The sequence below is a fragment of the Ipomoea nil genome, unplaced genomic scaffold, assembly GCF_001879475.1.
Source record: "Ipomoea nil cultivar Tokyo-kokei standard unplaced genomic scaffold, Asagao_1.1 scaffold2833, whole genome shotgun sequence".
NCBI lineage: Eukaryota > Viridiplantae > Streptophyta > Magnoliopsida > Solanales > Convolvulaceae > Ipomoea > Ipomoea nil.
The window spans coordinates 2073681-2145769 of record NW_017619261.1 but is presented as its reverse complement, the minus strand read 5'-3'; the positions used below and the strand labels follow the sequence as shown (position 1 = coordinate 2145769).

The window sequence follows — 72089 nt, the reverse complement described above, 5'->3', positions numbered from 1 at the left end:
CTGTCGGACTCGCCGAGAAACCAAAGAAGAGGAGAAAAAAAAAAAGAAGAAGAAGTTTGGGTCATCTCAGAATCATGCCTAGAAGGTCTAACTTTGCGAGAAGGGTTGAATGGCTGGATGCTTATTACCTAGTCTTCGAAGGTAAAGCTTTTGATCCCGACTCTTTTTCGAGTTCCTTGTTGGAGTTGTTGAATTACCAAGGGTTGTTGGATGGGTATCTTGCCATTAGGACCGAAACTTACCCGAGTTTGGTAAAGGAGGTCTACCGTCATATGAGTGTGACCAAAGATGGCGGGAGGTTGGAAGTTACCTCTAAGGTGGGAGGTTTGAAAATTGTCTTGACCGAAAAGCGGTTGGCTCAGCTTTTGAGTTTGACAACTATGGGAGTCTCGCAGTACAGTGGTGACTCTTGGATTGAGACAAGCAACATGAGTTATCGGAATTATCTGAGTTATCTTTTGGGGAGAACTAGTGGGTTTACCCAGGCCATGAGGCCGGAGAGAAAGTGGCTATCTGTCGAGCAAAAGATTTTGGTCATGCTCGTTTCTGACTGCTTGTTGCCTAACAACAATAAGAGTCGTTTGTTGGGTAAGCTAGAGTGCACGTTTGCTTTCTGTCTGAAAAACAAGGTGAATTTCAACTTGCCTGCGTTGATGTTGCAACATATGGTCTATTGTCGACACCATAACCCGAAGAGTTTTCCCTATGGCATGGTGTTAAGCTGGATCTTCGTTAGGAAGGGGGTGAGAGTTGAAAGGTGTGGGTAAGATGGTTTTGGATGCCACAAATCTCCGCAGTTGCAACATGTTTCAGCTGGATGATGGTGACTACATCACTCTTGAAGAGGTCGCCAGAAAAGCCCCTTCCGAGAGGAGTTCGTTGGTTGCAGATCTTGAGATTCCTGTTGGGAAGTTGAACCTAGCGGTTCAGAGATTGGGAGGAGATGCTGGGAGCGAAGGCGAAGAAGAGCGGGAAGAGGAAGACGAAGGAGAAGAAGCAGAAGAGAGCGACTCCGAAAGTGAAGAAAACATAAGGAGGAAGGAAGTGAGAACCAAAAAGGAGCATGATGCAATGACACACGAGGAACGTGTGGTGACCCTTCTTCGTCAATAGAATCGGATGATCGAGGAAGGCTTCTCTTTCATGAAAGCTTAGTTTGATACCGTCTGTGACATCCCAAAAATCCACATTTCAATCCATGAATTAATTGAGTAATTAATTCTATATCTTTTAAGGAATTGATTCCTAAAATCCTGATTTTTAATACTCAAGGACTAGAATTTGACTAGTCAACCTTTAAGTTGTGTTGTACCTTGTGCTTTGAGGGGAGTTCCCTTGTTCCTTACACTTTCTAAGGGTTAGTAAGGGTATTCTTGTCTTTTCACCAAGAGTTATTATTGTAACCTAACCTAGAAGACTTCTTCATTTCATTCCTTACAATTCCTAGAAAAATATCTCTACCTTCTCTCTAGAAAAGAAGTGTAGCTTATTCTCCAAGCCAAGTTGAGACCCTTGTTAAGATTCCAAGTTTTGCTTCCAAGATTCAACCTTTCACCTATTTGGGCATCTAGGAGGGTAAGATCTAAGTTCATCTTGTGTTTTTGGTTCCATCTTAGTTGTCTTTTTCTTAAAGGTAGGATCTTTATGATCTTTTGGTTTAATCTTGAAGTGGGTTTGGAAAGTGAGCCTTGTGGAGAGCTTGTTGTGGTGTAAAGTGAAGTCTTTTGGTCTTCAAGAGGTAACCCATGCTCTACAAAACCTATTTTGCTTACCTATATGTGATTTCTTGGATTCTACTTGTGTTTTGCTATGAATGTGAGGGTTTATGCATTTATCTTGTGATATTGCATATCTAGAGCTTGTGTTTAGGGTTCCTTTGTGCCATTGCTTAGCATTTTCTATGGTTCAAGTCATTTTGTTGTGTTGGGTGAGATTTGGCATGTTTCGGACTTGAATTTGTGTTTGGAGAAGAAAATCCCCGAAGGGATTAGTTGTGGAACAGGAGTGTTCCCGTGGGCGGAACGGCGGGCGGGGCACCACCTGCCAGCCTACCCGCGGGTACACAGCCTCGTGGGAAGTGTTCCCGCGGGCAGAACCACGGGTGGGGCACTACCCGTGGGTCCACCCACGGGTACATGGTTGTAGTGATGATGGGATTTGTTCCCCGTGATTCGGTTGTCTCGGTATTTGATCTTTTGGCTTCCTGATGTTCTTTTGTGGAACTATTTGAGTGTCTTCTTGATGTTTCGTAGGTCTAGAACTATATGGTAGGTATCCATGTAGGACTTTGGTGTCTTGAATCGTGCTAAGTGTTCAACATTGTGTTTCGTTGGACCAAGAGGTGTCTTGTGTGTTCCTCGGAACTATCTTGAGTTTCCCCGTTGATAAGCATGCTAGTTTGTTGTCTTAATGCTAGCGTGTGAGTTATTTGTACCTTCCGATGGGTTGATGATAACTTGTGTTATTCATCGTTGATGTTGTTGGGCTGTGACCCATTCCTTGATTGAGTATGTTTCATACCTTCGTTGCAATCCGTTGATTAATTCCTGTTGAGGTGTGGTGTGTGTGGCTTTACCTGGATTGCACGATTAGTGGTATGGGACACTAGTCACCAAGGTATTGCAGCGGTCCTCGTGGTGGCCGTGACGTGATTATGGAGTTGTGACCTGTGTGTCAGGTTCACGTATTTTCTTGGGAAGGCGTGTGTCGCCGTGTGTGTGTACGGTACCATCGTGTACTATGAAATTGGTGGCTTTGTTGGTGGCTTGTTGGTGGGGGACGACGGTCCCGGAGGTAAAAGGTTGGACTAAGAAGTACAGGGGTCCTGGAGGTAATGGTTGGAAAGAAGATACAAGGTTGGGGGTAGCCATAAGGTTGGAACAGGGCATAAGGAAGGCATACCAACTCGTGATGGGTGATGTTGCGAGGGCTTGTAAAGCCGGCGTTGTGTGATCTTCTCTCATGACGTGTGTAGTCACGGAGGCTTGTGTTGTTTTGGCATGTATTGCCGTTGGGTGAGTCTTTATCCTTTGTGTTGTGGTTAACCTTTGTGGTTTGGGATGTGTTCCCGGTGTTATTCTTGAGAGTGGTGAGTCTTGTGTTGACTGTTGATCTTGATTTTGACTTATATACTTATGTATTCCGTTTCAAAAATGGTTTTTATGACTTATATCTATCTATATATGATACTTAACGGTATTGGTGGGTTACCAGCATTATTCGCTGACCGGGCGTCGTCCCAATGTTTAACTTTGTATCTTTCTGGTGATGTTTAGACGAGAGCGATGTCTAGAGCCTGGTAGCGTAGCACCTTTATCCTTGCTTTTGTGGCATGTGCGCCAATGTAGTTAGTTTGATGTCTTTTTGGGATAGATGTATACACTTGCAGATTGTTTGCCGTAGCGTTTACCGTGTTTGGTAGACGTGGCGTGACACCCCGTTGGATTTCTTTTATCCAGTTTCGTTTTGCCTTCCGCTGTGCTAGTTTTGTTGTTTAATCTGCATGTGTTAAGGCTTTTATATAGGTCTTGTTTGGGGGGTGTTACACCGTCAATCAGAGGTTGGATAGGTTGGAGGCCGGTTCTAGCCTCAGTGGAGCTGAGGAAGACTCGGACGAGGATTCCGAGGAGTCAGAGGATGAGTCCTCTTAGGCCAGAGTTGGGGTAAGCTCGTTTCCTCTCTCGTTTGTTGTTGCCGTTTTGTGGTTGATGTTTGTTGGCTGTGGTTAGTTGTTTTCTCTTGTTTGCCTTGGTGGTTAGTTTGTTGTTTGAGTAGTTGGTTTATTTGTTTTGCTTTGTTAGAATCTAGTTGTTTTGAGTTTAGGTACGGTGTAGAAGGCTTCTAGTTGTCGTTGTGTTTGTGTTGCTCGAGAAACCTCTTTTGTGATTTTTTTTAAACCTTGCATTATCTTGATTCTTGAAAATCTTACACCTTTTGAATCCTTGAAGTCTTGTTTAATGGTATTCTTACTTCATGTTGTCACATTGTTGATTCGTTGCTACCCGTTTGTTTGAACTCGCGGTGCCCAAGCTTCGGGGACGAAGCTTCTTGTTAGGGGGAGAGGATGTGACACCCCGTAAATCCAAACACAAATCAAGGATTAATTAGAGAATTAATCCTAGTCTCTTTGTTAATTTATTCCTAAAAATCCTGAAATTCAATAGTTGAAGGACTAGATTTTGACTAGTCATTTAAGTCAAAGGGTTGTACCTTGTGCTTCTTGGGTTGTGCCCGTGTTCCCTTGTCTTTCCAACTTTAGTATGGGTAGGAATGTCTTTCTACCTAAAGTTTGTGATTCAAGCTAACCTAGCAACACCCTTTCATTTCATTCACCCTACAATCTAAACACAAAAACCTCTAGCCTCTCTCTAAAAAGAGTTAGCTTCTTCTCCAAGATAGGATTTGAGCATCCAAGTCTTGCAAGTTTGTCTCCCAAGATTCCTAGTTTCTTCATTTTGAGCACAGGGGAGGGTAAGATCCTTGGTCTTTGGGTGTTTTTAACTTCCTTTTAGGTGTCTTTTTCTAAAGATAGGATCTTTGTTGTCTTTTGATTTGTGTATGAAGTTGGTGTGGAAGAGGAGCTTTAGGAAAGGCTTTCTAAGGATGAAAAGAGGAAGTTATTAGGCTACAAAGGTAACTCATGCTTTACAAAACCTATTTTCTTACTTATATGATGATTTCTTGGCTTCTACTTGTGATCCTTGTGTTAATTTGTGAGATTTGATGCATTGTCTTATGGTGATGCATGTTTAGAGCTTGTTTTTAGGGTTCTTGAATGCCATTGCTTGGCTATTTCTTGGGTTCAAGTCATATTATTGTTGTGTGTGAGATTTTGGGTGTTTTGGACTTGTTGTTGAAAATCCCCGAAGGCAATTGTTGGTGTACAGGGTGTACCCGCGGGCGGAATGACGGGCAAGGCCCAACCCGCCGCCCCACCCGCGGGGAACAAAGGTCTCGTGGGTTGTGTACCCGCGGGCGGAACCACGGGTGGTCATCCACCCGTGGCCCCACCCGCGGGGAACGTGTATCGTTGTTGGCGGGGATTTGTTCCCCGTGATTCTTTTGACTCGGTATTGATGTTTTGACCTCCCGATGTTGTTTTATTGGGCTATTTGTGAGTCTTCTTGATGTTTCGTATGTCTAGAATGGTATGTTAGGATTCCATGTAGAATTTGGTGTCTTGAATCGTGCTAAGTGTCCGACTTTGTGATCCGTTGGGCTATTGTGAGTCTTGAATGTTTTTTCGAACTACTTTTGGTTTACCTATTTGGTAAGCATGCTAGTTTGTTGTTGAGATGCTAGTATGTGTAGTTTGTACTTTCCTATTGGGATTGGCAACTTGTGTTGACTATCGTTTGGTGTCGGATTGTGATCCTTCGTTGTTGATTACGGTTTCATGTCTTTGTTGTGATCTTTGATTGATTCCTATGATTTGAACGTTTGTAATCGTTGAACCCTTTGATTGATACTTGATTAAGGTTATTGTTGAACCTTAGTCCTCTTGGTAATGATGATGATCTTGTGTGACTATGATTGAAATTGGTGGTGTGTTATCTGAGCTTGGCTCACCTGTTGGAGGCTATGTGAATGAAATTAATGGTACCCTCGTGTACTGAGAGTTCGGCGGTGAATAGGAGAGTTGGAGGGAGGGGGGACGACGGTCCCCGGAGGCAAAAGGTTGGACTCAGAAGTACAGGGTTGCACTAGGAGGTAATGGTTGGAACCGAAATAAGGTCGGGGGTAGCCATAAGGTTGGAACAGGGCATAAGGTTGGAACTATGATACTTGTGACATGTAGTTGTCACTGTGGCATGTAGTTGTCAATGTGTGAATGTGTATTCTTTGCTTATGAGCATGTCTTGATGTATTCTACTTTGTGATCAGTAGAATGCATCTTGAGTTGTATCGTCTTTCATATTTCCTGTCTTGTTGTTGTTGTGAGGATGGTGATTCCCTTTCCTTTTGAGAGTGTTTAATGAGTCCTTGAAGTTGACTTCTCTCTTTGGCTTTTGAAATGATATATATTGTATTCCGTTTTAAAATGGTTTTGATTTATACTCATCTATATATGTTATTTAACGCGTATTGATGGGTTACCAGCAATATTCGCTAACTGGGTGTTATCCCCATGTTATTTCCCTTGTTCTACAGGTTATGAGTAGATGCCCAAGTGCTCTAGACATGGATCGCTAGTTAGATTAGTTGTCCTGTGTAGACGCTTTGTTTTGTTGGCATGTGAGCCTGTTTTAGCGGCCTGTGTGCCTAGATACTCTATGACTTGTTTAAACTGATTTGTTTTCCCACCTGTGCACCTATGTCTGCGATAGGTGTGGCATAACATACCCTGATTTTATATAACTTCTGTTGCCTTATGTCTTGATGATTAGATGTTTGCTTGTGCATTTAAGTTTTTAAAAAAATGTGGTAGAAATCGGGGGTGTTACATGTGCCTTGGTGATAAGTCTCAAAATATGCTGAATTTCAATAGCTTATCAGGAGTGTTTGAACGGTTTTAGTCCCTAAACATGATGATTTAAGGCACATTTACCTGGAAAACACCGTTAATATAAAAACACCACACTAATATTATGAATTTCATGTGTTTTTTATAGAAAAATGACGGAAAACGGACCTGGCGGAACGAAACCAAGAAAGGAGCGCGTCCGGAGGCCAGTCGAGCACAAAGGGAGAGAACTTACAATCTTATTGCCCATTCACGCTGTCATCACGCTGTGAGAGCCGGCATGAATGAGACATAACGCGACCGAAAGAAGCAGACGCGGATGAAGCTTAAAACCCATTCACGCCGGCGTCACGGCGTGAAAGGGAATTCGAAATAAATAGGTGGTGGAGGCAGATTTGGAAAAGGAGTTCTACACATTTTTACATTTCCATTTTTCAGAATTTAGAGAGAGAATAATTGTAGAAACTAGGGTTCTTAATTGCTTTGAAGAATTGTTGAAAAGTCTACTTCAAATACCAAGTTTTGGAGATAAGATTGTGAAGCTATTGGGTAACGATTTCGATTCTTCGGTTTATTCTCGTTTTTATGCTTAATGTAATGGATTGTTATCCTATTGGATCCATGCTTGTTTTGATGCGTAGCTAAATTTGTGTGAGTTGCGATGGCTAGTTAGAATTTCAACTGTTTAGGATTTATGCATTGAATTTGCTTGATTAAACTCTTGTTGTTGGATGGTTGTGTATGGCCTCTTGTGCTTTGATGGCCACAAGGCCCAAGAGGGTTTGAGAGAGGTTGGTTGGCGAGATATCGTGACCAACCGGAGTCTGTGCCGTCCACTTTCCCCGCCCTCAGATCTGAGAGGATAAGGCCCGAGAAGGACTGTAGGCTAGGTGTTCGATGAAATTCCTAGAACAAGGAATTGTTGCCTAGAGGTTAGGTGCAAGCCACGACTAAGCGTAGGTCCTCGTGAGTTGAGCAAAGTCACTTCATTAAATCCCGCTGCCTTCAACTAATGCCATTGCACCACAAGCACACTCACGAACCTCCATCTATCTTTTTTACTTTCACAATTTCCTTTAAGTCTTTCTAGCATTTACCTTTGTATGCAAGTCCGTTATCAAAACCTTACTTCAAAATTGCTCAGTAGAAATCTCTTGTCTAAGTGTTTAGGTAGTCAATACATTAACCTCCATGATCTCCAAGTTGTTATCCCTAAGCGAACGATACTCGGGGTGGTTCCAACTCCCCGTTTTACCTAATATCCATATTCATATCCCTATTCACTCAGTCGACAACCACACACTTTTGACCACGCTTCATCTGGAACCACACTTATTAGAAGTGAAAAATCGGGTATGTCACTTGGCTAGGATGCCTAGATTTGGGTGGATTGGTGATTAGTATTAGAGAGGGAGCTTGAGGTTTAAGTAAGGAGTAGAATTCCTTCCCGGTAAATCTGGTATCTTTCATCTTACACTTCGTCCTTGCCACACCAAGGTAACTCTGTTTCAAACCTTAATTATGTCCTAACATGACTAGTCCTATTCTTGTGCTTGATGAGAAACGTAAGTCAGCTAAAGTTCACTAAATTGAACACTAGTAAGCCGGCACTATGTTTAGAATCAAGTTGAGTAACCTAGTTCTCCGTTAGCTTATAATTACCTAGAATTAATGACAGGCAGGTGGTTAATCCAGCGCACGGCTCTAGCCAACCTCCTTGAACCTAAGCTTCGAGGATGAAGCTTCTTGTAAGGAGGAAAGAATGTAACACCCCGTGTTACGCCCTTTAAGCTCGGATTAATTATTTAATTTAATCCGTTAAAGATTAGTTAAAATAACTTAATTCAATCAGGATCCGTCAATTAATTAATATGGTCCACGGAGGATCATGGACCCTTACCCATATTGAAGCTCCAAACCTGTTAGAATAAAGAAAGAAGGCCCATTACTAATATGACTTTGATTAGGATTCGTAAATCTATATAAAAGGGATTAGAAAGCCTTTAGAACCTTTTCCATCCCACCTCCTTCTCCCCCTCGTTACTCGAAAATCCCCTCCCAAGAGTTCGGACAAAAAATCCCCACCACCAATCCTAGGAAAGATTGATAGGAAGAAGGCCTTGAGGAAAGATCCTAGAAGTCATAAGAAGTTTAACTAAAACCACCAGGCAACTCATGCCCTACAAAACCTATTTTCCTTGCTATCTTTTATTGATTAACTCCTTTGAATGATTGTATGCGTGAATTTGTGGTTATGCCTTGATAGATCTTGTCTTTAGGATTTATGATATGGATTCTTCTTATTCTTGATGTTCTTGATGGTCTTGTGTGATTGTTTGCACGTTCTTGTATTTAATTGTGTTTAGAGTTTGTCCTTAGGATTTATATGGTGAATCTTGTTGTCGTGATGATTGTGACGTTCTTGAATGGGTATTTGCATGTTCAGGCGTTAATCAAGTTTAGGGCTTGTCTTTAGGGCTTTGTATGTTGGTTTCTTGATGTTCTTGGGGTTCTTGATGTTCTTGAACCATTTTGTGTTTATCCTTGAGTCTTGGCATGTTTATAGTTTGCGTTTAGGCTTCAATTGTGATGTTTCTTGGCTTGTTCTAGGTGTTCAAGTCCCTATTGTTGTTGATATGTGTTTGGGCGTGTTTGGGACTTGATTTTGGATAAATTGGATGAATTCTCGGGTTGGGTAGGGGTGCCCGCGGTTCCGGTTCCAGTTCGGAACCGCCGGTGCCGGCTTCGCAAATGGTGAAACCGGAACCAAAACCTTATATTAAGGTTCCGGTTCAGGTTCAGAACTGGCGGTTCCGGTTGGAACCGCCGATTCTAACCGGAATTCTAAAAAAAATTTAAAAAAAAAAAAAAAAAAAAAAAAAAAAAACTAAAACTAAAGTTAAAGTTTTGGCCAATGGTCATGCTATTGGCAGCCAGCAGGCCACTAGCCTATGCCTGTGGCCTGCTGGTTTAGACTTTTGAAAAGTCAAAGCCTTGCGGCTTTGGCTTTTCAAATTTCAACTTTTTTTTTACGGTTTGGAACAAGAACCGTCCGGTTCCGGTTCCAATATTTTGAAAACCTTAACCAGAACCTTATTGGTTCCAGTTAGGAACCGGAACCGTACGGACTGTTCTGGTTAGCACGGTAACGGTTACGGTTCGAACCGAACCATGGTCACCCCTTGGGTTGGGGAAATTGGCCAAGAAGCATGTTCCAGCGGGTAGTCGGTGGGGGGACAAATCCCCACCTGACCACCCGCTGGAAGGGGGTGATGTTCCAGCGGGAGGACGGGCGGGTGGCCGGCAACCTGCTGGAAGAGTGGGCCACCACCGGCGGGCGGACGGACGGGTGGACGGCCACCCGTCCGTCCACCCGCTGGAATGGCGTGGCTCTACCGGCGGGAGGTTATCCTCCCGCCGTACCCCCGGGGGTACGGGCTGGTGCGGGGTCCTTCGGTTTCCGTAGGGTCGAACCCCGTACCCCTTGGTGTCTTCATTGATGTTTTTGGGTCTAAGTGTGATGTCTTGTGTTACGTAATGCGAATTCTAAGCCGTGTCTTTGCATGTGGTCCATATTTGTAACGTATGGTGCCAGAATATAGTCTATGATGGTCTTCGTGTATTTGTAGTCATCATAAGGGCACTTGTTGTTGAGAGTCGATGTGCATGATACGCCCCTTCCCGATTATCCCCTTGTGGAGTCATTGTTGAGTCTTGCTTGTGTGTTGCTAACTATGATGAAAAAAAAATACGAGATTAGTGGTAAGAACTGTGATTGGTGGTTGATGCAATGCGCATGCTTGTGTGTGATGGTACTGCGGTATCGGTGTGTGATTTAAAGGCATTGCGGATGCTATGAGATCGGTGGTTATGTAGGTGGTCTTGTAGGCGTGGGGCATGCGTTGCCCCAAAGGGGGAAGGATGTGGTGTGTAGGGTGGTCTGGAGGTACAGGTTGGAACTGTTATAAGGTTGGAGAGGCGTAAAGGTTGGAACTTGGTATAAGGTTGGAACATGGACATGTCTGGTTATGTGCTCTTGTTTGCTATTGTTGTGTCTTATTGTTGTCTCGTCTTGTGGTCGTAGTTGCATGCTAGGATCTCTATGTGTCTTGTTGTGGTGAATCTGTGGCATGTCTTGAGTCTGATCACTGTTTTAAAGCTAGAATTGTTTTGGACTGTATTTATGTATTCCTAAGTCTCAAAATGATTTCGTATATCTATATGTATCGTACTCAACGCGTGCGAGTGGATTGCTTAGCATTATTCGCTAACGGTTGTAATATCGCATGTTTTTCAGGTACTGATTAGTGATCGAGAGCGCGCTAGAAGGAGCTGCGGTTCCTGGCATAGATAGCATTAGCGTAGCTAGTCGACCTGTGAGCCATGCTTGTATTCGGATAATGATTATGGATTATACTTTGCTTAGTTAGTTTTAGCCTGTGCATCTAGGTTCTCTAGCTTAGATGTGGCACAGCACCCCAACACTGATGTTTAGCTTCCGCTCTGTTTGGGTATTGATGATAGTTTTGCCTTTCTTTCATAAGTTTTAATGGTTTTAAATTATGTTGAAAATTGGGGGTGTTACACCGAGCTTGCTATGGCATGGAATGGTGTAGATGTCTATGCTTGGCATAAGAACATTGCATATCAGGTATAAGATGAGAACAAAGGAACTCATATAAGGCTTTTATAATCTGCTGGTGTCAATACAAGTGCAACTAATAATGTTGTGTGCTTATTTTCCCTGTCTTCAAGATAAACCATTTGGAAATTTAGACCTACAGGAGATAATAATAATTTTATCAGAATGGCTGCACAGGTAGCATTTTATGCGCTGCTGAAAGCAGCAATAGAATTGGAAGTATTTCTTTCACATAAACGCTGTAACAACCCTTCTATTAATGAGAGGTAAGTTCAAGTTAATCGGAAATTTTTTTGCCAAAATGTACTTCATCAGTACAGTGCAAAGTATATATAGCAAGCCTTAGAGCCAAAATTACTTGTTACTAAATTATTATTTTTTAAATAAATTAATTAATTTAAAACCCCCTAATATTTCCGAGGTGAAATGGAAACAACTTCTTTTGTGTTGGAAAAACATATGGTGTTCTCATCTGTATTGTCTATTACTGTAACACCCCTAATTTTCAGCATAAATTAAAGCATTTAAAGTTTACGAGATCAAGGCAAATCTATCATTAAAATACCAAACAGAGCATAACTAAACACAAGTGTCGGGGTGCTATGCCACATCTAGGCTAGCTAGGGAACCTAGATGCACAGGCTACTAACTAACTAAGCATAATTCATAAATAGTGTATGAATACAAAAGCGGCTCACAAGCCAATAACTAAAACTAGTTGTCATCTAAACTAGGAACCGCAACTCCAACTAGTGCGCTCGCGAGCCAACTAATCTGTACTTGAAAAATATGCGGTATTACAACCGTTAGAGAATAATGCTAAGCAACCAACTCCCACCCGTTCAGTACAATAAGTATAGATATAAAAAAACCATTTTGAGACTTGGGAATACATAATATAGCCCTAGCAACTTTAGCTTTAAAACCAGGAATCAGACTCAAGGCATAACAATAGACTCAACAAGACACGAAGCATAAAGACACAGCATGCAATAGCCCTAACAACTTGGGAATACATAATATAGCCCTAACAACTTTAGCTTTAAAACCAGGAATCAGACTCAAGGCATAACAATAGACTCAACAAGACACGAAGCATAAAGACACAGCATGCAATACAAAACAAGGTAACAACAATAACAAGTCACAACCAGGTCACAGAACAAGACACGCCCAGGTTCCAACCTTATGCCAAGTTCCAACCTTTACGCCTCTTCATCCTTATATCAGTTCCAACCTGTACCTCCAGGCCACCCTTATAACGCCACCATTATCCCTCCGGAGCAGCGCATGCTCCCCTCCAACAAAACCTCCAACAATCCACCAACAAAACAGCACTCGCAGTGCCAAATGTAGCTTGACCTGTGCCTATAGCACAATGATCAAGCGGTTTGTGCCTATAGCACAATGATCAAGTGGTTTGTGCCTATAGCACAATAATCGGGCACTCGCAATGCCAAACATAACATGATCCGGCCAATAGCACGGTAATCATGCGATATGTGCCTATAGCACAATGATCAAAGCACTCGCAGTGCGTCAAACCACCAACAACACATCTTTTCAATACCATGGGCAAAGCACAACAATCAAGACTCAGTCAATAATTACATCACGGGGTTACCAGGAAAGGGCTCAACATGCGATACCAACACGGGAGATTAGCTATATCATGCAACCTACGGAGAATAACATAAACCACACGATACAAGTTTAGACCACGTGCTTAGACACAACTCACAAATCACGTTATGGTACATAAAATATCATGAGAGACTCATACACGTCAAACGAGACACAACAGGGCACGGGGTTCGACCCGCGGAGACCGAACGACCCTGCACCAGCCCGTACCCGCGGGGGGTACGGTGGGAAAACAACCTCCCGCCGACCTCCCACCGGCAGAACCACGCCGCCCCCAGCGGGTGGATCGGTGGGTGGCCGTCCACCCGCCGGCGGCGGTGTACTGTTCCAGCGGGTGGCCATCCACTCGCCTGTCGCCCCGCTGGAACCTTCCTCCCTCGCCGGCGGGTGGTCAGGTGGGGGTTCGTCCCCCCACCAACCACCCGCTGGAACTTGCTTCTTGGCCAATTTCCCAACCCGAGAATTCATCAAATTCACTCAAAATCAAGTCCAAACACTTCCCAATTCACAACAATAACAATAGGGACTTGATCATCAAGAATAAGCCAAGAAACAACACAATTAAATCCCAAATACAAGCACTAAACATGCCAAGAATCAAGATTAAATCCACAACGGTTCAAGAACATCAAGAACCTCAAGAACTAGATCATACCAAGCTTAAACGACGAGCCCTAAACCTAGAATAACACCCGAGCATGCATAAACCCACCCAAGAACGCCAAGAACGTTATCAATAACAAGATTCACCGTATAAATCCTAAGGACAAGCTCTAGACACAATTAAATACAAGAACAAGCAATCAATTCCACAAGGCCACAAAGAATATCAAGAAGAACAAGAATTCATACCATAAGTCCTAAAGACAAGCTCTAACAGGGCAAACATACCAAATCACACATTCAATCATTCAACGGATCCAATAAATAAACAATAGCAAAGAAAATAGGTTTTGTAGGACATGGGTTACCTGGCAGTTTTAATAAAAAAAACTCCTACAACTTATATGGTCTTCCTTCGAGGTCCTCTCCCTATCGATCTTTCCCTAGCTTGGTGACGGGGAGTCCTATAACACGCCCGATTTTACCAACATTTAAAACTTAATTTAAAGAGATAAACAGTCTAATCATCAAACATTAAACAAGCGGAAGAAAAACTCTAAATCGGGAAAGTGCTATGCCACACCCATAAGACTACGGGTGCACAGGCTAAGTCTACAAATCCAACATAACATAACAATTGTCTAAGGAACACAGGCCTCAAACTAAGGCACACAGGGTACATATATCTAAGGCTCATAGGCCAACATCTAAACAAAAGGAAGGCAAGGCTACGCGAACTAGATCCATGAGCGCGCTATCCAGTCTAATCAAAACCTGTAAAGGCAAGGGATAACACCCGGTCAGCGAATAAAGCTGGTAACCCACCAATACGCGTTAAGTATCAATATATATACATAGTTATAGTCAAAACCATTTGGAACTGTGGAATACAGTATATAGCATTTGAAAACCAAGAGATGAGACAACATTCAACATATCACACTCTCAATTAAGATCACGACCAACAACTTCAACAACAAAACAATAGGAACCATAAACAAGCGACAACCACAACTCTAGATGCAACCTACCATTCACAAGGTAGAGTTCATCATAGACATGTTCATAAGCAGGAAAAACACAATCACATAATGATAAGACACACATTTCAAGTTCCAAGTTCCAACCTTATGGCTACCACCGGCCTTATGACTAGTTCCAACCATTACCTCCAAGTGCCACCCTGTACTTCTGAGTCCAACCTTATTCCGCCTGGGACCGTCGTCCCCCACCAATCTCATAGTATTACCACCGATCTCTCAGTACACGAGGGTACCATTAAATATATAACACAATATTACCACCGATCTCGTGAGTAAAGCTCAAATAATATTACCACCAATCTCATACATATTCACACATAGTAATCATCAAGAAGATTAAGGCTCATCAATAGCCCAATCAAGTATCAACAAATGGTACAACGATTTGTACAAGATCAAACCATAAGAATCAACCAAGAGATTTCAATAAAGACATGAAGCAATACTCAGCAATTGGACCACAATCCAATACCAATATGATTGGCAACACGAGTTGCCAATCCTCAACAAGAAGGAACAAACCATACATACTAGCATAACAACATCAAACTAGCATGCACATCAAATGGGTAAACCGGAATGGTTCCAACGAACCTTCAAGACTCACATTAGTCCAACGAATCACAATGTTGGACCCTTAGCAGCATTCAAGACACCAAATCCTAACATGGATTCCTAACACATCGTTCTAGACATACGAAACATCAAGAAGACTCACAAAAGCTCAATCATCCAACAATCGGGAGGTCAAAACATCAAATACCAAAAGGAAAGAACCACAGGGAAATAATTCCCCGCAATCTCATACATGTTCCCCGCGGGTGGGGCCACGGGTAGTGCCCTGCCCGTGGGCATGCCCGCGGGGTACAACCCACAAACCACATTCCACCCACGGGTAGGCCACTGCCCGCCGTTCCGCCCGCGGGGTACACCCTGTACACCAAAAATTCCCTTCGGGGAAGTCCAAAACACCCAAAACCTCACACACAACAAAGATATGACTTGAACCCAAGAATAGCTCAAAGAAACACATTCAAGAACCCTAAATACAAGCTCTAAACATGCATTATCACAAGATCATGCATCAAATCACTCACAGCATCAAGAATCATCAGATAGAAGCCAAGAAACATCAATAGCAAGTATAAAATAGGTTTTGTAGAGCATGGGTTACCTTTTTAAACCAAAAACCTCTTTCTTCTTACCCTCCTAAGCTTTTCCTTGAAGCTCTTTCTCACCCAAGACTTCTTACACAACCAAACCACAAAGAAAACACCAAAATAAGATAAAGATACTTTAAAGCTAACTAAAAATACTAAACAACTTAAGATCTTACCCTTTCCTATGCTAGGGAGGTAGAAAGGTGGAATCTTTAGGTGGAAGTTGGCAAGGATAGAGAACCCTTCTTCTAGCTTGGAGAGAAAGCTAGGGTTTCTTTTAGTGAGAGGGTGGAGGGTTTAAGACTTAGCTAGCATGGGAAATGAATGAAATGTCTTGCTAGGAAAAACTTGAGCATCAAAACATGTGTGAAAGGTCAACTTTACCCTTACTAAAGTTAGGAAGACAAGAGAGTTGAGGTACAAAGCATAAGGCAAAAGGTACACATGGTTGAGACTAGTCAAATTCTAGTCCCTCGACTATCGAATTTCAAGATTTTAGAAGAAAATTATCAAAGGAAAAATTAGGATTAATTCCTCAATTAATCTCAATTAAGGGTTAGATTTACGGGGTGTCACAAGTCCCTTGCCTGATCTCTGCGAGGGGATTTTCGTGTACATGAGAGGGGAGTGGTTCTAAGGCTTTCTAATTCTTTTTATATAGATTTGGGATTCCTAATTAGAATCTGATTGATGTTGGGTCCATCTTCTTTATCCTAACGGGCTCAGGGTTTTATTATGGGCAAGGACAGTGGTTACACTAATTAATTTAGGGAATCCTGACTGGATTAAATTCTTTTTAGCTATTCCTTCAGCGGGATTAATTAAATAATCGGTCCAAATTTAAAGGCGTAACACGGGGTGTTACAGTCACTTTGTCCCCTAAAATTGAAGTGTTTTTCCTATTACAAGGTAACTTTAGTGCTCTTATAATAGGAAAAACATTTCAAGTTTAAGGGACAGACAGTATAGATAAGAACACGATGGTTAACAATGGTCTCGAAAAGTTAAGGCTTTCCACGATCCTATTATCCGCGACTATTATACAACAGTGTGAAAAGTCCTTTATATCAGTCGCGGATTAACTATCCTGTACTAGGGTAGGAATTTCCTGATAGTGCTTGCGTTTAAGATATATTTAGAGTACATATTGGAGTAAACTAGATTGAGCTTAAAATAGGTTGTTGAAAATTAGCTGAATGCATGAGCTTTGGGATAGTATCTTGTATTGTTGTTTTATAATTCAAAATTCTTCACTCATATATATATATATATATATATATATATATATATATATATATATATATATATATATATATATATATATAGAGAGAGAGAGAGAGAGGGGAAGGTTCAAGTGCGGCAGTGCACTTAGGTGCGGCGGTGCGGTTAATTGTAGGCCATTAGATTAGATAAATCTAACGAATCACATTCATCAAGGCTTTTCTGATATTTTCACGCGCGTTTTCACAGTACGCGAACTGCAAGGTTAAAGTCGTCATTGGGCACCAGAATATATCAAATCATACTGTTGTGTGTTTTATGTTCATTATTGGTGCATTATTAACCTTACTGTGGTGTATTTGAGAATTCGTGTTGGTGTCTTCCCGAGCGGTCAGTGCGACCGCACTAATAGTTATACAAATATACACCATCCATGTTAGAAAATGCACACCAAAAAAATATGCACAAATTCGATACGCATCACCAGAACGCACCACTAGGTATGACTAAAAGCATCACAGAGTGTTCAGAATACACCATTGGGGCGGTGAGTTATATGGTGTATTTTTTTGGGTGTGTTGTGTGTTTTTTGGTGTATTTGTGCATTTCATTGTGGTGCTTTTTCCTAACACTATTGGTGTCTTTTGTTAACACTGTTGGTGTATACTGACAAGCGACCGATATAAAAAACCATTACAATTACCATAATACCCCCCACTTATCAGGACGCGCTTAAATCTTTAAATCTTCGAAAATTAGCCGATGCCGTTAGATTAAGCAAAATTGACGACGCTGATATGGCCGCACCGCCGCACCTAAAGCCACTGCCGCATATGAGCCTTATTCTATATATATATATATATATATATATATATATATATATATATATATATATATATATATATATATATATATATATACATACTTGGATTATATTCAAATATTGTCTATTAGAGAGAGACGAATTAGAAATATGGATCTTGCAATATTATATTATACTTTTTCTTGACACTTGTACTTGTAAGCTTCTAGCCAACCGTTGTTTATAACTTGTCCTTCAATTTTAAATTTTTGCTCTTTTTATGTAGCTTACTAGAAAATTAAAGATCCTCCTAAGTCAACATACCACCATCCAAAATTAGAATAGAGATATCGCGTGTCTCTTGGAATTATAGCCTTACTTTTTCTTTTTTTTTTGGGTGTAGCTAGCACAAGGTTTTCACCGTTAAACATAGTATTAATCCACTCGCTGAATTGTAAGAACCGTTGAATTGTAAGAACCTTTATTGCATGGGACAATTGGTCTGGAGATTTAAAGTTGCTCCATACCCAAAGTCAAAGATCGAACCCTTAACCTTTGGTTAAGAATGGATGAGTCTCTTCTGCTCAACGACCCCCCAAGTTAATTACTACTTAGATTTGCCTTACTGCTAGATAAGCTTTATTATTGGACTAGTTATGACACGCGCTTTGCGCGATTAGGCCAATTCCCAATGTGTATTTATAAATTAGTGTTCCTTAATTGGTTAAAGTATTCATATAATAATGAGAGAGAAAAATGCGAAATTAATAAAAGATAAAGACATAGTCTTGGTGCTTATATATTTTAATAAAAGATAAAGAAATTCGAAATAGCTAATTAGAATTAAAGTAAGTAAAAACAAATAAAGCACTAACTAAAGCTGACTATCTATAATGAAAAGAGTAGTAATTTGAGCAAAGTAAATTAAATTTTCTTAGTGCGTGTTTGTTGAGGCTCGGAATTGTCTTCTTCTTCTCCATCTTTAGTGAAGTTGAGTTTCCTTTTTGTTGGTTGTGTGTTTATTGCATGTTGTTTACTTGTGGTAGTGAATGAGAATGAATCGTGCAATGATGTTATGGTATATGATACCATGTTTTTTCCTTGTTGTGTGTAGGATTGAGACCTCATTTGTATTATATATTCTTCATCTTGTAAGTGGTTATTGATATGTTGAAATCGTAGCCGTTGACCCTTCAAGATGTTTATGTAGTTAGTCATAGGTTAGTTTACTGTAAAACATGAGTGGTTGTGGGTGGTAAAGGAGAAATACCTATTGTTCCAATTGCATAACTTGTTTTCTCGTTGAGAGTAATAGTTGTTCAGCACATTTCCCAAACACATATGCAACAAGGCATCCACTTCCATCAGTAATTTCCACATCCAGTTTATACCTAGCTATTATGTGTTTTTAGATTAGCATTGTTGTATTATGTTTGTGTAATGATTAAATTGATACTGACCTCCTTCTAACAAAAATATAAATAAAATGTCTATAAAAATTGTTACTAACCGTGGTGTTCCCACTGCATTCATTTCACCACAATGCATGCAATGAAATTGTTTGTCACTTTCTACGTAAACCTTTTTCATACAATGACTACATCCAATGTACCATGTGTTTTTTATCTGATGCTCAAAGCTGATTTTCCCTTTTATCCAAGCGGGTTTAATCTACAAGTTGTCATGAGTAAAAAAATTAATGTTAATGTTAAGTATAAAATATTGAATTAGTGTGTAAAACCTTTTTTATATATACCGCATCAATTGATGGAGGGATATTAGCAATTGTAGAAATTTCTACAGTTTCTGGATTTGCAAGTTTTATTGCAGCGTCATTGTAGTCTCGACATAGTTTTAATGCATCAAGTGTAGCACGATGCTTTGTTCCACTAATAATACATACAAACGAATTGTATTTTTAAAATAATGTGTGTGGGTGTGTATATTGAATATCTTATCAACAAATTTAAAATATACCATACTTTTAAACGTTCTGCTCGTGGTACTTTTGATTGTAAAAGTATTGTTAAATGTGTTCTTGTAGACAAAGATATTCCTGGTGTAGTGGATAGTATTAGATATGATAATATCTAAATGGACCAATTTTGAAATCATGTTAGTAAATAATTAGATTTTCCCTTTGAAATGATTACATAAGAATTACATCATGTTTTGCAACTACATATGCCTCACTATTGACATGAGAATTACATCATCCTTTGACTTTTACCACTTTATTTACTACCTTTTCTTATATGCTTGATATATATCCCTTCCTCCACTATCTTGAGCTTTACTGTGGAAATGTCTTAGGCCATGTTCAGTAAATAAGTGTTAGTTGATAGATGTTGTTAGTTGATAGATGTTAGTTGTTAGTTGTTAGTTGTTAGTTGATAGATGTTAGTTGTTAGTTATTAGCTGATTGGGTTAATTAAAGGGTATATACCTAGTTGATAATATTAGCTTATTGTAGAAAAATATTTGATAAATTAGTTGTTAGCTGATAGCTATTTAGTATAATTTCTTTTCTCAAAAGGCTAATTGAAAAAGTTACTTTGAATAGCTTTTTAAATTTTAACATTTTAAAATTATAAAAAAGCTAATTAACTAAACACTTACAGTGCGTTTGGTTGGAGGGAATTTAAATTTTCTTCCCACCTAATTTCAAAGGCCATAAAATTCCTTTGTTTGGTTTGAAGGAATTGCAATTCCATGGAATTGCAATTCCCTCATTTTCATGGAATTAAAATCTCATGTACCCCTGGGATTTTAATTCCTGAGATTTTGGGAAGAAAAAAAAGCTAGTGATGAGACAAAATTACCCCTCCATTTTTTTAACATAAAATTAATACCACAACAACAATGGACATTTTGGACTTTATACTACTTATTCCCTTTCAATTCCCATGTATACCAAACATTGGAATTGAAATTCCCAGTAATTCTATTCCTGTAAACCAAACACTGGAATTTAAATTCCACTTTATTCCCGGTAATTCATCTCCCATGGAATTACAATTTCTTTCCCACGTAATTCTCCCCTTTCAACCAAACGCCCTGTTATATTGATTTTTTAACTAAGTCAAACAATTAATAGTGGTCAAATAAGCCAAAATTGAATGATAGAGTAACATTTTACTAAACAAGGCCATATATAATGCTTTGAGAAGTTCTTCCTATAAGGATGTCTTATTGCTCTTTTTAGACTTAAGGGTCCGTTTGGAAAGCTGGAAAATGACTTCTGGAAAATTGTTTCTGGAAAATGAGTCATTTTCCGGAAAACATTTTCCTTTTCCAGTGTTTGGTTGCATTTCGAAAACTGTTTTGTTTGGTTCATTTTCTGGAAAATGAGTAGAATGGTATAATTAAATATTTTAATTATTTGGGTTCCGCTGGAAACCATGCCTATGGTTTCTGGCGGAAACCAGTTCCGCCGAAACCATAGCCATAACATCTAAAGAATCAATATGAACAAAAAAATCAAAATAAAAATCTAAAAGTACTAATCAAACATAAAAATTAGATTACCAACCCATTCCAGTTTTAACCGGTTTGATTGGTTTAGGATTTTAGGTAACCTCTGATTTTTATTTTTTAGTAATCATATTTTTCAACCGGTTTTTAGTAAGTCCTAAACCAAATTATACCGGTTGAAATCAGAAAAATAACGAAAGAAAAATATGAAGAGACAAAAATGCCCTTACTAAAAATATGAAAAGTCATGAGAATGACTAAAAATGTCCAAAAACAATAGTCTGAGATGTTAAATGGCAAAAACGATAGCTTGAGACTAAATTTGAAATTGTCACCAAAGACAAGGGACCCCTGGGGGAATTAACTCTAATAAAAATATTTTCTTAATATTGTTAAAATTTGATAATCAAAATTTACTATTTAAAAAATTATATAAGAAAATTAATTAAAAGTTTAAATAATTATAACATGATTACTATTTTAATATTGAGCACAAATTTTCATTATCTCATACTAGTACTAAACAATAAAACCCAAGTATGGCCTATGGACATTCTTAGTTTGATTCGGTCAACTATGGCCTATGGACAATCAGGGACGGAGCCAGGTTGTTGGTGTGGGGGTCGATCTGCAGTTATCGTCGTCAACTGAGGAAACGAAAGAAAGGACTTAGGCATTTAGCTATCATTTAACTATTACAATATCTAAACTTTTTGTTGTTGTGAGGACGGATGAATTCATCTCCAATAAAGAATAATTCATAACAAAAATTCAAAGATTTCAAGAATAAAAAAGAAATAAAAAATTATCTATAAATTTGCAGGTTGAAAATTGAAGAAAATATTACTGTCTGCGTATTGAGTTTGTGGTTTACAGGTTTGGAATTTGGATGGTTTGAGTATAAAACTTAGCAATCATTATTGTATGGACCATGGTCCACACAATCTGTGTGGACCATATTTTGTATGTTATAAAATAATATTTAGTACAAAATAATGTATTTTTAGTATATTAATAATGTACATTGTATTTAAGGAAAGTATATTATTGTGTAATGTACAATCAATGCACAAATAATGTACATTTAGTATATTAAAAATATACTTTTTGTTATGATCAACACAATAATTTACCAAAATGAGTTAATACCTCCAATGGTCCTCCGAGTACTAGCAATTTACCAGTTGTGGTCATTCGAGTTTTAAATGACCTCCAATAGTCCTCCATGTTTTAAAAAATAACCACCTGTGATCCTAATTCTTAAAAAATCCCGAATTTAAAATGACCACCAAACGTCCTAAAAGGACTACGGGTGGTTATTTTTTAAAACATGGAAGGCCATTGGAAATCATTTAAAACTCGAATGACCAGAGTTGATAAATTGCTAATACTCGGAGGACCATTGGAGGTATTAACTCTTACCAAAATCTAATATAGAAATTTTCTTTGAGAGTAGGAAATTATATATATTGGTGAGGGGGGGCGCAAAATAACTATTATAATATTAATAAAAAAAATTAGTGGAGAGGGGCCAAGCCATTGAAAGCAGGTAATTCTAATTATAAATCCACTGCTACTCTACACTCATACGGAGTAGTAAACAAAATTTGGTGATGGGGGGCAAGGCCCCCTGCACATATAAGGTGGCTTCGCCACTGTGGACAATCTAGACTGGCACATATAAGGTGGCTCTGCCACTGTGGACAATCTAGACTGTATACTTTCATATGGTCCGGCTCTTTACCGGTTAGTACTATAAGGCGATATTTATCCAGTATATACTTCCACATAATAACTGCAGATTTATCTTGTCACCAAAATAATAATAATAATAATAATAATTTTCAGGAAACAAAAATTAATTCTTCTCCCTTATTCATGCATGGAAAATGTCCAACTTAAATTTACGTAAAGAATAACTGAAAGTCATGCATGTCACCACGTACTATGCATGATTTACAAAGTAGTGCAGAATGAATGCTAACTACCCTACTTGTATCCTTAAAATTGGTAATCCCACTTTAATAAAAATAAATTAAAAGAATTAATAATATATAATATAATACCACTCAAGTCATCATAGTCTTATCACTCGAGTACTAGCTCTAGACAATATTGTTTAGAACAGATGGAAAAAACACAAAAGAATGTTCTTTTCGGAATTGCTCTCCTCCTCATTTCTTTAAGTGAGGCTCTATAGCCTATTTCTCTTTATGTTGTTAAGTTATTACAATTTGGAACATCTTATAAAAGTTTTAGGGAAAAATATGTGTTCTTTTTTTTTTTTTTTCACGAACTATGTAGCTTTAATTGTTTTAATGTCATTACAAAATACACCAATATTGTTTTTGGCAATCAAGAATGAACCTTCGTTGCGAGATGACACATATTATGTCTCATTAACAAGTGTTTTTGGCAAAAAACACATATGGATCATGGATGTTTTTTTTTCTTCTTTAAACTATTGAAGATATTGTTTCATTACTCAACAAAGAAAATTGTTACTTTTAAAAAGAAAAAAAAAATTGCTAAAAGTATGGATATAGTTTGCAACGATGAAAACAAGGGAGTTTTTTTTTTTTTTTAAATACTCATTATTCTTTACAAGGTAATATATGTTCTATACTTTCTCAAATATTTTCAGCTCAAATAATCTAAGCCCCAACAAGTGGGTTCCAACCTATGACCATCCAATTGGAATGTCAACTGGGATGTCATTACACTACATGATAGTTGGCAAAAGATGGAAGTTAAAAAAAATAAAGTTACATTATTAATAGACGTATTAAAGATACACATTTTCTGAGATAGAAGATACACATTTTCTCAAAAAAAAAATTTCATATGTATATGATGTATAAATATTATTCTATCATTTTAATCTATAGGTATTTCAGTTTGTGAAGCTGTCGGTTTGAATGTTGTGAATGAAGGCAAGCAGAGCACTGACATTGGAAATATTGATCTTGTTTGCTACACTTGGAGATATTGTGAGGACTTTTGTGATGGTATAGGTGCCCCTTACTGTATTAATTGGAAATGCGATTGTGGGAAAAACCCCCCCTTGATATGAATGGGTGAAACGTATCTAGTAAGATGTTGGAGGTTTCCATTGATTACTTTAACAAAAACAAAAAAACAAAAAAAAAAAAAAACAAAAACAAAAAAAAAAAACAAAACAAAAAAATTTAAAATGTGCTATGACTATGGTACATGTAATTATTACTTTTAATCAATATTATTGCTTATTGCTGGTTACTCATAATAAAAATCATAATACTTATTACATAAAATCTAATATCAATTTGAAATAAATAAATGGTTACTTACAATAGATATTGTAATATTTATATGTAAAATTATTGTACTATTTAGTGTAAAATAATTATTACTAATGATAAATATTGTAATACTTTTACTTAAAATTGTGATACTTACAAATTAAAGTGTAATTATAATGTAAATATCCTAATATTTATATGTACAATATTACTTATGGGAAAGAAACTGTAATATTTATTGTAGAAAATTTAATATCAATTTGAATTAAAAATAAATCTGTTACTTATGATAGATATTGTAATACTTATATGTGAAATTGTGCTAGAGTTTTTCGCACTTTTGGTCTCACGACTATAGTGGCACTTTCAGCTTTTCTCCACGAGTTTTAAACCTTACAATCTAGGTCCACGACTAACGTTTTTGTAGCAAAAATGGTCCTTCCGACATGTTTTTCGTCACTTTATCACCGGAGAAAAAATTACCCGTTCAAGCAAGGATAAAATGGACATTTCCATTGCTCACCTATGTTGACATGTTATTATGTTGACCAAATTTGATGGGCATGTTTCTTCATGGGCATCTAATAAAATCAAATGTTCTTCCACAGATATTTATAGAGTTTTTCACACCAGCGGCGCTTCGTGTTTTCCGGCGGCCACGGGCAGAAATGTGAGATGGTGGTGTAGGAAGAGAGATATGATGAGAGAGAGAGAGGAGTGTTGTTTGAAGGTTTTTTTAAGAAATGTGGACTGTTGTCTGGTAAGCCTCGGCTTTTTCCTGCCCAAACCGCTGCCATGCATTAATCTCGTCTTCATCACTACATACAGAGTTATTGTTAGAAGAACCTCCTCTCTCTCTCTCATCATATCTCTCTTCCTACACCACCAACTCACATTTCTGCTCGTTGCCGCCGGAAAATAAGACGCGCCGCTGGTGGATCCCCGCCCATTTCCGCCCAGTAAATTAGACAAGAATCCCAGCTCAGAACCCACTGTGTATATGTTACAGTTCTGGGATAACCATGGAAAACGGCCATCTGAGGAATCAGCCACAGCGCAGACATGGAAGAAACCTCGTCCTTGGCTTTCATTCCTGCAGCTAAGGTTCTTCTTCTGGTTTCAACTATGGCGGATGCAACCATGGTGATCACTAAAGGAACATCCCGATTCCCATTTTCTAGAGGAGGGTAATGCCGTCTTCTTTCTTGGTGTGTTTGCGGAGGATTGGGAGTATTAAGCGGTCGTTGATGGGTAGCCAGATGGTGATGCTTAGCATTGCGAATACTATGAAGGATGCCGGTGGGGTTTGGAAGCTGCCCCCGCCGAGACGCCGGTCGCTCTGGATGGCTTGGAAGACTACAAAGTTTTGAGCTTGGACGATGGAGATGTAGTACATGACTCCAGCTCCCTATATTAGGAGAATTCTCAGTAAGCATTTCACTTCTTCCACCTGCTAGTGATGCAAGTATCCACTGTGGTTTCAAAGGGAAAATTTTGGTCAACATAATAACAGGTGAACAGAGGTGATGAGCAATGAAAATGTCCATTTTATCCCTGCTTGAACGGGTATTTTTTTTCTCACGTGATAAAGTGATGGAAAACACGCCATAATGACATTTTTGCTACAAAAACGTTAGTCCTGAACCTAAATTGCAAGGTTTGAAACTCATGGAAAAAAAAAAAAAAAAAAAAAAAAACTGAAAGTGACATTATAGTTGTGGAACCAAAAGTGTGAAAAACTCAATTGTGATATTATTTAGGGTAAAATTGATTGATTGTTACTAATGATAAATAGTTTAATACTTATAAGAGAAAATTACACTTTTGGTCCTATGACTATAGAGGAGGTGGTAATTTCAGTTCGTGACTTTTAAAACTAACAGATTTAGTCCTTTTAGTACGCTTTTTTTTACACATTAAGTCCTTCCGGCCAAATCACCGGTGGATTTTGGCCGGAAAAACACAATTCCTTAATTTATTAAATATTTGGGGGGTAAAATGGTCAATTCAGATTCTACTTTCTTCTTCCTTCTTCTTCCTTCTCCTTCCTACTTCTTCGTTCTTCTTCTTCCTTCTTGTAGAGAGTTGCAGCGGCAACAATAATATAATCCCCAGTCTGGTTTGGCTTCCCCGTCCCCCCCCCCCCCCCCCCTCTCGTTTTATCTACAATGCCATGGATGGATCCTCAATGACATGGCATCCATAATCCTCTTGTTCTGTTGAAGAACATCTACGGAAAAAACGGCATGACAGCTCCCCTGGGAGGGCTTGCAGACCTGGAACCCCCATTGATGCTAAGAATTTGAAAACGTGGACCCCTTTAGCTCTATTTGCACCATAACAACCCCTTGATCTAATTACCATACTTACACTAGTCCACATAACAGAACCAACAAAAAGATTTCTTCCCTCAAAACATTCTACAAAAAAGAATGAAGTAAAGAGCAACTATGCAAAGAAGTCAGCTTTTCACCAAAAACAAATAAACCAAAACTATTCAATTTAATAGATGATTATCAATTTAATAAATGATTAGATGGAGTAAAATTGAGCATTAAATAAACATAAAGACCAAAATTTTGAACATTTTACATTGAAAGGGATGCAAGTGAGGACAGTAGCAATCGGTGGACGAAGAACGAAGAAGTAGGAAGGAGAAGGAAGAAGGAAGTAGAATCTGAATTGACCATTTTACCCCTCAAATATTTAATAAATTAAGGAATTGTGTTTTTCCGGCCAAAATCCACCGGTGATTTGGCCGGAAGGACTTAATGTGTAAAAAAAAAACGTACTAAAAGGACTAAATCTGTTAGTTTTAAAAGTCACGAACTGAAATTACCACCTCCCCTATAGTCATAGGACCAAAAGTGTAATTTTCTCATACTTATAACTAAAATTGTGATACTAATACACCTAATTAACTATAATCCTACGCGTCTCCCAGACAAGGATCCATGAGACGGTCTCATATAAGAGGTTGGCATAAAGTTTTTATGGTCACATTAAATGTTTTCTTTTCTCATTAAATTAAAGTGGAAAGTTAAAAAAAAAAAAAAACTATTTATTATAAGAACAAATTATTTATTTTAATAATTTCAAATAAAACAATTGTTTTCAAATAAATAAATAAATAAATAAAATAATTATTTTGAATTTTATTTTAAAAAAAAACCTCCATTATTTTAATCATAATTATTGTATTTTTTTTTTTGTATTATAAAATTTTATACGAGTATGAATTCTGTATCCCGTGATTATAATTCAAATTTCATAATGCTACGTCCATTATATAAATTGCCCATTTAGAAGATTTTGTCACCACCATGAACAAGGGTTTGGTCGGTGATCTCGTTGGAATGATTTTCAGAGCTTCTATTCTTCTTCTAATTCTTCTAATGAGGTAATTCCAGAGCTGATGTAAGATAAACTGAAGCGCGTTGTTCATTCCTGATTATCCTCCGGCCTGAAACTGAAAAAACTGAATCGGAACTCGAAATGTCCACCCCTACTATCTATTATAAGAAAAAAAAAAAAAAAAAAAGGACTCCATGTATTAAATATTTATTTTAATTATTCACTTGTTACTCAAATAGTTAAAGTGAGTTTAAAAAAAAAAAAAAAAAATTATTGAACACAACCTATTACTTAGAGGTGGACAAATCATGGGCTTGGCCTAAGTTAGCATTGATCAGAACCGTCCCAGGATAACCTGAGTCGGTCCCATGTTGGGCTTACTCCGGGCTTGGGCCTAGACCTCTTGTGGGCTGGTTTCGGGCTAGGCCCAATTTTTTTTTTAAATTTATTTTTCTATGAAATATTTATAAATTATTATTTTTTGTTTGAAATTAAATTTAAACTATTGACTTCATAATTAACAACAAAAGTTCTTACCACTTAAACCACTTCAACCTTTTGAAGTAAAATACACACTCACGTGTACATTTTCAAAATTAATATTTTTGTTTAAAATAATATTTTAACCATTTATCTCAAAATAAAAAATTAATATGATTTTTTACAAAATTAAAAATTTATAAGACTTTAATAACATTTGAATTTGTACTATTAAAATTTTTTAAAGACTTTTAATATTATTTGATAACTTATAAATATTATAAAATGTATAATTATTTATAAAATTCATGCTAGATTTTGCCTGGGCCCTGGGTCGTGCCTGAGCCGGTTAAGGACCTAGGCCGGTTTCGAGCTGGATTCTGGACTAATTTTTTATAGGACTTGAACCGATCCTCTATAAGCCGGTTCAAGTTCGGACTAAGTCCAACTCAAATTCGATAAAGTCCAAGCCCACTTTTTTCAGAGCCGATTCCGGACTTATTCGACCTTTAACCGACATGTGGCATTTTGGCCACCTCTACTATTACTTATATCAAAATGAGTTCTACTACATGTATTCTCAAATTATATTTCCTTACTTTGACTTTATGATGTGACAAATAATGATAGAATATCTTCATCATGTGTGATGGGGTGAGAACCCCGGCCCAAGAAAAGAGGCCCAGAAAGAATGCATGGGCCGAGTCCAGGACTCGGCCCAAGTCCAAAGAGGGAGGCCCAGTTCAGAGACCGGAAGGACGGCCCAATACCAAACGGGGACGAGGAGTCGGCCCAGGCCCGACCTAGGAGAGGACTCGGTCCAGAGAGCCGTTGAGGGAGCCTTCAACACAGTTAAGACAAGGAGCCGTTGAGGCATTAAAGGCCGGGCTCGGTCCGCCAGTTACTAGCCAAAGAGAGCCGTTGGCAGAGTCTGTAACGTCGCCCAACGGCTCGGCGCATTGAATGTACCCTTTAAGTCGACCATCATGAGCCTTTAAGACGGTAGAGGAGGAGCCACTATAAAAAGGGCTCATCCACCATTGTATGAGGCAGATTCCAGAACCCGGAGAGGGAATAGACAAGTATTATTAAGCATCATATTTTACTAAGACTCAAACCCTTTTGTGAAAGGTGTATCCACCAGCTGTAGGTTGTGTTGGACCTCCTTGGGCCCGAAAACCCAAAAACCATCACTGGCGCCGTCCGTGGGGATCGAAACGAAGAGTCACGTGTCCTCTTGAGTGAGGCGAGTCCGAGGAACAATAGTTGAATCAGGCAAATTCCAGATATGGCAGGAAGCGAGGAACAGTCGAGCCGTCAAGACAACGGACGGGAGGCCGACTTGAGAAACCAGCTGAACAGGACAAATGCCCGAAGCCATGAAAACGAGACGACACCGCCGCCGACGCCGCTGAGAAACCCGCAATTACCTCAAGTGCAGCTCACCCCGGAGCAGTTGCGTGCAATCGGACGCGCCTGCGCGGAAGCGAGTCTTGGAGTGAGAGAACAGTCCATCACTCGCCAGCAGACACGCGAGCTGCGACCGCCTCAGAGGCCAGACAACCGGCAATTTAGCCGACGGGCTGAAAGCCAGCCGGTGCAATCCGTTCATTCCCGGCTGGGTCCCAGCATCGGACGTCGGTCGGCAAGAGAGCGATTAGGCCGGAGGGAGCCCAGTCGTGCCCCATTAGTCGTCCGCGACCGACAAGCTGCACGAGAAAAGAGCCGAACCAAAAGGGCCAGGACTGAGATTCGCCGCGTGGAGCGACCCCCTCGCAACCCTGCCCAACCGGCTGAGTCTGAAGTCGGCGAAAGCACGGAATCCACGGGAAATCGCACCCGGGAAAGGGTCGAAGTGGCCAACCTAGTACAAGAGGTACGAAATCTAAGAGAACGGATGGAGGGAAAAGCCAAATCCCCGGGGCGTACGTTGCTAACCGCCCTGCCCTTCTCGGACGAGGTCATGGCCTTCAAGATACCGGGCGACTTTAAGTTCCCGGAGCAAGCCACATTCGACGGATCAGGCGACCCGCGAGAACATCTATTGAGTTACCAAGCTAAGATGCAAGTCCTAGGAGTGCGGGATCAGGTCATGTGCCGTGCCTTCTTACCTACGCTGAAGGGGCCCGCCCAAAGATGGCTTGTAAGTCAGCCCCCAGGGTCGATCCACAGCTTTGAAGAACTGGCAGACCGCTTCATGAGCCACTATGCCGCTAACATCAAGCCACAGAAGGATCTGACGCACTTAGGCGACATCCATCAGGATGAAGGCGAGTCCTTGAAAGCCTATCTTGCTCGCTGGCAGAAGGAGATCCAGTCGATAGAAGAGGTGGAGGACCAAACAACGCTCACCTTCTTCATTGAATCTCTGCGATCCGGACAGCTGTACCGAGATCTAAGGGACAACCGCCCGGCGACATACGCGGAGGCTGTCCAGATGGCCAATAAGAGGGCCAACACAGAGCAGGCCATGAAGCATAAACGGCAGCGCGAGGTCGGTGGGTCCGCCAGCGGAAAAAGGACGCGGGTGGAAACGAGAGAAAGGCGTTCTGATGCCGCTCGGCGACCCGAGGTCAGGCGACCGTATGACCGACCCGTCGTTCGCACCTATCGACCAGTTCCAGAGCGACCAGTCCGCGAAGTACAGGCGGTCGCCCCGCCTCCGCCTCCGCCGATGGACGACCGAGCAGCGGACGAGGATACGGGTAAGACTTCTAAATATTGTCGCTATCACAAATCTTATACTCACAGCACAGAAGAATGCTACTATCTAAAGAAGATTATGGAGGGGATCATCCAGCAAGGGACACCGCCCCCTAACCAATGGAAGCGAAGGTCGACCGGTCAAGGAGGTGAGGGACCCGTCGCCAGCTCGGAAAACAGTCGAGGCAAGCAGCCGGCTTCCGAAGAGGACGAAGCCCAATGGCGCCAGAAGCCGGTCATTAACATGATAGTCGGCGGGCCAGAAGGCGGCGATTCCGCGAACACCCGAAAAGCCTGGGCTCGGCAGATATACGTCGGAACAGTCTATGGTCGAGAAGAGAGCTCCAAAAAGACATGTCGGGAGCCCATCGTGTTCACCGATAAAGACCTGCCAGCCGGGGAAACCCCGCATCGAGACGCGTTGGTCATCGACATGGACATCAACGGTGTGGTCGTCCGCCGAATCCTGGTCGACACCGGGAGCAGCGTCAACGTACTGTACCTGGAGACCTTTACCAAGATGGGGCTAACCCGAGAACAGCTCAGGCCCGTGAATACCCCTCTCGCCGGTTTCACCGGGGACTCGGTGGAGGCGGAAGGGTCCATCACTCTTCCTGTGGAAATCGGCAGCTATCCGAACGCGCAGCAGTTGAGCATGAAGTTCATCGTGGTCGATCTAGCCTGCTCACACAACGCCATACTCGGCCGCCCGGGTTTGGAAGATCTTGGGGCTCTGATCTCAATCGAACATTTGTGCCTGAAATTCCGCACGCCGAACGGAATAGGAACGGTGCGTTGTGACCGCAAGGTCGCCCGCGACTGTTATCTGCAGGCATGTAGAGGTATGGGCAAGCGTGGGATGCAGGTCCATGAGATCACCGAGAGGCCCCCTAAGAAAGCAGTGACACCACGCCCGGAGCCGGCCGTCGAACTAGAGGAAGTTGAAGTGGACCCAGCGCAGCCAAGCAGGCGAGTGAGAATCGGAGTCGGCCTTTCGGAGAAGTTAAAGGGGGAAATCACGAGAGTACTCCAAGAGCACCGGCTGGTCTTCGCCTGGGGCCCAGAAGATATGCCCGGCGTAGATCGATCGGTCATATCGCATCGACTTGCCGTAGACCCGGAGCACCGGCCGGTCGTGCAAAAGAAACGATATTTGGCAAACGATCGGCGGGAGTTTGTGAAGAAAGAAGTCAGCACGCTGTTAGCAGCCGGACACGTCCGTGAGGTCAAGTACCCGGAATGGTTGGCTAACGTAGTCCTTGTGCCCAAGCCCCCGACGTGGCGAATGTGTGTGGACTACACAGATCTTAACAAGGCGTGCCCAAAGGATCCGTTTCCTCTGCCCCGAATCGACCAGCTAGTCGACGAGACGGCCGGATCGGCGTTGCTCAGTTTTATGGATGCCTTCAGAGGGTACCATCAAATATTCATGCACCCGGCAGACGAGGAGAAAACCGCCTTCCTAACTCCGGACGGAGTGTATTGCTATCGGGTCATGCCATTCGGACTCAAAAATGCCGGGGCTACGTACACCCGAATGGTCGCCCGGCTATTCCACCACCTGCTAGGAAAATCAATGGCCGCGTACGTCGACGACATGCTCGTCAAGAGTCGAGAGGAGGACAAGCACGCGAACGATTTAGCCGACTGCTTTAGAGTAATGATAAAATATAACCTCCGACTGAACCCCAAGAAGTGTGCGTTCGCCGTCCAGGGCGGCAAGTTCTTGGGCTACATGGTCACCAAACGAGGCATTGAGCCTAACCCAGAGAAAGTACGAGCCATCCTCGACATGCAGCCCCCTACCACTATCAAGGACCTACAACGCTTGACCGGACGACTGGCCGCCCTCAGCCGTTTTCTGAGCAAATCGGCGGATAAGACTGTGCCTTTCTTCGAAGCCATGAAGAAGAAAGAGGGATTCGCTTGGACCGCCGAATGCCAACAGTCGTTCGAGGAATTAAAACGATATCTGTCGACTCCCCCAGTACTGTCTACCCCCCAGGAGGGCGAGCCCTTACTGTTGTACCTCGCCGCCTCGGCCAAAGCGGTAAGTTCGGTGTTGGTTCGAGAGGAGGACCGAGTCCAGCACCCGGTTTACTATGTAAGCCGCTCGCTGAAAGCTGCCGAGATACGGTACACTGCCCTGGAAAAGATTGTGTATGCCTTGGTGGTCACCGCGCGCAAGTTGGCGCCTTACTTCCAAGCCCATACCGTCCGGGTCCTGACGGATCAGCCACTCGGGAGTGTGCTACGGAACCCCTTGTCCTCCGGCCGGCTGGTAAAGTGGGCCGTCGAGTTGACTCAATACGGGATCGAGTACCAACCCAGGCCCTCCATCAAAGGCCAAGCTTTGGCCGACTTCCTGGTCGAGTGTACGGCGAGCGAGGAGGAGAAGGAAAGTGCCTCGGAAAGCACCCCAGGCGAGTGGTGGGAGATGCATGCGGACGGAGCGTCAAGTCGACAGCACTGCGGAGGCGGCGTTGTGCTCATCACCCCGGAGGGATTTCGGCTGTATTACGCCCTAAGATACCTGTTCCCTGCATCAAATAACGAGGCCGAATACGAAGCAGTATTGAATGGCCTCCGACTCGCCAAGGGTCTAGGAATCGAACGGCTACGAGTCAAAACCGACTCCCGACTAGTAGTCGGGCAAATCTCGGGTACGTGCGAAGCTAAGAACGCGAGGATGGCGTTGTACAAAGAATGTGCCAACAAGATGTTGAAGGGGTTCGAAGCTTATGAAATAGAATACATATCCCGGGCGGACAACGTAGAGGCCGACATCTTGTCTAAAATCGCCCTGGAAGGGGTGCCGGACCGCTTAATAAAGATTTGCCAGAAGGAGGAGCTAAGTCGGCCGAGCGTCGAAGAGGCGCCGCTAGATGTCCAGCAAGTAAGCATCGAAGGGTGGAATCGAGAGAAAAACCCGGAGATGTTCTGGATAGATGACATCCGGCGATTCAAGGAAACAGGCGAGTTGCCGGCTGACCCATCAGTCGCCGCAAGGGTTCGGCGGAAAGCTCCCTCTTTCCGGATCGTAGACGGAGACCTATATAAACAGTCGTTCGGAGGACCCTTGTTGAAATGCCTACTTAAGCCTGAGGCTGAGAAGGTAATGGATGAAGCCCACAGAGGCATTTGCGCTGCGCACCAGGGTGCTCACACGCTCGCCCGAAAATTGGTCGTTCAAGGGTATTACTGGCCGACCATGATGCGAGATTGTGTCGAACGGATGTCCAAATGTGGCGTTTGTCAGGCATTCGCCAGGAAAGACACTCGGCCAGCCACCTTCTATACACCAGTCACCACTGCCATTCCCTTCGCCAAATGGGGAATAGACCTGTTGGGACCATTACCCGTCGCCCCGGGAGGATTGAAGTTTTGCGTCGTGGCCATCGATTACTTCACCAAGTGGGTCGAGGCGGAACCCCTGGCTACCATCACCAAATACCAGTGTCGACGTTTTCTGTGGAAAAAGGTGATCTGTCGCTACGGTCTGCCCGAGCACATCGTCAGCGATAACGGGCGACAATTTGATTGCCAGGCGTTCGCCGAATTCTGCCGCCGACACGGTATCAAGCATACCAAGGTATCGGTGGCCTACCCCCAGGCACATGGACAGGTGGAGAATGTGAACCGAACCCTGGTCGATGGGATCCGGAAGAAACTCGAAGACGTCCGAGGAAACTGGGCGGACGAGCTTGACCGAGTCCTTTGGGCCTATCGCACTACCAGCGGCGAGCGACGGGAGAGAGTCCGTTCTCGCTCGCATACGGCTTTGAGGCCAAGGTTCCCGTCGAAGTGGTCGAACCCACCCATCGGGTTCGCACCTACTCGGACGCAGTAAATGAGGAGAGCCTGCAGATTGAGAAAAATTTTCTAGAAGAAAGAAGGGAAGCCGCGAGTGCGCGAATGGCTGAGTACCAGCAGGCAGTAAAAAGATACCGCGACCGCAGAACTCGCCCGCGAACCTTCCAGGTTGGCAATCTAGTGCTGCGGGATCGACAAGCCAGCCAGCCCACCGAAGGAGGCAAGCTCGCGGTCAAGTGGGAAGGACCGTACCGCATCGCGACCGTAGTTCGGGCCGGAACTTACAAGTTAGAGACCATGGAGGGCAAGCTTATAGACCGTATATGGAATGCAGCGCATTTGAAGAGGTTTTATCAGTAGCCCATGATGGGCCATGTATGAACTCAAAAACTTCAAGAAATCTGAATAAAAGTGCGTGGGTTGCAGTCAATCGTCCCCAGAGACTCGGCAAGTATATATAGAAACAACGGGGCACTGACCCTAGACCGTTTCTGAGAACAGAAAAAGCCTAAAGGAGTCGCCTCGACTGAGGGACTCGGCGAGAGAAAGATAGGAAACAAGGGCCCAGACCCTTAGACGTTTCCGTGAAAAAGCCAAAAGGAGTCGCCTCGACTGAGAGACTCGGCAAGTATATATAGAAACAACGGGGCACTGACCCTAGACCGTTTCTGAGAACAGAAAAAGCCTAAAGGAGTCGTCTCGACTGAGGGACTCGGCGAGAGAAAGATAGGAAACAAGGGCCCAGACCCTTAGACGTTTCCGTGAAAAAGCCAAAAGGAGTCGCCTCGATTGAGAGACTCGGCAAGTATATATAGAAACAACGGGGCACTGACCCTAGACCGTTTCTGAGAACAGAAAAAGCCTAAAGGAGTCGTCTCGACTGAGGGACTCGGCGAGAGAAAGATAGGAAACAAGGGCCCAGACCCTTAGACGTTTCCGTGAAAAAGCCAAAAGGAGTCGCCTCGATTGAGAGACTCGGCAAGTATATATAGAAACAACGGGGCACTGACCCTAGACCGTTTCTGAGAACAGAAAAAGCCTAAAGGAGTCGTCTTGACTGAGGGACTCGGCGAGAGAAAGATAGGAAACAAGGGCCCAGACCCTTAGACGTTTCCGTGAAAAAGCCAAAAGGAGTCGCCTCGATTGAGAGACTCGGCAAGTATATATAGAAACAACGGGGCACTGACCCTAAACCGTTTCTGAGAACAGAAAAAGCCTAAAGGAGTCGCCTCGACTGAGGGACTCGGCGAGAGAAAGATAGGAAACAAGGGCCCAGACCCTCAGACGTTTCCGTGAAAAAGCCAAAAGGAGCCGCCTCGACTGAGAGACTCGGCAAGTATATGTAGAAACAACGGGGCACTGACCCTAAACCGTTTCTGAGAACAGAAAAAGCCTAAAGGAGTCGCCTCGACTGAGGGACTTGGCGAGAGAAAGATAGGAAACAAGGGCCAGACCCTTAGTCGTTTCCGAAAGGAAAAGCTGAAAGGAGTCGCCTCGACTAAGGGACTCGGCGAGAAAGAGCTGGGAGACCAGAGCCCAAGCCCTTAGTCGTTTCTCGGAGGAAGCGTGAAAGAGTCGCCTTGGCTGAGGAAAAGCATAGTTCGAAGCCTTAGAAGAATGCCAATGTTAAAAGAACCCAAGGACAAATTCCGTGAAAAGAGATGAAAAAACTGTTTCTTTATTAAAATACGGCCGATAAGGAGGCCAGCCCTTACAAAAGAAGGTCTATTCTAAAAAGACCCTAGACTACAGTGGAGGGGGTATCGACGGCGACCCCTTCAACTTGCGCCCCCGCCGATGGTCCAGCAAGGGGAGCAGAGGGAGGATCCTCCGCCTGAGGAAGGGACTCGGGAAGCTCTGGAGGCGTCGCCGCAGGAAGAGTCGCCGGGTCAGAAGGCGCAGTCAGCCCATCAGCGTCCAGCACCGGCTTGAGGCCCCAGCTCTCGGGAGTGAACGAAGGATCGCGGGCCAACAAGGTGGCGTGAATCTCCATCTGCGCCTCGCGGAAGCCGAGGCGGTAATCTCGCTCGCCCAGGTCGAGGAGGAAGTCATCGCCCTCCGGGGTCGCCAGCCACTCCTTGGCCACCTCTCTCCTTCGAGCTGCCACCGCCGCCTGCACATCCGCCTCGAAGGCCGCCGACTTCTTATAATCTGCGACGGAAGTCGCGGCGATCGTGGCCACTTTGCCCTTCTCCTCCTCCCATTGACGGGTGACCCTCAGCAGCTCGGCGTTGTGCACCTCCACCATCTTGAGTTGCTTCGCCTGCTCTTCCAGAAGAAATTCCTCTGTCTGGCGCTGCTTGGCGGTCATAGCCCGCATATCGTTCCTATAGCCCTGGAACCGATTGCCCAGTTCCATCTGGAGGGCGAGGTCCTGCACACCCAGCCGTCAGTCGAACAGAAAAGAAAAGAAAAGAGAGTAAACAGAGGGAAGGGCCGAATGAGTGACACTTACGCGATACGACTGCCGGAGCAAAGCCTCGATGATGAACCCGTCGCCAAGAGCACGGGTCGACTCCACATCCTTTGGCAAAAGGACATCCTTGCACCACTTGCGAACGGAGGTGTTGCCCATCCAGATTTGGGCGTCCTCGTCCACCTCGTGGCACAGCCTGATCCTCTTTGAAGCCGGCCCCTCCGTAGGCTCAGCAGGCCGCTTAGAACTCGGGCTCTCAGTAGAGGGAGGAGGCGGCTGCCGACTGGGCGACACCACGGGCGAAGGTGTGAGGTCGACCACGTTGTGGGAAGATGCAGGAGTCGGCCGGACCGCCGGCGATGGCTGAGATGAGGACGCAGCGGCCGGACCCGTGGAGCGTTGCGTCAGGCGACGCCTCATCTTTTCCGCCCTGTTTGCCATCTCAGGAGTCGGTTCGATTGCTTCGCCGGAGCTGGAGGTATCGGAGTCGTACGGACCTGTAAAAGAAATACACTCACTTGTGAGTGTTCCCGTGGAAAACAAAAAGCAAGACGAGAAGGAAAAGGAAAGAGACGCTACCTATGGTGGCGGCGCCCTCCGGCAGAAGGCCATGCTTGGCCATGGCCCGGACTCGAGACCAGTACTTAACGGAGTACGGCCCGAAGCCTTTCAAGAAGTCGCCGCCCATGACAGCATCCTCCGTAAAGACGGCGCGCCGAGAGTAGGGCTTGAAAAGAGTCGCCGGCCAAAGGGTCGGAAAGGTAAAGGGAGAGAGAAGTCCAAGAGGCTGCCACGCGGCGCCTCCGTAGTGGAGGAATCGGAGGCGACAAGACGTCGAAGGGACGCCGCATTTAATGCCTCGATGGACGGAACGACGGTTCAGGCCTAGGGCTAGCCTGCAAGCGGCGCGTCTACCCTAGGCCAAGGCTGAGTGACGACGACCCGGCCTGCCGGACCAAAGGCCCATCAAGGCAAAAGGTATGGGGGCCCATCCAGATCACGCTAGAAGTTTCTAGAAGTGACCCGGCCGGGTCCGGCCAAATAAAGAGGCCCGGACAAGCTTCAGGTTGCAAGATCGGCCGACAAAATTTGCCGAGTCCCCCACCCACGGGACTTAGTCGGACAGAGTTTGTAACTCGGTCATAACGACCAAGAGCCGGCCAAAGGAACACACAAAAACCAGGGTCCGAAAAGTAAAAACGAGATTTTATTCCATAAAGACAGGGGTACAAGGCCGAGGACTCGGCTATAGACATTACACAGAAAAGACAGGCCTAGGGCTTAACTTCCTCCTCCTCCGCGTGACGCACCGGCTCCGGACCCTCCAAATAGTAATGGGGGCGGAAAGGAAATGGACTTGGCTCAGGCTCGGGCTCGGGCAGTTTATCCAGATACACGGCAGGCTTCCCATCTACGACCATCTGCAGAGGCCTCTCCAGAGCACTCGGCGACATGACCACGCCAAAAAGCGGAGGAGCCTCCCAGTCTAGGTCCCCCTCTGGCTCTGGATCCTCTACCATGGGCACCATCTCGTCCTCCTCCGGGTCCACGACCATCGGATCAAGCATGTCAGGAGGCACCACGATGGGATCAGAAGCGGAGTCGCCCACCAGGTACCCTCCGCTAGCCGCCCTCTTTCGCCGGAGCTCCTCCTGCCGGGCATGCTCCTTATTACGGATGGACCAACGACGATCACCGTCCCTGAGACTCATAGCTTGAGGTTTTTGAGGTGTGAAATGGTGAGAAAGCACAGAGCTACCAAAAGCCCTTATATAGAGCCTCGAGAGAGCAACGACCGAGGCGCAAATCACGGAGAGAATCGTAACTGACATAACTGAGCCGGATGGGACGGGCAGCGTGAATCTCTGTCAGAAATTAATCCCATCCAATTAGCTCGGGAAGGGTGAGATTCGCACGCTAAACTGAAAAAAGCCTGGCTCGCCCGGGGAAGCGAGATTTACAGGTGTCAAGCGGAAGGAGGACTCGACATCGCAGTCGACTCCTCGACAATTGAGACGGACGAGTGCACTAAATATACTAAAAAAGAGGAAAGCTGAAGGCTGAAAATATTTTATTATAAAATAAAGAAGGTGCAGGTTACAAGGAGCTTATTACAGAGTAAGCAAGTGCTCCTAACAGAACTACCCCTCTAGAGAATCCGGCCGACCCCAGTTCACAAAGATCACTCACTCGGCGAGGAGGAGCCGCTTCCAAAGAACCCTTCCGATGGCCCAGGAGAGGGTGGGCAAAGCGAGTCCCAGAACGCCGGCATGAGCGGCGGCACAACCAGCTCTTCATCGTCCGGGTAAATCTCTTGATAACGAGCGAAGTCTTCCTCGTTCATTAACCCGGTAACCGGACCGTCCAGGTCATCTAGAGGAATAGAAAAGGTCATACGAAAAGTCAACTGCTCTGGGACAGGCACGTTAACAACGGTCCCGCCTGGGGAAGTTACTCGAGCAGACCCCGGAGGAGGAGAAGGGCGAGAAGTCGGAGCGACTTCACGACGAGCAGGAGTCGGCGGAGGAAGAGCCACAGAGGCGGCACCAGCAGGTGATCTCTGTGGAGTCGGATGGGGAGCCTTCCTTTTAGGCTCCCTCTCAGGCCGAGTCCGTTTCAAAGGCAAAAGGCGCCGGGGCGACCCAAAATCAATCTGCTTCCCTTTCAGTGGTGAGCGACCCATGAGGAATTAGTAAGTTAAGAAAAGAGCGGCCGAGGTCATTTATAGGTGTCAGGCCAGGCCAAGGAGATCAGAACGGTCCCGCGAGATCCGGGAGATAGCGAATAATCTGGGCCAATCCTGAGTCATTCAAGGCACGGATTCGGTGAGCTGGAGAGGGTTACTACTTTTCCAAACCCAGGTTGGTGGACCGGGTATGGAAAAGTGAGGGACTAGTTGATGGGGTGAGAACCCCGGCCCAAGAAAAGAGGCCCAGAAAGAATGCATGGGCCGAGTCCAGGACTCGGCCCAAGTCCAAAGAGGGAGGCCCAGTTCAGAGACCGGAAGGACGGCCCAATACCAAACGGGGACGAGGAGTCGACCCAGGCCCGACCTAGGAGAGGACTCGGTCCAGAGAGCCGTTGAGGGAGCCTTCAACACAGTTAAGACAAGGAGCCGTTGAGGCATTAAAGGCCGGGCTCGGTCCGCCAGTTACTAGCCAAAGAGAGCCGTTGGCAGAGTCTGTAACGTCGCCCAACGGCTCGGCGCATTGAATGTACCCTTTAAGTCGACCATCATGAGCCTTTAAGACGGTAGAGGAGGAGCCACTATAAAAAGGGCTCATCCACCATTGTATGAGGCAGATTCCAGAACCCGGAGAGGGAATAGACAAGTATTATTAAGCATCATATTTTACTAAGACTCAAACCCTTTTGTGAAAGGTGTATCCACCAACTGTAGGTTGTGTTGGACCTCCTTGGGCCCGAAAACCCAAAAACCATCAATGTGATTCCCAAAAAAAATGTCTATATCAAAGATTTGTGAGAAGGAGTATAAATTGAGAATAAAAAGTGGAAGTACATGAAGTCTATCAAAATTTTGAGTTCTGCGGCTGAACAATAAACCGGTTCCGTCCGTATGATTTCGGTTAAGGTTCCGTTTGTTGGGTTCGAACCGGGTGAGGTTAGCATTTACACTTGAGTTGGGGCGTTGGGCTTAATACAAAAGCTCTGCAGCTTCGGAAATCGGAAGTTGCGGCGGTTGTAGAGTGTTCGATGTCGGACCCGTACGAGAGAGCCAAAGGAGGGAGGCTGGCCTTCAAGGGAGGCGACCTCGCAGTCCGCACCAAATCCATCGACAAAAAGAAGAAGAAAAAGAAGAAGTCATCCGCCGACGACTTCGTTTCCGACGAGCCCTTGTCCGGCGACGCTGCCGTTGCCGCCTCGGAAATGGGTTCGGGTTCAGCTCCTGACGGAGGAGATAACAGTATTTACACCATTGACGCGGCGAAGAAGATGAAGTACGACGAGTTGTTCCCAGTTGAAGCTAAGAAGTTCGGCTACGACCCGAAGGCTAAAGCCGAGTCCGTCGAACAAGCCCTTGATGATCGGGTCAAGAAGAAAGCTGATCGCTACTGTAAATAAAACGTCACATTCTTAGGTAAATCCACGATTTTCCTAATTCTTGTATGGATTCTTATCATTTTTCGTATTAGGGTTTCGTAAAATTGATAGTGCTTTCTGTTTTATCTTTTCTGGTTCGAAAAATTCTTTTATGCTACTATCATGGATTCTTTTAACCTGAGAAATTAAAACAAGTTATGGTTAGAAATATTAGCCATCCATTGATTTTCATTTAAGTGTTTAATCAATGTTGTAGAATGGGACGCTAGTCGGGCACCCGGTGCTAATAATAATAAGAAAAATAGCACACCAAAATTAAAAACACTCGGCCAAGTCGGCTGACTCGGGCGCTTAGTTGGCCAACTCGGGTGCCTAGTTAGGCCGATTTTTGCAACAGTGTGTATAATACTAGGGAAAGGTTAGATAGGATGGCAAAATTGGTTTGGAGATCCTCTGGTGTTATTTGGTGGCTATAGGCAATGCTGTTGGATAGTTAGCTTGCTTGCAGTGATACTTACATTTATTCACTGGGAAATTTCAAACTTGTATATTGGTACTGTAATGCCTATGGAGGTCTGTGATTTTTGGTTTTGAGCTTAAATGTTCTAATATACTCAAGTTATGTTTGAAGTAGAGAAGAGTTTGGTTGTAAGTCCTTTGTGAACAGTGAATTATAGATTCACTGATGGTACATTTGGTAGCCTGTTAAGGTTTAAATAAATATTAACTTTGCTAGAGGGATTATAGTGTTCATTGCCTCCCTTGAATGTGTGTGTGTGAGAGCGCGCTTAGAAGCATGCCTAGAGTTTCAATCCGGGATTATTGGGGGCCGTATAAGAATGATTAATATTCTTTCCATCTGCCTAATGGATTTTACTGCAGCTTTTTGAGAAATATTGGTTGCCAACTTGGACTCATAACTCATTAGGTTGAAATCTACATGTCAAATTGATTAAACGTCCAGTTGTTTTTATCATTGTATCTTGTAGAAAAAGAAATTGAAGAAGCAAAAAGAATATATTTTATCACTCCATGCGAGAATCAGGCAATCTGTACAAGAGTATAACACCCAAAAGAAAGCTAAAGAGCTCCTTAGGGAGATTCAAGGTCTCGTGCATTTCGATTCAAGGTCTCGTGCTCCTTAGGGAAATACTAAAAGTTGATATTTCTAATTCTCCTGTCAAGCTGGAGCATGAAGATTGAAAGCTCCAAGCTTGTTACAAATGTACCCAATCCTAGGTTTGCAAAGGGATTTGGCTCAAAGTGAGAAAGGATCCAACAGTATCTCTGGAGACAAGCTTCTCTAGTGTGAAGTGTTAATCAACCTCGATAAGCTTAATTAGTCAGCCCATTGAATGCTAGATTGGATATAATGTGCAGGGTGGACTGATAATCGTGTAGGAGCTGCATAGCTCAAGGGTCACAAAATCTTTAATTCATTCAGCAGATGCTTTAGCACACATGTTCCATGCCCCGTAGCTCTATATTCTGCTTTTGCACTACAATGTGTAACTGCATTTTGCTTCATACTTCTCATAAGAGATGGGTTTGTACCAAGCACCAATGAGAACACAATAACCGGAAATTGGCGTGAGCACTTTTTGAAGTACTGCCACTAATTTTTTTGAATGTAGTTAGCTGATGTGTCATGCTGAAGTCAATGTTAAGTTAGGCACAATAGAGTGAAGATCTAATTTGAAGAATACACTGGTAGCTGTAATTAAGTTGATGAACAAGGACTGTCTGATAGAGAAGAGAAAGGAAAGTGAGAAGAGATTCCCCAGACTTTAGAGAACTGAAACTGCAAGGATGAGTAAAAAGAAAAAAAATTGTAGTTAAGTCCCATGGTATGTAGTAAAATCTTCCAAATGATTTCATTTGGACAGAAGAAGCTTTGGAATTGTATGAATTCCTCAAAGCTTTGGACTATTTGGCTTCATAAATGGGGAGATAGTTGTTGGTTCTTATTGGCTAGCATCAAGGACTTTAACGGTCCACATGCTAAGGTTTAAAATTTCACCATTAAAAATTGTATGCAATTTTTCTTATATTCTTGATAGGTTTGCAGCATGCTCTGTTCAGGTCATGTCCAAAAACATTTCACAATTCTATGAATGATTATTTAGAAGATTATAGTCTCTATTATGTGGCCTTGGATGAATCTTATCATTCTTAATTTGGACCAATGTGATTTTGGGTTTGATAAGGTCTGGGAGCCTTGTCTTTTTTTTTTTTTTTTGGGGGTGACGAGGGAAACCTGCAGCTCTTACCTGAGGGTGTGCACTGGGTAAACCCCGCCTGTGACCTTAGCTGGCAAAGAATGACAAGGTTATAAACCAACCTAGGTTTTCCATAGCTGACCGGCTAAAACTAAGAGGGCTGGGATTTGAACTTCTGTCCTTGTGGTTACAAGGTTGTATCCCTTATCAGCCTTGTCTTGTTTGCAGAATGAAGTCATGTACTTTTATTACTATTTTTAATGCCACTTAAATGTATTTCAGGCAATTATTTAGGTGATGGAGGAAAGCTTAAGGATCCGGGGCGCTTTAATGTGTAAACCCTCTCATGGAAATGTTAATGAGCTGAATCGAGTTAAAGCAAGCTGCAGATCATAGAATACACTGCACTTGCGCACACACGTCTCTTTGATGCTCACTACCAAGACAATGTCGCTTTAACTGTATACATTACTTATTCCTAGTGGTCGAACCCCTTGTAAACTGTGACATCTTACCGGAATTGCCTTGTTGCCAAATTTCAACAGTTCCATAGTATTGGGCTATTGGCAGACAATGGATGTTAATGTTTCAAACACAATTTCAGTGAAGTGGCTTTAGTATCGTCTCTTTTATGTTATGTTATTGATCATTAGTTAAATTTCATCTGCTGGGTGGTGATATATTATGATGAGTTGCTACTGCTAATCGTAGCAACTCATCTGTCCAGTTCGTCAAAATGATTGTGCCTACTGCTTTTTTTAAATATATTTTGGTACGGCCAGAATGGTAAAAGGAGCAGTTTTACTGCTGAACAGAATTTTTAAAAAATAACTTGGGTGTAGTTGAGTGGAAGGAATTCATTCATCTTTAACTAAACGTTAATTGTTCGATTATTGACTTTGGGTATGGAGAAGCTTTAAATCTCTACTGTAGGTACAGAATATGTCATTGAAAACACATAATCTGAAGGTTATTTTGGAACAAGGTCCACGATGGTAGGTAAACCCTGGTCCATGATATAATTTGCTAGTATCAATCATTATACCGTGCACTACGGCGCACATAACAATGTGCGCTCCGCGCCTCCCAAAACGACGTCGTTTTGTTAAGTTGCGTGGGGAGTTGACGCGACAGAGTGTATGTGTATTTTGTTAAATAATTAATTACTTAAAACAATTTTGTACATTATGTTATACAATTATGTACATTTTTTATACAATTATGTACATCCGAAACATGGAATTTTTTTAAGAGTTAAAAGTTTATGTGTATTATGTTAAGAGTTTATGTCTATTATGTATTATGTTAGATTATGTATATTATCTTTTCAAAAAAGAGTATGTGTATTCTGTTATACAATTATGTACATTCTGTTATACAATTATGTATATTCTATTTTATACAATTATGTACATTTTCGAAACATGAGATTTTTTTAAGAAGTTAACAGCCGACACGAAAAGCGAAATTCTCAAAGAAAAAAAAAAAGAAGGTACAAAACGATGTCCTTTTGCACCAGGACGCACAATGCAATGTTGCGCCCTGGTGCACGATATAAATTGCCCCACTATTACCAACAAAAATTCGATCCATGTGGTGTGAATATTGACAAATTATTTTGTGGACCATGTTCCACACAGTGCTGTGTGGATCATAAAAGATTACATTTTTAATATACTAAATGTACATTATTTGTATACTGAATGTACATTATACAAAATAATTTATTTTTAATATTCAAATAATGCATTTCCCTTAATACAAGGTACATTTTTAATATACTAAAAGTAAATTATTTATGTATTGAATGTATATTATTTGATAGTATACAAAGTAATGAACTTTCAATACTCAAATAATCTATTTTCAAATAATGTACTAATGTACTTTTATTTATGATTTTCACAATATTGGGTGGACCATAATGATTGAGTGGATATATATATATGCGGGGCAGGTTGAAATACTCATCTTTACAAGAAGCTAAAATGTTTAAATACAGCTATTGCAGTTTTGGTAAACAATTGGTTTCGTGGTGTAGTTGGTTATCACGTCAGTCTAACACACTGAAGGTCTCCGGTTCGATTCCGGGCGAAGCCATGTTTTGAATCTTCTTACGTCAAGAATAACGTTAGTTGGCCGTTCAGATAGCCATTCGATTTTTGTTTATCATAACTTTCAACTTCGTTGATTGAGCCAGCAATTTTCCTGTGTAGGTTTCTCCATTTATGGAATATAATCGGTTAAAGTACCCACGAAGTTCTTGTACTATAACATTTTTTTCAATTTAGTCCTTATACCTTTATTTTGTTCAATTTAGTCCTTGTACTTTCAAAAGTGGTGCAATTGAGGACAATAGTTAACGGTGTTAATATTATCGTTAACTTAGATTACGTGGTGGTGACGATATTTATATTCATACTCATATATTACTTTATAAATATTTAAAATTAATTATTTTTACCACCAATATATTAAATTAATATGTCCAAAATAAATCATTACAACCATGTTCCTAATGAGATTTGGACAATTGTCCTTAGTTTCACCACTTTTTAAAGTAAAGAGACTAAATTGAACAGAATAAAGATACAAGGACTAAATTGAACAAAACAGTATAGTACAGAGATTTCATAGGTACTTTGACCAATATAATCTCTTTTGTAAATCTTCCATTATTGAGACACCAAATCAATTTGCCACCAAAAATTAAGATATCAAAAAAAAATAAAAATTCCTCTTTTAATTTCTTAATGTTCGTTCACAGTTTTCTCATGAGATTAAAATATTCATTATTTTCTCTTAGTTGAACAATATTTCACCTTATAACCAATCATTATTACATGGACAATGGTCCACACAATTGTGTGGACCATAAATAAAAAGTACATTTTTAATATACTAAGGATACATTATTTTATATAATGTACCTTCAGTACAAAAATAATGTACTTTTAATATATTAAAAATGTACCTGATATTCATGGTCTACACAATAATTTGCTGCTAAAGGTGTAGTGATGTTGTTAGAGCGGCAAGCAACTTGACCCAATGAAATGTGACGTAGATCAAGGTTTGGAAACATTTTCGTTGGTTTTATAACTTTTAGACACTTAACGGCTAACCAACACAAATGTTAAAATAACGAGTGTCTAGGAAATTAAAAAGTATAAAAAGAATATGTTATAATAATATTATTATTATAATTATTAAACCATGCAAGTAATTAGTAATGGAAGACAATGTCGCTTTAGCTGTACACATTACTTATTCCTAGTGGTCGAACTCCTTGTAAACTGTGACATCTTACCAGAATTGCCTTGTCTCCAAATTTCAACAGTTCCATAGTATTGGGATTTTTGCAGACAATGGATGTTTCAAACACAATTTCAGTGAAGTGGCTTTAGTATCATGGCCTTGTTTGGTAAAATAATCAGCCTATAGGCCAATTTTAGTTTTTTAACCACTATTAATTGTTTGATTTGGTTAAAAAATCAAACAGAAATGTTTAGTTAATTAGTTTTTTGTAACTCCAAAATGCTAAAATTCAAAAAACAGCTCGAATCAACTTTTTCAATTAGCTTTTTGAGAAAAGAAATTATACCAAACAGCTATCAACTAACAGTTAATTTACCAAACACATTTCTACAATCAGCTAATGTGATCAACTAGTTATACCCTCTAATTAACCTAATCAGCTAACAGCTAACAACTAACAGCTAACAACGATTTTACCAAACAGGGCCATCTATTTTATGTTATGTTATTGATCATTAGTTAAATTTCATCCATTGGCTGGTGATATGATGAGTTGCTACTGCTAATCGTAGCAACTCATCTGTCCAGTTCGTTAAAATGATTGTGCCAAATGCTTTTTTTAAATAGGAATAATGGTCAAATGAGCCCTCGAACATAACGTGAAAATGCAATTGGACCATCCAACTAAAATGTTTTTTTTATAACTAATTTCCTGTTGGTAACCTGCCATTGCAGGCTACTTGGGATAAATTGCATGATTTTACAATGTTGAATGGTCTAATTGTACTTTTTTTAGTTGGGTGGCCCAATTGCATTTTCAAGTTACGTTCGATGGTTAATTTGACCCTTATTCCTTTTAAATATATTTTGGTACGGCCAAAATGGTAAAAAGAGCAATTTTACTACCAAACAGAAGTTTTTTAGTTTTAAAAAAATAACTTGGGGGTGTAGTTGAGTGTAAGGAACTCATTCATTTTTAACTAAACGTTAATAGTTCAATCCTTGATTTTGGGTATGGAGCAGCTTTAAATCTCTACTGTAGGTACAGAATATGTCACTGCAGACACATAATCTGAAGGTTATTTTGTGGTGGAAGTGTGGAGTAAGTGGTTTTCTACTGCATCTTTCTTCCCAATAAAGGCATAGAGCAATATTAGTTTGACAGGGCGTTTGGTTGGTATGAATAGAAATTAAATTACATTGTTTGGTATGAATGAATAGAATGATTGGTAATTAAAAGTAAAAAAAGTAAAATAAAGACTAAAATGGTAATTTATCATGGAATTATAATTTCACAAAGTGTGAATTTCAATTCTTGGGGAGACTCTAGGCATTGCAATTGCATGGTTAGAGGGAATTGTAATTATGTGGAATTGCAATTCCCTCCAACCAAATCATGGAATTGCAATTCTATGGAGTTTGGTAGGAACAGAATTACAATTTCATCCTATCAAACATCCCATCTGAGAGGCTAATTGTATTTGGGAATATATAGGTAGATAGAAGACTTATTTAACCATTATTTCTATACTAGTATTTTATATAGGGATGGCAACGGGGCGGGGGCGGGGAGTATACTCCACGTCCCCGTCCCCGCTACCCCGTCCCCGTCCCCGGCAGGGAGTTGGAAAAATTCACTATCCCCGTCTCCGCGGGGAATTTGGCGAGTGAGGGGAATCCCCATCCCCAGTCAACCTCATAGTCAAACAGTAAAAAATTAGTACAATTTTTTTTAAAAAATTGAAATCTATAATTATATGATTCATCATTCATTTTTTTTTAAAAAAAAAAATCAATAGTAATGCATGTATGACACAGTGTAATGATATATCATAAGCATCAACAATGATATGAATCCATTCAATCCACAACAAAATGATTATATGATTTACTTTCAAAGCAACAGTAATACACATAGTAATTACACTAGTATCACAGACATACACCAACAACAAATATATATATATATATATATATATATATATATATATATATATATATATATATATATATATATATATATATATAGTGAAAGGTTTCCGTGCGGATGTGTGGTGGATTAATGTGCGTGAGATTTATATTCAATGTGCGTGAGTGTTGTGCTTAATGTGCCTGAGATTTGAACTTAATGTGCGTGAATGTGTAAAATGCAGCAGAAAATATTGCTGTCAGCTTCTTCCTCATCCCGAGTAGCCATTGCCCCCTCCCTGATGATGATGATGCGGAGGCGGGCTTTGGTGGTTAAGAATTATGGGAATAATACAACAGAAATCTACACTTAGCTGCTGTGCAAATTTTACTATGCGTGCGTCATCTATATAAACATTCAACTGCACTGAAAGTAGCTGATAATCCAGAATCCATGGCCAAATTGAAGGAAGAAGTAACAAGAAGCTTGGGCGTTAATGTGCGTGAGTTTCTGTTCTACTTCCTTCTGAGCTCGTAACTCTGAAATACTCACGCACATTAAGCACAAACCTCACGCATATTAAACACAATACTCAGGCACATTAAGTACAAAACTCACGCATATTAACATGACGCACATAAAGTACAAATCTCAGGCACATTGAGTACAAATCTCACGCACATTAAGTATAAACCTCACGCACATTAATCCACCGCACAACCGCACGGGAAGCCACAAATGCACCTGATCCCTATATATATATATATATATATATATATATATATATATATAAAAGGATGCACTCAGGTGCGAATAAGTGCTCAGGAGGGAAATGCAAACGAATCAGCGCGCGACACGTGTCCAGATCTAATAACTTAAAAAAAAACGCGGTGGCATTTTCGTAAATAATTGAACATAAAAGTGCAAGTAAAATCACTTACAAGTGCACCTACTTTCCCCTATAAGTGCATGTAATTTTGCCTTGTTAGCATTCACTTTCCGCAAACATTCATGCACCTGGGTGTGCTTATAACTATATGTGCAACTATTTATAACTATAGGTGCACCTACTTTCACCTATAAGTGCATGTAATTTTGCCTTGTTAGCATTCACTTTCCACAAACATTCGTGCACCTGGGTGTGCTTATAACTATATGTGCAACTATTTATAACTATAGGTGCAACTACTTATAACTATAGGTGCACCTACTTTCACCTATAAGTGTATGTAATTTTGCCTTGTTAACATTCATTGATCTGAGTTCAGCGGGTAGTAATACCCCTGAAAACCACTCGCAAACATTCTTACACCTAGGTGCAACTACTTATAACTATGTGTGCAACTACTTAGAACTATAGGTGCAACTACTTAGAACTATAGGTGCAACTAAGTATTGATGCTCAGTGTAAATTTTTACTTGCACCTATAATACATTTTACATGCACTTGTAATACATTTTACTTGCACTTCGATGTTCAATTATTTACGAAAATGCCACCGCGTTTTTTAAAAAAATCAGTGTTTCTCATCCATTAGATCTGGACACGTGGACCAACAGAATTCATTCCTATTTCGCTCTTGGGCGAAGCATTCGCACCTGAGTGCGATTATATATATATATATATATATATATATATATATATATATATATATATATATATATATATATATATATATATATATATATATATATCTACTATACTAATAAGAGCCCAAGAGAGTTAGGCCTATAATGGGTAGAAAAAATGGCGGTCAAATTTTTTAATCAAATGAATGACTCAGATTGATCAGATTTTAATTTTTCTTTAAGATTTACTAATTTATCCTTAATGAATATGATTTTTCGTTAAATATTATATTTTCCGTTAATTTCTGTTAGTTCACCGTTAACTTACTCATTGATTTCAATAAGAAAGGTCTTAGGTTCGAACTTCATCCCAATCAAAGTTGACAGAATTAGTACTTTAGTTTACTCTTATTAAATTATAAATAATAATTTAGTAGCTACAACAAAAAATAATACATGCATATATATGCATTTCTTTAATTTAGAATTATGTGTCTACAATGTCTTTATTCAAAAAATTTTTATTCATTATCAATAAATTAAATAAGATAAATAATTTCATTAGTTATATTGTCTTTATTTTTCTCCAATATAAAAATTCTTTACATTCAATTTCATCAATTGATTATATTCGCTACATTATCCCTACAATGTCTTTATATAAAAATTCTTTACATTCAATTTCATCAATTGATTATATTCGCTACATTATCCCTACAATGTCTTTATTAAAAAAAAAAATTATTCATTATCAATAAATTAATGAAGAGAAATAATTTTATTAGTTATATTGTCTTTATATTTCTCCAATGTAAAAATTCTTTATATTCAAATTCATCAATTGATTATATTCACTACATTGTTTATTATCTTTTTTGTGCACTATTTTTTAATTAAATATCAAAGTTATAATACAAAATAATGTTATATATTTATTTACCAAGTATTTTATTAATATCATGAAAAAATTAAAAAATATATATAATTAATAAAGTCAATCATATTAACTACTTGAGGGATTTGTTGACAAAGAGTATTCAAATCTCACAACAAAAAATGAGAACTACCTCGCAATGTCCTTGTTTGACAATCAGCAGTTAGCGATTAGCGTTAGTGGATTATATTAACGGATTTGACCAGCGAATTATATCAACGGTTGGTAAAAAGATATTTGAAAAAATTAGCTGTTTAGATTACCATGTAAAATGACCTAAGGGTATACATAATAATAATAATAATAATAATAATAATAATAATAATAATAATAATAATAATAATAATAATAATAATAATAATAATAATAATAATTGTTATATATATATATATATATATATATATATATATATATATATATATATATATATATATATAAAATTAAACCAATCATATTAACTACCTTAGGGATACTACATTGGGAAACAGATACTACATTGTAATAGAGCCAGTAGCATTAAAAAAAAAACTATACAATTATTTTATTGACAATTATAATCAATCTTGACTATATTATCTTGCATTTTTAAATTTAGAATTACCTATTTAAATACGCAAATTCAACATTCAAGTATCTATGCATAAATGAATTACCTATCTATGCATTATGTACATTTTTTTTTTAAGTTAACAGCCGACATGGAAAGTGAAAGTTGCAAAAAAAAAAAAAAAAAAAAAAAATAGAGTACAAAACGATGTCGTTTTGTACCAGGGCGCACAATGCAATGTGCGTCTTGGTGCACGATATAAATTGCCCCACTATTACCAACAAAAAATTGATCCATGTGGTGTGGATATGACAAATTATTATGTGGACCATGTTCCACACAGTGCTGTGTGGATCATAAAAAATTACATTTTTAATATATTAAATGTACATTATTTGTATACTGAATGTACATTATACAAAATAATTTATTTTTAGTATTCAAATAATGCATTTCCCTTAAGGTACATTTTTAATATACTAAAAGTAAATTATTTGTGTATTGAATGTATATTATTTGATAGTATGCAAAGTAATGAACTTTCAGTACTTAACTAATCGATTTTCAAATAATGTAGTTTATGTACATAAATAATGTACTAATGTACTTTTTATTTATAGTTTTCACAAAATTGTGTGGATCAGAATGATCGAGTGGATATATATATATATACACACACCTATGCGGGCTCATCTCTACAAGAAGCTAAGTTTAAATAAATGGAGTGCAGACTTAGTGAACAATTGGTTTCGTGGTGTAGTTGGTTATCACGTCAGTCTAACACACTGAAGGTCTCCGGTTCGAGTCCGGGCGAAGCCATGATTCGAATTTTTACGTCAAGAATAACGTGAGTTGGCCGTTAATTAGCCATGCGATTTTGTTTAATCATAACTTTTTCCTTCGTTGATTGAGCCAGCAATGAGCAATATATTTATATATATATATATATATATATAGATCCCCTTTCCTGTGTAGGTTTCTCCATGGAATACATCTCTTTTGTAAATCTTCCATTATTGAGATACCAAATCAATTGGCCACGAAAAATTAAGATATAAAAAAAAAAAAATCCTCTTTTAATTTCTTAATGTTCGTTCTCAGTACTTGCTAACTATTCTGGTTGAAGTTTAAAATACAGTTCATTGTTTCAAAAAAAAAAAAAAAATGTTCGTTCTCAGTTTTCTCACGAGATTAAAATATTTTTTATTTTCTCATAGTTGAACAATATTTCACCTTATAAGTATTGAGGTATGGTATATTAAGTTATCAAATGTAGAACGTGTGTTAGTCATTTTCATGATTTTTTTTTTTTCTATTTTAGTAAGGGCATTTTTGTCTCTTCTTATTTTTTTTTTTTGTTATTTTTCCAGTTTCAACCAATTTAATTGGTTTTGGACTTTACTAAAAATTGGTTGAAAAATATGGTTACTAAAAATCAGAGGTTACCTAAAGTTCTAAACCAATTAAACTGGTTGAAACCGGAAAAATAAAAAAGAAAAATATGAAGAAACAAAAATGCCCTTACTAAAAATAGAAAAAATTATGAGAAGGACTAAAAATGTCAAAAAAATGATAGTTTGGGATGTAAAATGGCAAAAACGATATTTTGGGACTAAATTTGGAATTGCCACCAAAGACAGGGGATCTCCGGTGGAATTAACTCTTATAAATTTTATGAATCTATAGTTTAGAAATTATGAATGTAATGTATAGCATAATTTGCCTAGTCTAGGGGTGTTATTGATGGGCTAAAGAACAATCATTATTACATGGACCATGGTCCACACAATTGTGTGGACCATAAATAAAAAGTACATTTTTAATATACTAAGGATATATTATTTATGTACGTAAGGTACATTTTTAATATACTAAGGATACATTACTTTATATAATGTACCTTCAGTACAAAAATAATGTACTTTTAATATATTAAAAATGTACTTGATATTCATAGTCCACACAATAATTTGCCTCTAAGGGGGCGTTTGGTTCGGGTCATCTGAGATTACCTAGTAATCTGAGTCTGGTAATGTTATACTACCTTGTTTGGTTCAAGTTATGAGATTACCAGGTAATGTTATATTACCTGAAAGCTGATGTGGCGGTAATGTTTCAAGGTAATGTGATTAACCCCATTTTCTTAGGTAATCCTAGATTACCTTGATTTATTCCAACATTGCCCTTGTTAACTAATAATAATAATAATAATAATAATAATAATAATAATAATAATATGTTTATACAATCAAATATACATGTGTGCATATTTATATGTGTGTGTGTGTGTATATATATATATATATATATATATATATATATATATATATATATATTATTGACGACATATAACCTAAAATATAACCCTTAATCAAACAAGGTAATATTATATTTCACAATTCAAACCAAACACATAAAGTAATCTTACATTTTCAAAATCTCACATTACCTTCCTGGAGGTAATCTTATTACTTGGGGTAATCCAAGATTCCGCGAACCAAACGCCCCCTAAAGAAGGTGTAGTGATATTGTTAGAGCGGCAAGCAACTTGACCCAATGAAATGTGACGTAGACCAAGGTTTGGAAACATTTCCGTTGGTTTTATAACTTTTAGACAGTCAATGGCTAACCAACACAACCGTTAAAATAACGAGTACCTAGGAAATTAAAAAATATGAAGAGAATATATGTATTATATTGAGAATTGCTTGTTAGCAGTAAAGATTGCTTGTTCACTCCCCATGTATGGGCGTCTATTTATACATATTTTGAGCATAGAGTCCTACAATAAATTAATAAAAATCTCAAATTGCCTCATATTGGAGTTATTATTACATTACGAATAATAAGCACTAATCCTACTACATTAGGAATAATGTGTCCAATCCTCAGGGGCGGAGCTACCCCTTGAACTTTCTTAATCCATTTACTTTCTTGAATCGGTTCACGTGACACGGGCCTAGTATTAGGGGTGGGCATTTCGGGTTTCGGTTTGATTTTTTTCGGTTTAAAAAAAAAATTAGACCATTAGGTTTAACAATAGAGTTCGGTTCGGTTTCGGTTCATTTTGAAAAAGTTGGTTCGGTTTGGTTTCGATTTTGGTGGAAGTCTACTATTTGGCCCGACCCGAATCGTGCTTCTTGTTGGACACGAGAATCACGGTCAACAAATGGTCAAATAGATGGAGGACCAAATCGTGTCAAACTTGCAAAGTTAAGGACTTAATTGGTTGAAATTGAAAGTCGATGACCAATTTGTGAATTTAGCTATAGTCGAGGGACCATTTTGGGTATTTACTCTTGAAAATTTGATAAAAGCAAATAATTACAAGTTATAGTTCAAATTATATTTCACAATTCCTTAAAGTAGTAAATTTTAATCATCGTATTTGAAAACTATAGAGATGAACAAAATTTATATTTTGTTTATTAATAATGTAAACAATTTTGATATAATTTATACTTTATTTTTAAAATAAATAAATAAAATATCTATAATACTAATCTGGTACCCGGTCACATATATTGGTGCGTGTGCATGCCTATATATATATGGACACATATATGATTTACCATTCATAGAAATTTAATTAAAATATAATCAACAATTAAAGTAATTATATAATGATTTTAATAAATGATAATTAAAGAATATGAAAAAGATATCATAGATATAGGTGTATGATTATAATGATAGAGTTATGAAAGTTAGAATTAAATAGTAACGATGTTATAACGGTGTAAGGGTACTTTTGTCTAAAAATAATGTAGTAGAGACAATTTTGTCCATTATAATTGAAATGTACAACATTTAATGAAAAATGTATACCTTTATTATCATACAAATATGAACATTAACATAAATGTGCTTAATATTTAATGGGTAAAGTTCTTGATTTTTTATTGATAGTTAAGGGTACAAACCTCACCTTTAACATTTAGTACAGATTGTATATCTATTATTTAAAAATAAAAAATCAATCAATTTTTCCCTTCAGTTCAGGTTTCAACTGAATCGATCAGGTTTCTTAAATCGAGTACTGATAGGTACTTCAATTTAAAACCGAACCGATTCGATTCGGGTAACCTTACCGAAATGCCCAGCCTACCTAGTATACCATTCAACAATTTCAATTTCAATTGGCTATTTTATATCAGCCATTTCATTTCGTAGTCATTGCTACATCATATGACTTGCCCTACCACACCAACATCACCAAGACAACCACTATTGCCACCTCATCAATGTTATTTCATACATAATGCTGAACACATCCCTGAAAATCTCACATTGGATATGTGACATGACAAGAGAAAGAAAATAAATTTTTATTTGTTTTATGCTTATGTGTATTTACAATGAAGAGAGAGTTTGCTAAATTTGCAATAGAATAGAGAGTTTGCAAATGAAAAAAGGCTGCAAAATTGCTGAAAAGGACGACCACTGCACAGTTGCAGCATTGTAACACCCCCAATTTTCATGTCAATTTAAAGCTTAATTATGCAAGGCAAACTAACCAACATAACATAAAAACGTAAACACAGCGGAAGTCTAAACATAAACCGAGAAAACCAAGGAGTGTTATGCCAGGTTCACCCCAAAGTGAACGCACAGGCAAAGTCTAAAACCATCCATCTAATATGTTCAACATCAATGGCACACAAGCCAAAACACAAACTAAACTGTTCAGGGGATCTAAACTATCCAAGTCTAACGCTCTCGCCATCTACTCAGGACCTGTAAAGCACATAAAGAAAGGGGACGACGCCCAGTCAGCGAATATTGCTGGTAACCCATCAATACGTGTTTAATAGCATAAGTAGATAGTATAATACAAAATCATTTTCGAAACGAAATATAGTATATATCAGTTCAAAACCGTAAAGAGAAGTCAACTGCAAAGACTCTATTTCACCCTCAACAAGGACAACGGGAATCAACATCCCAAACATCATCAAGATAAGAACGACAATAGGACAGCTCAGCACCGCTCAAGATATAATCTACTGATCACAAAGTAGAAAACATCACGGCAAAGACAACGACAACAACAATTACAACTCGAGGCGTATTCTACTGATCACAAAGTAGAATACCACTCGACATGCTCAACAGAAAAGGATAAACAAACACACATTGGCAACACATGCCAACACTACATGTCACATGTTACAAATACCAAGTGCCATATTCCATCCTTATGCCCGGTTCCAACCTTATGGCTACCCCCAACCTTATAACTAGTTCCAACCTTTACCTCCGAGTGCCACCCTATACTTCCAAGTCCAACCTTATACCTCCGAGAACCGTCGTTCCCCCTCCAACATCCACCAAGTCAAAACCACCGATCTCAAAGTACACGAGGGTACGGAACATTTCAATCACACAACCACCAATCACATGAGCCTGAAGCCCAATTCACAACTCAATAATATCATTTCATGGCCACCACGAGGACCACATCTGTACCTTGGTGATTAATGTCCCATACCATTAATCGTGCAATCCAGGTACAGCCAACACACACATCATCATAGGAATCAATCAACGGACCACAACGAAGATATGAAACCATACTCAATCAAGGAAGGATTACAATCCGACATCAACGATGATCAACACAAGTTATCATCCACAAAAGGGAAGAACACACCACACACGCTAGCATTTCAACATCAAACTAGCATGCTTATCAAACGGGTAAACAAAACATAGTTCCGAAGAACGTACAAGACTCATCATGGTTCAACGAATCACAAGGTTGAACACTTAGCACGATTCAAGACACCAAATCCTACATGGAATCACCACATACAGTTCTAGACCTACAAAACATCAAGAAGACACTCAAATAGCCCAACAAAACAACATCAGGAAGTCAAAACATCAATTACCGAGTCAAAAGAATCACGGGGAACAAATCCCCACAACACACATCAAAGGTGTACCCCGCGGGTGGAGCCACGGGTGGACCTCCACCCGTGGTTCCGCCCGCGGGAACCCATCCTCCCAAGCCACGTACCCCGTGGGTGGGGCGGCAGGTAGGCCACTGCCTGCCGTTCTGCCCGCGAGTACTCTACTGTACCAAAATAATCCCTTCGGGGATTTTCAACATCAAGTCCAAATTCAAGTCCAAAACACCGAAAATCTCACAAAATACAACAATATGACTTGAATCAAAGGAATAGCCAAGCAATGGCATACAAGAACCCTAATAACAAGCTCTAGATATGCATTCTCACAAGACAATGCATCAAATCTCACATTTCATAGCAAAATCACATGTAGAAGTCAAGAAATCATCATATAGGTAAGAAAATAGATTTTGTAAAGCATGGGTTACTTCTTGTAGCCTACAACTTCACTTATGACACCCTTACAAGCTTCTATTAAGGCTCTCCTTCAACTTCAACTTCACAAACACACCAAAAGACAACAAAGATTTCATCTTTAGAAAAAGACACCTTAAAATCATCTTTAGAAAAAGACACCAAAGATCTTACCCTCCTATATGCTCAAGATTAAGAAAGGTTGAATCTTGGAGACCAACTTGGAGAATCTTGGAATGCCCAAACTTGGCTTGAAGAAGAAGCTAGCTAATTTCTAGAGAGAAGGATGAGCTTTTCTTTTTAGGGTGTTAGGGAAAAGAATGAAAGATGACTCTAGGTTAGCTTGGAATACAATCATAAGGTGAAAAGTCTTCTTCATCCTTACTAAAATGAAAAAGTGTAAGGAGACAAGGGAACAATTCATGAAGCATATGGTACAACCCATTGACTTGGATTGACTAGTCAATTACTAGTCCTTTGACTATTGAATTTTCAGAATTTTAGAAATAAACTATCAATTAAGCTAGGATTAATTACTTAATTAATCCTTAAATAGAACTTGGATTTACGGGGTGTCACAAGCATAGCTTTTGATTTCTTTTCTATCTTCATTATTTCTTTTCATATTATTTTATTATTATATTTATAATATAATATGAAAGTGGGACCCATTTTTAAAAGTGATAGAAATTTGCATGGATTTAGAATAAATAGTGAAGAATTTGCAAAATTAATGATATGAAAGTGGGACCTATTTTAAAAAGTGGGAGAGATTTGCCGGGATAATTTCAGCCTAAGAGATCTATTGCAAATAAATAAAAGTGGACTTTAGACATTTATTATTACAAACATTTTAATTTCATCCTTTATAGACTTGTTGGTTTACTAGAACTCTTTATATATCAATTGCACTATGAAATAAGTATGATACAATGATTTAGGGGAGGAAACATCTAAATTTACAACATATTGTTAGAAATTTTGGTCTGGGTTTGATGCGGCGACAAAGGATCAAACACTTCAGGTGTGTAGTCACTTTTCTATAAATTTTAAATTTCACTCACACAAAAACGTCAATATGCAAGATTAAACTTATGAGATGCAAGAAGATGCTTACTATACAAAATTCTTGAGTTGCTCTATCCAAACTTTCTTGGGATGAAGTACATGTTGTTGTTGTTGGGCGTTTGCCGGGTTGACAGAGTTTAGTTCCTACTCGATTCGAGACGTGGCGCTGTAACTTACCATTGAGGGGTGTGGTTAAATGATTAATTTTAATCTATTTATCACCAATTAATTTTAAGTAAGATATAACAATTAGATAGCTAAAGAACTCTTAATGTTGAAAAAATCGTTGGCGCCCGATTTGAGTAACCTGCATATAGCGTCAATATTTCATCGTCCTCTTACAATGCAACACAATATTTCAATATTTCATCCATCCAAAGCACATGGCGTCCCTACATACAAATAATACAATGCAACCAGGACATGCAATGCAATCACAAAACTAAAATCCAACACGTGTCCCTACTCCCTAGTCTTTGACATGTGCCCCAAGTCTTCCCCAACAATATAATGCAGCTCGCCATTTTTCATATCATTTATTTATTTACTTAAGTTGGGACGATTATTGCCAGACATCGAAGACTCCGTCGAAGGTGGGGATTCTATCGAAGACTCCGTCGCAGGTGAGGATTCTATAGAAGACTCTGTCGCCGGACGTTAAAGAATCTGCGACCATCGTACTGGTGGAAACAACGGACGATCGATGTCTTCTAGCCGCGTCTTCTTTCTAAATTTTAAACAATGGACGACGGACTGGAGGAGGCGGTGGCAAAGGCCTTTGGGCGGACTGATGGAACAAAAGCAAAGGCGGAGGACTGACATATGTTGGAAATTCAAAGCAGCAGCACCCTTTGGATGGTCAACAATGATCCATCCGTAATTAGTGGTGTAAGATGTGGCTGCATGGATCTCTTTATTTTCCACTTCCCCTTTCTTTTAGCTAGTTGTGGATGAAATGAGAAATGACATCACTCTCCTATACTATATATAGAAGCAAGACATTTTGTCTGAATACACACAAAAAACTTCTTCCTTCTTTCTAGGTAAGAATTAATATTATATATATATATATATATATATATATATAGGGACGCACTCAGGTGCGAATAAGTGTCCAGGAAGGAAATGCGAACGAATCAGCGCGTGACACGTGTCCAGATCTAATAACTTAAAAAAAAACGCGATGACATTTTCGTAAATAATTGAACATCGAAGTGCAAGTAAAATCTCTTATAAGTGCACCTATTTTCACCTATAAGTGCATGTAATTTTGCCTTGTTAGCATTCACTTTCCGCAACCATTCATGCACCTGGGTGTGCTTATAACTATGTGTGCAACTATTTATAACTATAGGTGCAACTACTTATAACTATATGTGCACCTACTTTCACCTATAAGTGTATGTAATTTTGTCTTGTTAACATTCATTGATCTGAGTTCAGCGGGTAGTAATACTCCTGAAAACCACTCGCAAACATTCATACACCTAGATGCAACTACTTATACCTATATGTGCAACTACTTAGAACTATAGGTGCAACTACTTAGAACTATAAGTGCAACTAAGTATTGATGCTCAGTGTAAATTTTTACTTGCACCTATAATACATTTTACATGCACCTGTAATACATTTTACTTGCATTTCGATGTTCAATTATTTACGAAAATGCCACCGCGTTTTTTAAAAAAATCAGTGTTTCTCATCCATTAGATCTGGACACTTGGACGAACAGAATCAATTCCTATTTCGCGCCTGGGCGAGCCGTTCGCACCCGAGTGCAACTATATATATATATATATATATATATATATATATATATATATATATATATATATATATATATATATATAATTCGTGTCTGCCTATTAAAGTCTGAGCAATAGTGAGGTTCGCTTACGTGATTGCTAGTGCAAGCTATCCGTAGTTGGTCTGTGTAGCCTGTCGAAAGCGTGTCTGGGTTTTATCTGCACCGTTACTGGGCAAATAACGCTTTTAAGGTAGTGTTATTATAACACGACACAGATTTTCTTTCAACGATACACCAGTAGTGTCCGTGCTTCTTAAAAGGTTTCCAGATCGCGCGTTGACGTTGCGATTTTCTCCAACAGTTAAAAGCGTTATCTGTGCAACAGTCAACCTTTAGCATTATGGCACCTTCTGTCATACCGGATCTATCGAAAATCACCGCGCTTGATGGGAAAAATTACAATAGGTGGGCTCAAAGAATGCATATTCTCTTTGAACAATTAAAGTTGGTTTACGTGCTATATTCAGTTGCACCTGAACCTACTCCAACAGTGTTCTCTCCCTTTGGTGCTACAAAAGCTAACCATGAATCTGATTACACTCCGGATGAAGAATCGAGAGAAAGCAGTCCTGAAATAGATTACATTCCGGGTCAAGAACCGGGTGTAACTCTGATGCAGTTTAGAAATGACAATGCGGCAGCCAGAGGATACCTTCTGTCACAAATGAATGACAATTTGTTCGACATCTATGTCAAACAAGACTTGGCAAAAGTCATTTGGGAAACACTGTCAGAAAAGTACGGTGCCAATGAAATTGAAAATCAAAGTGTCAGAACCGTCTACAACAAAAGGAGTAGAAAAATCAAGAAGTTCAAAGGAAGGTGTTTTGCGTGCAGAAAGCAAGGACACCGAGCACACCAGTGCTACCATCACAAGGGCAAAACTAGCAAAAGTCAGTCTGACAAAACAGGATGAGTATTGAGTCTCTTTAAATAAGTAGTTATTTTGAGTAACTATATTTGCTCTAGTTCCAAGGGTTCGCATGAAATATGATTGTCATAGTACTGAATTCTAGTTGAGTTGTCTAGATTTTGATTACTTAGTAGTACTTACTTCGTTAGTGTGTTGAATACTAATGACATTGATTGAGATAATTTGTGCATAGATATTGCTCAAACTTTTTACTAAAATTATTTGTATAAAAATAAGAGCATATATCATAGGCTTCTATTGTAATCAGAACATGGAAAAGTCAACATTCTTGAACACTCTGTCTAGGAAGATGGTTTTTAAGTAAACTTCGGTTTCACCACTTGACCTGGGAGTACTTAAGAAGTAGGGCGTTGATCATGCAGGCTAGTTAGAGCGCCACTTGATTTTCACCTGAAATGAGGTTGACTTTCATATGTTGTTAATCAATCAAAGCCTTGCAATAGAAATTGTTGAAGTACTGCAATAGTAATATTGATCTGCATCCTATGAATGCTTTATATGAGTTTTGATTTCCTCAAGGGAATGAAAAATTGTGCAAGTGGCAACTCTGAAGTCTCATTGTTGAGAGATATTTCAGAATAAATATGAGCTTGAACATATTCCTTGTGTATGAGATAAATTTCTTATAAGAATATGATGTGAAATTTGTGATTATGTTGTTCAACATGATGTAGCATGTGGACAACATTATTTCTATGGCTTACTAACAATGAGTATTGGTATATATATTATTTAAACTCTTGGTTGAGTCGTATTGAAATACCTATAATTCCTAATTAAAGGGTAATTGTGATCAATTGAGATAACCAAGTTTGTTGAAATATATTCAATTGTTGAGCATGTATCAGGCAGAGTGCGAAGCTTCTATAATGCTCCACAAAGCAAGTCGGCAAAACTCAGTCTACAAAGGAGCTAATGTTGGGCACCAAAGATCAGTCTGGGTAAGAGATCAAATACATTTGACAAAAATATTTGTAAGTGTTGCATTGTGGGGGTAATAAACTCCTTATATTTTCATCAAAAGTTTCTCTGTGGTATTGAGAATAATGATGAAAGAGGATGTTTCATGTTAAACATGAAAATCCCAAGAGATTATTTATGAGTAAACGAAGTACTCGTCAAAGTACATGTAAGTTTGGTCAAGAGAATCAACTTACTTGAGGGCTAATTATGAGGATTAGTCGCTGACTCATTGGAAGGACTTAAAGTCCAAGTGGTAATGAATTCGTGGTTGATCCCACTTCTGTGGTCAAACGAAGCCATGAAAAGAGTTACAAAATAGTACACTAGTTGGTCATTCCGACAGTGTGTGTACTTGTGAGGTTGAGCTACAGCTCTTAATGAATTCATAACTCTTTGAGAAAGGGTGGTTTTGTTGAGACAAACCTAATGAATTCACCGCATAATGACAAGAATACAAAGTGCTCTTGGTGACTTATACTCAATTGGGGTGGTTTATGTTGAGGTAGACCTAAAGAGATCCCTAACTTGAGTAGAAAAGGGCTAACCGCCTCTTATGAAAGATAATGGGGTTATCCCAAGAAGCTGAGTGGCTAAGAGACATGGTGATAACCGTGCAGTTGTGGGGGTGTCCAACACCTCCACCACATTGTGATTCACAAACTGTCGTTTGCGTTGCAAATAACAGTGCCTATGATAGAAAGAAAAGACTTACAACTGATTTATGTCTTTAACTACTCTATAAGCCTTTATTGGTAGTCTATACTAAGATATACTTGATAGAGTTAAAAGTCTATATTGAGATAGACTTGATAAGACATAAAAATCTGTAATGCAGTAAAACTTGTCAGAGTTAAAAGTCTATGTTGTGATAGACTTTGACAGGGTAGAAGTCTATATTTGAGACAGACATAACATTCTTTAACACTAAGAGTGTTCATAAGAAGTCAAAGAGTTTGACTTTTGTAAAACCTGCTTTTTGAGTTGGTGTGTGCATTCGAGTTCAAAATTTATCTAACCGGTGAGTTCAAGATTCATATCACTCTCGGGAAGAAAATTACTCAGTGTCACTACGTGTCAGTTCAAGTTCTCAAACACTGACATTAAGATCAACTCATCTATATTGCTCAAACATTATTTCATTCTAGCCTTCTACTTTGAATGTGTGGGGGATTATTGGAAATTCAAAGCAGCAGCACCCTTTGGATGGTCAACAATGATCCATCCGTAATTAGTGGTGTAAGATGTGGCTGCATGGATCTCTTTATTTTCCACTTCCCCTTTCTTTTAGCTAGTCTATGGATGAAATGAGAAATGACATCACTCTCCTACACTATATATAGAAGCAAGACATTTTGTCTGAATACACACAAAAAGCTTCTTCCTTCTTTCTAGGTAAGAATTAATATATATATATATATATATATATATATATATATATATATATATATATATATATATATATATATATATATATATATATATAATTCGTGTCTTCCTATTAAAGTCTGAGCAATAGTGAGGTTCGCCTACGTGATTGCTAGTGCAAGCTATCCGTAGTTGGTCTGTGTAGCCTGTCGAAAGCGTGTCTGGGTTCTATCTGCACCGTTATCGGGCAAATAACGCTTTTAAGGTAGTGTTATTATAACACGGCACAGATTTTCTTTCAATGATACACCAGTAGTGTCCGTGCTTCTTAAAAGGCTTCCAGATCGCGCGTTGACGTTGCGATTTTCTCCAACAATGGCGTACTGGCGTCTCGCACTTGCGTCTGAAAACTCCGGCGACAAAATCAACCGTCTAGGCGAAACGAAGCAGAGAAAAAATCGCCGGCTAGGCGGCGCCTAGGCCGCCTAGTCGGGAGGCCGATTCTGGCGTTCGACGCGGCCGCACCGCCTAGCGCTAGACGCCAATTAATCCGCGCCTAGGCGCAATTTTTGCAACATTGAAACTCTGTGGTTAAGCTGGGTGACTGTTCTACAATCTATATTCGAGTTACGGTAACTCCAAAAGAAAACAGTATATATAGCGAAAGAAAATGAAAAACTCTTCAATATAAATAATTTTTGCATGCCTTTAACATTACATAGAATACCCTATATATACTATCTCACTTCCTAGAATAATGTAATTATAATAATGGAATGACTAATTATTCTCTTAATTACCTATAACACAAAAATGCTAATTATTTTCTTAATTACATATACAAGGTTATATATATATATATATATATATATATATATATATATATATATATACATTATTCTTGCTACAAGATCATTGCCAATCAATTGCGTATTAGTGACTTGCAGCGTTGAAATCCAACAATTAAAGAGAGAAGACGAAGGTGAAGCTCAACAACGAAGAAGAAACTCGTGATCGTTGTCATCCTTCTCAAAGCTGCAGTTGGGCAACACTTTTGGTAATGGCCAAGTTCAAACTTTAATTTGATACCAATGTTACTGATCGTAAGGGTTTAGAGAGAAGAAATTGAAAGGGAAAAACATGAAAATTTTATTGAGTTAATACCCAAAATCATCTTCGACTATAGTGATTTTTTTCAATTTTGTCCTAAACGACTTTGGTGACCTAATATCGTCCCAGACTTTTGTGTTTCGCTCAATTTAGTCCTAGACTTTTGTGTTTTTGCTCAATTTAGTCCCTCATTTGTTATTCTGTCCATTTGGTGTTAAATAAATAGACAATTCAGTAATTTTAATATTGGCATCTCTTTACTCATATACATGTGAATTGCGAAATCCCTTTTTTTTTTTTTTATGAATTACCCCCAGAATTACTCCTAAAACTGCGAATATAAAATTTGATTTGCAGGTTCGGGAATAATTATGGGTGTAATTCGTACAAGAAAGAGAAATTTCGCACTTCACAAGTTAGAAGTAAAGAGAGATCAATATTGACATTATTGAATTGTCCCTTTATTTAACACCAATTTGACGGAATAACAAATGGAGGACTAAATTGAGCGAAACACAAAAGTCTGGGACGATATTAGGTCACCAAAGTCGTTTAGGACGAAATTGAGAAAAACCACTATAGTCGAGGACGATTTTGGGTATTAACTCAAATTTTATTCAAAAAACGCATATAGTCTGAGTCTGCTTACATTGAAACAAAGAATGGTAAAATTGTAAAACACACCATCGTAACCAACTTTAACCAAATTTTGTTGCCCTCCATAGGAAATTACCAATCGTTATGCTATGGACCCGTGTCCAGCATGCATGCTGGACACGGGTAACAGTGCCGTTAGGCATTGTTATCTCTTTTTTTTTTTCTTTTTTTTTTTTTTTGAAAAAAAAAAAGAATTTCAGACCGCTTCGTTATAGGAGTATATGTTCATAATTTTATTACTATATGTTAATAACTGTACATTCATAACTCCATAACTGTACGTTCATAACTCTATAATTGTACATTCATAACTCCATAACTGTACATTCATAACTCCATAACTGTACATTCATAATTTTCGAAGCTCTATGTTCATAATTTTATCGCTATATGTTCATAATTGTAAGTTCATAATGTCAGAGCTCTTTGTTCATAATTCGATCAATAACTGTACATTCATAATTTCATAACTGTACATTCATAATCTCATAACTGTAGATTCATAACTCCATAACTGTACATTCATAACTCCATAACTGTACATTCATAATCTTCGAAGCTCTATATTCACAATTTTAAAGCTCCATGGTCATAATTTTATCACTATATGTTCATAATTGTAAGTTCATAATGTTAGAACTCTGTGTTCATAATTTCATAATTGCATAACTGTACATTCATAACGGCATAACTGTCACATTCATAATCCAAAAAAAATAACGCCGTTAACGGCAAAACACGCGCGATTTTTTTTTTTTTTAAACTAAATGACGCGTTTTTTTTTTTTTTAAAAACGACGTCGTTTTGGGCCCGTGTCCACAATGAATTGTGGACACGGGTCGAGGGCATAATTTGCCAGAAATTACGCCATTTGGGGGCACCTTAAGATGGGGTTCGCAAGATACGCTCAACATCCCTTTCTTGAAAAGGTCTTTTATAATGTCTATGTCCCACTCATGTTTAATGGGATCCATCAAGCTATAAACTTTTTCCTCTTGTAATTCAGGAATTGGCCTTGGTGATATTTGAATCCTTGTGTTATCCTCATTTGAGAGCGAGGGATCGCACGAAATGCAGGAATCCTTACCATTGCTTATATAGTCGCGGACAACCGAACACCACTCTTGATCAGATACTGAGTAGCATGGATACTTCGCCAATAGTAGCTCGGGTTGTGGCCCAAGGCAGGCTCCATGAATGAGCTCTTGGAGAAATAACGGGCTTTGAATACATGAAAAATCAAAGCAGTCAGGTTGGTGAGCAGCCGCAATCCTTGCTTACCTAAAAGAGCTAAGTTGGAACTACTGATCTACTTAAAACCCAAACCACCAACACTCAAGTTGGGAGTGCAAAGCTTATCCCAAGCCAACCAATGGATTCCACCATAGCCAGCCACGCCATTCCCCCACAAATACTTGTTCATAAGCCCTCTCCAAAGACTCACAGAAAGTTTTGGGAAGCAGAAAGATACTTATGGCATAGGTTAGCCTAGCCAAAAAAATCCCTAGCTTCAATTTGATTTTAGGATTTTTTTTTTAATACTTTCAAAAAAATCCCTAGAAAATAAAGAATAGTGTATTTATAATAAATTAATTAATAAGATCTAACTTAACAATCATATAATCATTTTTTCATAATTTTTATTTTTTAAAAATTTAGCCCACGGGCCCACCCACGAAGCCAACAAATTTTTTTACAATCATTCTGTCATGCTATAATTTACCTGGTAAAGTAGACTACTAACGCAAATTTTGTTTTTAGTTTGTTAAATGTTCCTTAAAAAAAAAATAAATATAGAAACTAATTCATTAATCATAAACTAAAACATTTACAATAAAGATCGAATGAATAGACAAATATTTCACCAGGCCTATGTGGTCCAATGGTACCCGGGTTGGACTTCCATTTGGAAGATTATGAGTTTGAGCCTCAGTGGAGGCGTTATTGGTTCTTTGTGTTTCAGTAGGTTGAGAAAGTATATGAACAAATACTACAATGTAATAGAGCCAGTAACTTTCAAAAAAAAAAAAAAAAAAAGAATAGACAAATATTTCTTTCATACTTTCCTAGCAAAGTTACTAAATTATTAAAATTTATCTTTTGAAAGTTCATTTTTTGTATATTAAAAGTTCATTGTTTAACATACTACCTAAAAATAAATTTTTAATATATTAATAATGAACTTTCAATATACTGAAAATTAATATTTATCAGTGATTCACATTGTAATAGGAACTACAATCCATAATATAATTTGCCAAATTTTTAGCCTACAAAGTACAATGGGTAAAGCCTAATGGGGCAGGGCAGTGCACATTAACACTCCTAGTTGTATCAAGTTTAGACTTTGGAGTGTCTTTATAAGTTCTAACCCACATATACCCTGTGAATAAGAGAGAATTTAAAACATAATGTATATATGAATTATGAACACTCCAAGTGCATCAGGGGCAGCATAAAAGAGTAAAATTACCATGTGAAAATAGGAAAACATCTTGTGACAGAGGAACAAGAAAGTTAAAAGGGCCTTGGTCTCACTCACTCACTCAAATGGCAAGGCAGTAATTTCACAAGGAAGCAGCAAAACTTCAATTTATAGATATAGAGCCAGAACTTCCACCAGAAACATGGAAGAGCTCAAATCCTCAACCCCTTTGTCGATGATTGATGTTACAGGATGAACATTCCCTGCCCTTTTCAACCCTCAGAAGACTAGTTACAGCCAGAAGTTATGTTACAATCATATGGGTAACATTCTTTACCACCACAGTTTACACTTCAAATCATCTCTTGTGCATCATCACAGGAAAAGCAGGAATCTCTGCAACACTAATTAGCTCGGAAATCAAGGAATAGACGTAGTTTCTGTAAAAGCAGCTCTCGTGTTCCATAGAGAGGCTTGCTGCTGGTGATCCAGTCCTTATCGAGAGCTCCTGCTTTAGCGCTAGTCAACATTTCATCATGGAATGCAACCACAATGCAGTAAATGGAAGTCCTCAGGATATCGGCCATTGAATATGCTTTTGTATACAGAGGGCTCCCCTTTCTTCTCCCTGTAACCCATGCCGTTGACTTTTCTCGGCCAGAGCTTAATGTTGCCCACTTAATTCCAGTGGGATCCATTTGATATTGAGAAGATTCTAAGTTGGTCTTCTTGCCCATCAAGATTTCAACAGCTAATAAACCAGACAACAATGTTGAAACAACGGCAGCATTGCTCCCAGAGAGTTGAGCCACCCCGTAGCGGTCCTCTGTGTGCGAGCGTGCAGTCAATGAAGATACAATGCGGGCACACCATACAAGAAGCTGCATGTATTTATAATCACTAGTTACTATCTGTAGAACTGTATTTGAAATTACTCATTATTATAGCAGCAATCTGAAGAATTTAAAATTATCATTACAACCATCTAGATATTCAGAATGTGTACTTAGTGTCTCGGATTCAGGTGCTAATAGTCAACATCATATACCAATCTCATTAAGGAGCCACTTACAAAACATCATGGGTTTTCCACTTACCATACTTAACAATTTTGGCTTCTACTTCGTAATACATGTTAATATGTTATTAATGTTAAAACCATACTTAAGGCTATACTTTGTATTCCTTTGGACTTAGAAAAATCTGTGTTTATTTTTCTTTCTAAATACTTAGGAGCATAGGTGGCCCAGTAATTTTTACAAAATTGGTAAACACTTGTGGGTGAGATAGGATTGGTGAAAGTGGAAGATTTCAAAGGTAAATGGTCAACAAAGCCCTTTCTGCAAAGGGAAAATTTAAAACGAAAACGAAAAGCTGTCTTCTAAAGGGGTTTAGCCATGACATAGCAAATGTATGTTGAAGATCAAGGAATAGCAGGGGCAACAGGGCTGGCCCTATATCAGCCCAAGCAGTGAAAATTTTCAACTTTACCACTTTTCAGCTATTTGTTGGCACACGTAGCATAAGTGAGAATTGCTTGTCCTAGTTAATGGTGCATTCATCATTAACTAGGATACTCTAGGATAATCTAGTCCAATTAATTTAGCTTAGTGATACTCTTATGCTTCGACAAGCACATGAAAGAGAAAGGTGGAGTTGCAGGACAGTAGGAAGGACTAACCATGTAATACCTAGGCACTATTAAGGAAAATCCAAATATATGGAAATAACTTTGAACGTTGAGTTGTCTAAAGCTTCCAAAAATATTTTTGCTATGATGAATCTATTAATAACAACGCAGCATTAAGAAAAACAAATAAAGAAACGAAAAAGGTAAAACCCTTCTCTGAGTGTAAACTGCATGAAATGGATCATTTTCTTTGTAACAGGTAGTACAAGTATTATATCACATGAAATTCTCAAGTTCTATTTGCCTATTTGTTCATTTTGTTCAGCATTTCATAATTGCAAACAGGAAGAAAAAGGGACTTCATTAATTTGATGGCCTAATAAGTATGAAACTAAAATCATGACAATTGGTGTAGCATTTTCTGTACTAGCAGTAGATAGTTGGAAATAAACATTGACATATCATAGTTATCAAATACTAATGCTCTATAAAACCAAATGACCATAAAACTACTGACTGGCAACAGGTTTAGATTTCTGCATATTACAATGACATTAATAAATTTTGGAACACAGTAGTAAAACAAACATTATAATCATGAGATGAAATCAATTTTAGATGGATCCATTCACTAAACATATGATAGATAATTTACCTGGCTGTCATCAAATGATTCATAGAGTTTTGAGTCTGCTAATTGTTCTGTTGGTGACCTTAGCTGATAAGATAGTTGGAAAGATGGATCTGCAGAAGAGGTATCCAACACTTCACCCAAACTTCTTGTGAACTGCTCTAAAGGTTTCAAGCATACAGCCACAACTCTTTTATAAGTCTCACCAGTTTCTTCAAAAAGTGCAGCTCGGCGCCAAGAATCAACATTATTCTCACAAACCATGCAAAGGTCAATATATGCTAGATATTGCAATAGGGACCTTGGCATGCTCTCTTCCAATGTGACGAGAATAGGCTCACTTGGATTTGTTTCAGCTGCTGCAGAACCTTTTGGATGCGAAAATATGAACCGTTTTGTTTGCAGAACCTAATTCAGTCACAGTATCAGAATACTGTCATTTTCACATTTTTCTATTCATATCATCTCTACTTTGTAGAAAACTAATCCATGCAAATTTTTTTAGCTAGAGTGCAACATACATGATCACATATTCACATAAGCTAAAAGGCTAACCTGATGTAAATGATGACATAATTCCCAGCACAGAAACACCATAAAAGTTCCCATGTAGAATAAAATCTGTTCAGTAATGAATTTCCAGGCTGTCATTTGGCCCTTAAGCTCGTTGGGATGAACAAATGCCAGAAAAGCTGACAGGATGAAACCTACTGTTGTAAGTTTCACAGCACGTCTGATAGCTAAAGGAATCCCCATCTTAAAGCTGAAGAAAGGAGGACGCTGCAATATCAAACTTCTTCATCAAAAGCCATATCAGGGGAAAAAGATTCAAGAAACTTTTATATGAACCATATAAAGCAACTAAGGGAGAAACATTATTTCAAAACCACATGTAGGTAAAAATAACCAAATAAATAGTACTGTAAAGTGTAAACTAGCATGCATAAGCATCTTCATAGAAAGAGTGTGGTTACATTTTTCGAACTACCTAAAATGCAAAATGATTATTTTTTAATATAACACTTAAAACAATGCCTTATAAGACACCCTTGAAGAACTAAATACGTAAGTCTGCGTGATAGAAAACCGAAAGAACAACCTGCCCATTTGAACATAGGTGGTTAAAATCCAAAAGCTCCAAAGCACTGATGAGAAAAGGACACACACTTCTCTGTTAGAGTCCCAAACTTCTGAAGCACTGATGATCTGTGAAGGACACATATTTCACAGAGCACAAACTGCCTAATGGTACATCTCACTCCCAAGGTCAAAATCAGCCAGCTTTTGAAGGTCACAAACAACAAACTCAAATTTGAAGTCATTTAACCTTTAAACACAAAATAAGTCTAATTGTCCAAACTTCCAACATTTTCAAATTAGTTCCCCATCAGACTTAAATGGAACAGCCGATAGCACAACAGATCAATCAATAGAAGTGCATAATATGTATCAAGAATAAACATATTCCTACTGATGCAAGAATCATAATCAAAGCTCAGATGAATGAACACAATCATACAAGCTATCCTTCTATTGATACAAAGCACAAGCTCCAAAATCCGATTTCCAA

At 39.4% G+C, this 72089-nt stretch overlaps 1 protein-coding gene, 1 long non-coding RNA gene and 2 other non-coding genes across 5 annotated transcripts in view; 3 read left to right on the top strand and 1 right to left on the bottom strand.

Annotated features, from left to right (window-relative positions):
- Positions 1–40700: 40700 nt before the first annotated feature.
- On the top strand, positions 40701–44038 carry LOC109159510. Its single transcript, XR_002050588.1, has 2 exons — positions 40701–41198; positions 43663–44038. It is a non-coding gene; the product is annotated as an uncharacterized LOC109159510 (long non-coding RNA).
- A 1368-nt stretch (positions 44039–45406) lies between these two features.
- On the top strand, positions 45407–45480 carry TRNAV-AAC. Its single transcript has one exon. It is a non-coding gene; the product is annotated as a tRNA-Val (tRNA).
- A 6862-nt stretch (positions 45481–52342) lies between these two features.
- On the top strand, positions 52343–52416 carry TRNAV-AAC. Its single transcript has one exon. It is a non-coding gene; the product is annotated as a tRNA-Val (tRNA).
- Positions 52417–68230: 15814 nt separating this feature from the next.
- Positions 68231–72089, bottom strand: part of LOC109159596 — a 4747-nt gene continuing 888 nt past the window's right edge. For both annotated transcript variants that reach the window (XM_019307710.1, XM_019307709.1), the window contains 3 exons: positions 71075–71299; positions 70544–70927; positions 68231–69139 (listed from right to left, as the gene is read on the bottom strand). In XM_019307710.1, the coding sequence (XP_019163255.1) occupies positions 68663–69139; positions 70544–70927; positions 71075–71299 (1086 nt within the window). In that variant the 3' untranslated portion in view covers positions 68231–68662. The remainder of the gene's footprint in view (positions 69140–70543; positions 70928–71074; positions 71300–72089) is intronic.